The following is a 72089-nucleotide window of genomic DNA, read 5'->3' as shown; positions in this document are numbered from 1 at the left end:
GAAAATTAGTATTTTCAGTGCAAGTATGGAAAAAAAAAAAAAAAAATGTTTTCTGGCTCCAGAGGCCAATGTAGAAAAGGCCTTTGACTCCACAAGGAGTTCTCAGATGCTCGTGAAACTCCTTTACAGCACATCACAGATTCTTTTTACCCACTGGTTAAGCAGGAAAAACAGTATTTTCAGAAGTGCTGCACGCTATAAAAGAGTTGTTTCCAGCTTAAGACAAATGACTACAATTATCATCTAAGAACAGGACAATGCCATAATAAAATTACCTTATTTTATTTGTTCTCTCCCTCTCTTTTGAATGTTGTTTGAAGACTACTGTTATTTATATGTTGAATGATATTTAGTGTATTGCCTGGAACCCTTTCCTTGTCTCCTAACTACATATCCATTTTCCATAATGATCAAACTGATGGGGTTTACATTCTGGACTGTGCTTATAAAAACTTAAGCACAAGCAACCATGTTCTGCTGTCAGTTAAATGCAGGCAGCATTTATACTGCAACAGACGGAACATTTTTTCCTAAGAATGTAAGGTTATAGCTAAATTGTAAGTTACATCAAACAACTTATTGCTTGATATGGATCTACTTTAGAAGATTCTGAGGGTGTTCATTTCAATATGTTAAATTTAGCTTTCAGTTCCAAAGTATTATAAATTCACCTGCTGACTTCAGTGAGAATTTCATATCTAAATACTATAGGAATACTTTACTGAAGCCTATCAGTTAGTTAAAATTTTCAATTGATTCTTAAAGAGAGATCATCTGATGAAGGAGGTGTCTGGAAAAGCTTTTGTACCATTATTTACGCTGTGATGAAAGAAAATGGTAATTGAGGCAGAAAATATCTCACATGATTCACTGAAATAATTTTTAACTATATTGTTATGCCTGAGTTCTGATTAGAGATTAGTACCTTTGAGAAGATGTTATTAGAGCATTAATGACCCAGCAATTGAATTAATCTGCAATCAAAAATCAGAAAGTTGTATAATAATAATAAAGCCTGTATAAATTCTATCTCCACTGGAAGAACAGCCACAGGCCAGAAGAAAGATGTATTAGAAGATATCTGAGCATGTTCAGTAGGGCATTCACTGTAAAACCTACTTTACAGTCACTTCCACAAGTGTAAATGAGAGAAAAGATGATGCAAAACAAGGACTTTTGTTTTCAGACATATTTTACATGCTACTGTACACAGTGTAATGTGAAGTCTACATATGTCATCATTTCCTTAACTATGTGGGAAAAAAATGCAAAGGTTTTTATCTGTCCTTTTTTAGATTTGGGTTTTATCAGAAATTTACCAGCAGCATTTAGAAAATAATGGATTTGACAGGATCAAAGCTTTCTACAGAGATATGCCAATTATGTTGCAACCTTTGAGGAAAATTTACCCAGTTTTGGGCACTGACTTTCACCCATCTCCTGGGTCCTTGGCTGCCAAAGCCCTTTATCTAGCCAGCTCCTGTGTTGCTTAATCTCTTGAGCTCTTTGGTTCATTTTCATTTTAATCAGTCTAGCTGGCAGAGTTCTTAGCCACTGTCCAAGTTCATAAAAGAGCTGGTAAGGTTTACCAGTTCCCTGGGCAGCTGGCAATAAAGACAGTACAACAATGGAGGTAAATTCCCTAGAGCTGTGCCTTGCTCTGCAGCCAGCTGGCTCTGGCATGCCACAGATGACACCAAGCATGCTAACTGAACACAGTCTCCCAAGGTGGCTGAGATATGTGGGTAACCTTAACAATTGAGCTCTCCGGACTTTCCGAATAGTCTTCTGTCTTCATCTTCCTGGCAAAACTGATTCCCAAAAATCCTTACTAGGAGCTGGTAAACCCAGGAGTTTATAAGATGAACAACATTTGGAAAAATGTATTTTAATTTTCCCTTTTTTTTTCCTAAAAATTATTTCTCATGGTAATTTTTGTGCTTCTAAAATTTTGTCCCAGTGCTGAATTTGTTTTGTAAATGCAAAAAATTTCATCACAAGGGCTTTCCATTCTTCTGGTCAACTGAGAATTGTTCTTGAGAATTGTCAGTATTGCTTTGTTTCTCTTATTTTTGCCTCACAATTCTCCAAGGATAGGCCTAGAACACTGCACAACTTACTCAGCTGTTTCCCCTTGTCCAAAGAATAAGAATTCACTGAAATGTTGTCATCATCAAAAACAAAGCTGGATATAAATCAAGAATACAAATAAATTTTAAATAATCTACTAAATAAAAATATCTACTAAATAAAAATAATCTACTAAATAAAAAAAAAAATAATCTACATCTACTGAAGTTTGCTCCCTGCGGTCTTCTTGATGACACATAATCTTCAGAAGAGGGAGGGCCAAGATCCAAGAACACAGATCACAAGAGGTAAGGAAGACGAATACAAAATTCTAAAACTTACTGTACAAATGCCAAGTTCTGTGTAACAATATGAAATCATAGAATGGTGGAATGGTTTGGGTTGGAACGGACCTTAAACATCACCTAGTTCCAAATCCCCATCTAGGAATGCCACCCATTAGATCAAGTTGCCCAAAGCCCCATCCAACCCGGCCTTGAACACCTCCAGGGATGGAGAATCCACAGCTTCTCTAGACAACCTGTTCCAGTGTCTCACCTCCCTTCAAGTGAAGAATTTCCTCCTAACTTCTAATCTCAATCTCCCCCTGTTAAGTGTAAAACTATTCCCCCTTGTCCTCTCACTATCTGACCATGTAAAATGTCACTCTCCACCCTTTTTATAAGCCTTCTTTAAGTACTGAAAGGCTGAAATTCTCTCTTTCTGGAGACTTCTCTTGTCTGGGCTGAGCATCCCCAGCTCTCTAGTCTTTGTAGGAGGAGTGCTCCTATGAAACATAGGACATATGAACTACCTCTTTGTTTATGCACATCATTATTACTTTTTCTTTTCCCCACCTCAGTGGTTTTGTTTGATTTTTAAAACATGCAAAATATCCGGTCTTAGGCAAGCTGAACTTCAGCCTACTGTATGTATCAGAGATTTTAGGAGTGAGAAGCTCACCCATTGCAAAAAATGTCTGTGAAGAAGAAGAAGAAACCAGAAAATTAAGAATTTTTATTTGAAAAAAAAAAAAAAAAAGTATGCTAAAGAAACAAACAAACAAATATATCCCCACTTTGGGTGTCATTTACAGCCAAATACTTCTCTCTTTAATAACTACTTATTTTGTGCCTTGCATTCTTGATCTATGAAAGTGAATTGCTCCTGAAGAGCACCTGAAATGAAAAGCTCCATGAAATCAGTTCACAGAAGGACACGTTAAAGTCTGCCAGTGCACGGGCAAAGCCGTTTGTGAAGTTAGCCTTGCTTTCAGCAGGGACTTGGAGCAAATGCCCTCCAAAGGTCAGTGCAACCTACTCTGTGATTCTGCATCTTACTGCCAAGGACACTCAGCACATAGCTTGTCTGCCATCACAAAAACAACCTGATAGCTTGTGTAATGGGGCCATGACAGGAGAGGGGAGTGAAATGGCCTTTAATCTACCGACTCAAGGGTAGACGGTTAAGAACATTACCAGTCAGGCTCTACCCCTCATTTTTCTGATGGAAACTGCTGTCATTATCTCAGTAGAAAGCAAGCTGGATGCGTGTCCACACTTCAGTCACCCCATTTCAATATATTAACACCATCCACTGTGAAGAGAGAATTGTGTTAATATGCAAGGTGTGACCAGGAGTGGGTGAAGTGCAGCAATCAGTCCCATTTTGCCTCCTCTGCTAAGTGGTGGCAACCTCTGTCACAGAAATAGGGCAGGCAGGAGTAGTAACATTTGAAATTTCTACAGCTAAATCTGTCAGTCTTTACATGGGTTTTTGAATATTGATAGGAAGGGTAATTTGTAGCCTGCAGTCCCAAAGCTGCATGCTTGTTTTCTCTTGGTCATAATTTTCTGTATATGTAATTCCTACTTCTAATACTTTCAGTTATTTTACATGATATTTACTAGCAGTTCAGTTCCAAGATACAAATCTGCCTATAACAGTAGCCACCTGGCCTTTCTTTGGCAGATATCAGCTAGTCTGAATTCTCCCCCTTCCGATTCATAAATGATTCAGTAATGCTCCATAAAAACAATCTTTTAATTACAACAGATTGTAAGGAATATAGTCTGCCTTTCATGCAAGTGGAAAGGGGTTTCATAACACAAAGCATTTCAGAAGGATATTGTTTCCTCTTTTCATTAATAGTATCTCCCAATTACAGTACATAACTCAATTTACTCCAAATGCACTCAAAAACCAGATTGGCCTATAGCAATTTATAGTGAGTCATAGGGAGGAAAGAAGTTTAACTTCCTTTTTATGAGGTCTGCTGTAGAGTGTCAGTGCCCACTCTCAGAAGACAAGAACCTTATTTCCAAGCTTTCAAAAGATGCAATGTATATTTCAATGTCTTATATTAGCAGCATTTCAACCTGTACATCTACTAAAACTCCTGAGAACCACTACTCTTAGCAAAGAAGTTTAATTAGAGCAAAAGACTCTGCTTAGACTTTTACTCTGATCTTTATCACAGGCTTGCAATGATATGGTTCATAAATCTGTTTTCTTTGTGTCTTAATTTCTCACACACATAAAATTAGATTATTACCTAGTGTGCTAAGATGTTGAAAACCTTAGTTTTCAGTCTGCAAAACCCTTTTTGATCTTTACCTAGAAACAGAAGTTTACCTTTCCTCTTGTATCTTTACATACTAAGTCATTCAGATACAGAAAGTCAAACAAATACTGATTTTTTTTTATTCTTTGAGAAAATATTTCCTCATGAGGAGTTCTTCTAGAGGTTGGGAGAAAATGGACTGTCACATGAATGCCAAGAGCCTCTGACATCCATATATCAAATGGGAAACTGGATTTGGATACACCCATATAACTTCTGGAAAAAAAGAAAAGCAAAACACGCACACAAACCTCTTGCGGTGGAAGGATGATTGTGGGGGAAACTGAGGGGAAACTGAATACATTGCAATGGAGGGAGAAAAGGAAGACAAGTGCCTTGAGATGGATATGGGGAAGGTGAAGAAGGAAAACTGGAAGCACCAACAGCTATCGGAATGGGGAAGAGAATGAAAGACCTGCCCTTGAAATATATCATTTTCCCACAGTAAAAAATAATGCTCTGTTTATACACCATTCTGGTCCAAGATTCAGAAAGGGCTAAAATTGTTAATCCCTATGAGCAACAACTGAAGAAACAGGGAAAAGATATAAGTTAAAGTAGATACTATAGTGGTCTGTTGATTTGTGAGGAGCAGGTGCAGTATGGAAAGGACTGATTCTCTGACACCGTCTCTTCCTATACAAGTATCAGCAATTATCAAAAGTTAATTGGAGTCATGGTCCAGTACAAGCAAGTGACCCAAATGTTGCGAAATCCTACTTGAAACATTTTCAAGATTTCTTCAAATTGTAGAAAACAAATGCTTAAATTGGAGCACCTAATTCCAGTGGAAGTACCCTCATATTTCTATGAAATGTAACTTAGGTTCTCAAACGTATTATTTAGAAATATCTTTAAAACCAAAAACAACTACAACAACAACAAAACAGACACCTTATGCCTGTTTTGACTCCAGTATCCTCTGCAAACGCTTTGCTAAGAAATCAAAGTTGGGAAAAGATCATAAAGAACCCAAAGCAAATTTATACCTCTGAGCAGCAAGCAATCACTGGACTTAATATTTATTTTAAAAGCCCAAACCATTAATGGTTTATCTTTCCTTACTTTGGAATGATATTGTATCAGTGTGGGTGTAATTCTTTTTGCAGACATAACACATATGTCTATTTATATCTTAATCTTTCAGCAGTTAGTCTGACATGTTCACAGTGAGATTTCATTTGGGACACATTTTCCTGGCTGCGTTTGGCCTGTTGCACCGTGCCAGGACCACAGTGCAGCAACAGCACTTGCATTACTAGCCACAGGAGGCTCACTGTTATTACATGATTTGCCTTTGGTGCTGAGCCAGTCCAAAGGTGCCTGAGCTACAAACAAGAGCTGCGAGGGATTTGGATAGGAAAATCAATAAATTCCTAGCAGCTACTGGAAATCATGCAGAATAATTATGCATCCTTAATGCTGGGCAAACATAGGTAGGTGGCCAGCTCAGTGTACAGCTGGCCAAGAAGACTCAAAATCCTTTTTGCACAATTTGTACTCACACTCATTATCAAGCACTGAGTATCTATGTCTCTCTGGCAGGAAAGGTAGCCATAGCATCATGGCAGCACCAAAATGTTGGCCTGGAAGGGACCAGAAGAAGCTACCTAGCCCAGTGGCTTTCAAGCAGCAAGGTATGACCATCATGACAGTCTCATATGGTCCTTTTGTGTTCCCTGACACCACTACTGGAAATGGCAATGACAAGGCAGCATGTGGAGGACAGAACAACAGCAAAAATAAATTAAAACATTCAGATCTTTTCTGCTTTTCATATTTATTTGGCCATTTGTTCAGTTTTTCCTATGTACTGTACTTTTATTTTTCTGTTATTGTATTTCATTGGTTGATGTCAAGCATTTTTCCACTGAGTTCTTGAAACCCTCCTTACTCTAATTTAGACACTCTTCCTTTCTCCCCACCCAAAATAATCCATTATCATTCAAAACATCAGTGTAAATACCGAGGCGAATTGTGTCTAGGACAGATGCCACAGTGCTCTGACTTGAAATGCCCTCTTATTTTGACCCAAGATAACCAATAATGTTCCTTTGACATCAGTTTTTCAAGTAGTGCACCAACTTTCTGAGAATTAACCAAAACTATTGCCTATTTGGTATACAAGCATATCACATGGGATTGCACCAAGTGCCACATATGCTAGATCAGTAAAGATGTCAAAACTAGAAATGTGGATTTGACATGGATTGTTCGTGACAAAGCCACAATGATTGTCTACATTACTTTATTATCTATGCCGTGGCTTAACTTAATTGTTTTATTATTTTTTCTAGTATCCCATTTAAGCTGCCCAATGTGTTAGTTGCTTTTTTCTTCTTTTAAATTACAGGTGCTATGTGAAAGCTTCTCTTTGCCTCTGGGACCTCTTGATCCTCCATAAGCATCTGAACACAATCAGTAATAGTCCAGCAATTAATTTCTTCAGTAACTTTCTTAAATATTCTGCACCAAATTTCACCCGACCCTGCTGACTAGAACATTTATAATTCAACTTAACATTCTTTAACCTGCCCTTCCTCTACTCTGGCCTGCAATTCTCTTCCCTTGTTAAAATTAATTGCACCAAAGATCTGATTGCAATTAACCTTGAGACAGTAAATCTTTCAGCCTTTCCTATTTCATCACAACAGACAAAAGCTTTTTCCATCAAATTAAAAAGAAATACATTGTCTATGGAGTACCTGCGCCTCAGTAAAGCATTTTCATGATGCATCACCAGGCATTTGTTCTCAAGGTAGAACAAATGCTGTTGTGCTCTCTGATGATGCTGCTGGATTTGCAGGCTTGACCTCTCTCTGTTGATTAGTGCTGGCTGGTGTGCCAGGACCATGCAGTGCCTCCACATCCCCCCACAATGGCACTTCTTCCTGGCAGACACTCGAAGGGCAGAGATACCACACTTTTGTGGGGGATTCTTTGCAGCATATGTCTTACCTGGCAGCCTAAACCTTTTCAGAAAGGCCACCAAACCCAGATTTTGTTTCACCATAAATAAATATATAAATATATACATATATATCAGTCTGTTTTGCATGAAAAAGTATTTTTGTTTATGCTCTGAACATACCTTTCACTTGCAAGGAGAAGGTGGTAAGGAAGGTCTAGTAATCCAGCTCTCTGTAGGTGGTAAAGGAGGTCCAGTAATCCAGCTCAATGTAAGACTGACTACACTGCGTTTTTAGAAGCTACTCCTCAACACTCTGTCTAAATCTATGAGATAGGAGAGGAAAAGAAAAAGTTTCTTCTTGAATGAACAGTGCAAGATAAAGAACTCAGAAGGCTACTGGGACAATGAGAAAAGCTGAGGGAAAGCTCTCATGACAAAAGAAAGGGAGAAAGCTGCCCCAAAGACCTCTGGAACAATTATGAGGTGCGAATAGCAGCAGATCTTGCAAGCATAATACTGTTTCTATTCTGCTCAGGAAGACCCAAGGAGGACTTTAGAACCAGAGAATAGAATTACTAAGGTTGAAAAAGACCTTCAAGATCATCTGTGTTGAGGACAAGCTTGTAAAAACCCAGTGTATTCCTACATAGAGCTGCATTACTAGTGGACTATATTATACTTGGGTTCACATTTTTAAGCAGGAAGTCTGCATCCTCTTTAATACATTGAACAAGGTATGTTCCCACCTGGGTTACGGAGCACACCCACAGTGCTTCTCTGCCAAGCTTTTGCTCCTGAATCAAGTCAAATGAGACGCTGTGCATAGAAGTCACTGAAGTTACCTCTGCCATGGCTGTGCTTGTGGCTTATTCTTTATGCTGGCCTTTTTATCTCCCAAATCTGCTGCTTATGGCTTTGCAGCACAGGCAGAGAAAGGCACAGCGAAGCCCCACAAAACATTGGTGGCAGGGAAAGAAGAAGCAACACCAGGCAACTGTTCTCTCTCTCAGGCTGAGTGGAAATTCAGCTTGCCTCTGATGCAGTGATCGTAACTGCCAGTTTGGGAAGGGTAGGGAGAAGAGTTATCTTCTGCAGGCAGAGCACTGAGTTTTTCCTTAGTGTGACTCATCAGTCAGTGCCATCCTGGGCTGCGTGATAGAAACAGCATCTGGGTCTGCCATGTGATGAAAAATCACCTATGTCTGGCCATGCTCTTCCAGCAGAGGCCACACATCCTTGGCCACCCCAAATAGCCTCTCTTCATAACCTGACACAGCAAACACAGCTGGTCAGCAAGGGGAATGTGTGAGTGGCAGCTCTATATAATGGGGACTGGGGGCTGCAAGCTCCTGAGATGTGGTGGGTGGCATTCATCTGATCACGCAGAAATGTCTGCATTTTAGCTTGTCCCCTTGGTCTCACCTGAGAGAGTCTGAAAGAAATAAGCAATCAGAATGAGGAACATTCTATCTCAATTTAGACATCTAAAATAGGACAGATGAATCACACCATGAATGTACTTATTTCTCCCCACAGACTATAAGAGTGAATGTAACTAGCTCTAATGCAGATATCTACAGTGCTGATGTTTAAAACTAGAGGAAGAAAATCCTGCCCAAAGAACCTGAGCCAAGGGTTCTGGCAAACCAGGAGCAGCTGGGGGAGCAAGGGGATCTGGACATCTCCATTTAAAAGTCTCCATATAGGTGTGAGCCTGTGTGCATGGAGTGGAAGCTCTCATGGCCCACAGAGATCTCCTGTCAGAGCAGCCAGTGGCAATTAGCAGGAGGCCAAACTGGCAGTCATGAGGGACTTTGAGGGACTCAGATGCTCACACAGAGGCTCCTAGCTCCCTTTCAGACACACTAAGATGTCCAAGATGTTCAGCAATTTATTTGCTGTCCTCTGTTCAAAAAGTTTAAAAAGTATGGCCTTACTAGGCAAAACATCTGCCAGGCCAGGTACTTTGGTACTGCCAGGCCATTGGTACTTTCAGCACAGTATCCCGTACACACTGTCATTTAGAGCAGGTGACGTGTCAGCAGGCCACTTACAGCAACCATCTTCTACTAGGAGACTGGCAAAAAAGTCAGGAATTGTGAACATGCAAAGCAACCTGTAAAAAATAAGCTACAAACAGTAGCAATTTAAAATAAACATATATTTTTTAAATCAGTTCAGAATAATTAAATGCAAAATTGACTCAATAAAAGTCACAAAAGTAAGGAACTACCCAGGTAATTATGCTACATGACTGCTTTCCTTCAGTCCTTTTTACATGAAATAGCACTTTTTTTTTTTTCTTTTCTAGACTAATGTTATACATAATATTTTATTTAATATTGATTTCTACTGTGTTTGTCTTTGATTTCTTTTCATTTTCATTATATACCTAGTATTAAACCTAGTCTGCATAATCATTACTGTACTTCTAAGATCTTCAAAAATTTCATAACAGGTTTAAATATTCCCTCTTACTCCTCTCTCTAATCCTAGGACAGAGTTTTTCCCTGTCTACTCAGTATTAAAAACTGAGTTCTGTGAAGGCACTTATCTGTGGTCTTCAATCACACATGTATTATTTTTAAACAACAGAAAATGCCATTTTTTACCTATACCTCATCTGAGAATAAAGAAGCTAAAGAGTAAGGAAAGCAAAATACAGCCAGTGGGGAAAGGCATAAAATGCTGTATAAATGCAAGCACAAAGCATGTAGCATTCATCCAGCACAATGCGTGGGATGCACAGGACCCTATATTGTCCATCATTGTTGATGCCCTTTATTGTTCCTGAGAAGAGCTCAGTTTTTGAAAAATCTGTCTTCATCCCTGCTTGGTGATCTCAGCAAGGGAGGAACATGGCATGGAATCAATGCAGACTTGAGTTAAAAATTATCAGATATCATTTACAATCAAATCACAGTGAAGCTTATTCAAAGAGACATGTATGAAAAATATGCTCTCTAGGATAAGAGGTGATCTAAGAGTCCCTTTTTGCTGCAGCCAGCATATCATCAACTGAACATCAAAAAACAGATGAGCTGTACTGTGAGCAATGGGACTGGGAAAGGTTGGTATCCTATAGTATGTCCCACTGTTGTCTCAAGTCCTTAATACCTAAAAAGGTCAAGTTCTAATCAAATCTATTCCTGTAGTTAAGAAGTCTGTCTCCAAGATGACTCTTTGGAGTTTAATAACAAATGAGTTTACACTGCAGCTGTTTCCTCAATAGGGACTGGGGGAAATATTTTTTCATCACCCACTTATATCTTTATGCAAAATGTTTAGAAACTTCGTATCTCTGAGAGCTTCTGTTACATCTGATTGAAACTGGCTAAAAGTTTCCAATGTTATTAGAAGGAGAAATAGAAAGTGATCACATTAGCCTTGTTCTTTGAAAACAAGGCCTAAAGTTGATGGCAGTCAATAAATGAGGCAGATATTGCTATGGAGGTCACAGCAGAAAAAAAAAAAAAAAAAAAAAAAAAAAAAAAAAAAAAAAAAAAGGCCCCTATGAAACTGGACAAACATAAGGCCCACAAACACAAGAGCAGATATCTCTGGCATTGTCTAATAGTGGACATGCTACTATACATCCTGGTGCAAGTAAAATCACGCCCTGCTACATTTAAACCATAAGGTCCATGGACGTTTAACTTTTCATCTGTTAGCAACCAGCACATTACAATTTAATTTACAGTTTAATTTAAAGTTATGAAGCATATTTGTCTCCTGGGTTAGTTTTGTTGATCTTCTATTTACTCTAGAGAAAAAAAAATAAAAATAAAAATTAAAAATAAAAAATAAAAAATCTAGACTTAAAGGGGATTCATCTTAGTTAATGGCATAGACCACATTTTCAAAGAATACATTTTAAATTGCTTATGATTGAAAATAACTGCACACACAGGCAAATGAATTTCTAAGATAATACAATATCAAATATATACTAAAAGTATACAATTAACTTTCCTCGTGGGTTTGACAAGACGCAAAACGAAGAGAAGCTTTAAGAAGAATATGGAAAACATTGCAGAGATTAAGACAGTAGTCTCAAAGAGTACTTTTAAAAGTAGATGTTATCATAAGTGTTAAGTATGGCAGCAACCTATTAGCTGGAATGCCTTTATGCTTTTGCAATGCAAAATTATGGGATCCAGAACTCCTCTTCCACTTTCAGAGGTTTCTGAATACTAAGACAAAAGAAAAAAAAATCAGCATAGAAAAAGTATTGCCTATATCAAAGTTCACTATAAACTTTTCTGCCAGTCTAATCGGAGATATTCAGAAGAGGTACTAAATTTTACCTAAGTCACAATTTTCTATACTAGATTTTCTTTTTTTCTAGAGAAAAACAGGTGATGCTGGGGAAGCAGCAGGAACTGGGCTTAAATAAAACCAAACTGATTTACACATGTGGAAGGCACTTTGTAATATGTAAATTAGCATTTTGCATTTTTATATCTTCTTCTTTCTCAGTGTGTATGACAGACACAGTGATTTGAACATATTGTTCAATTTCCCTCTTCCAAAATGTTTGTATTTCTTTATCATTCCAATAACACTAATAATGAAACAACACAATTGGATTGTGGCTCCTTACACATGTAATAAATCTTTTCTTCACTAGATGGCACCAGTCTACGCCTATGAATCAATGTGGAACGTGGGGGAAAGAAAGAAAAAAAAAAAAAAAAAAAAAAAAGTTTAATTTTCATAGAAGAATATAAAGAGGACTTATGCTTTTACTGTTTAATTGTCTTCTGCATCATACCCTTTCTGTACTCTCAAAGGTAAAGTTTCACATTTATAACATACATCTACCTCAATTAAGTTTAAGTTCAATATTTGTATCAAAACTGATTACAGCCCAGAAATTTCCATGAGAGATGAATGCATTATAGCAGATAAGACTTTGAACAAAAGTGATCAGAATAAACTATATACATCAAAATACTTCTCTTTCTTTCTTTCTGAAATAAGCATAAGTATATGTTTGAAGATACTGTGCCAGATCCGCAGCAGGTATAAATCAATTTGGATTCACTGAAGTTGATCGATGGCAGGAGAAGATCTGCACCTGCATTTAGATGCTGGTCTGCAGTGCACAGCTTGACATGTTTCCTTTTTCTTAACTCCAAGGCATGATAACTGAACTCATTTGGACACAATTCTCACTTCTTAGTCAAAATTCCCACCTAGGTATTTGTATTGGACTTTAAATCCACACACATCTCTTTGTTAAAAATCAAAATAATCTTTTCACAAAGAAGAGGAAAAAGCTGACTAAAGGCTTCAGGGATGGGAAATTGTTGTTCAATACCACATGAGTTGTTTCATTTAATAACATGGTAACTCTGATGCAAGCAGAAGCAAACTACTGCTCAGCTCCATCGTTTTGTTTTTAGTTGCCTCTTGGTGCCACTAGATGATAGTATGGTAACACATGTATAGTTCAGCTGCACACCAGATCTTCAGTTGCTGAATTTTTGTCATTATTCACACCTTTACATGAAAAGAATATACAGACAGGCATCAATACTACATAGTTAGCCTTTGAATATCAGTGCTTAATTTTATCCTCAGTGATACATTAATATATCCAGTAGTAGTAGATAATATTTGGCCATAGACCTAAACTGGACTTTATTTAGGCACAGATATTATGCTGAAATGGTCACCTCCCTCCATTTTTGTAGGTATCCAGCCAGAGCCATAGTGATACACTTTGATAGAAAGAGCAGGATAATTATATTTCCCAACCAGGAAGCATGAGAATGGCTAGAGGTAATATTTACATTTCTCCTTATGGGCAACCCACTTGCTGCTGGTTCTGCACATCCCCTTTCTGCTTCTCCCAGCTTTTATATTTCATGCTGTCCCCCTTGAGAAGACTCCCCTCCTCATCCAATTGAGAAGCTCCCAGCTAGGAGGACACATGCAGCCAGAACAGCACCTTGGGCACACAGCTATCATCCACTCCACAAACCATTTTTCTAACAATTCAATTGTTAGTTTTTTTTTTTTTTCTCTCCTAATACAGCAAAATTAAAAACAAATTCTTCATTCTCCCAAGCTCTTCTGTAAAGTAAATAGTCAAAACCCTCCACTACTTTTTTTTTCTTTTTTTTTCTTTTTTTTTTCCCTATGTAAATCTTAAGACTCCCATTTCCTTTTATTCACAATAACAAGGTCAGTTCTCCTCAGTAAGTTAGTCTGCTTCTCCCCAACAAGAAATAGGCACCACAGGGAACAGGTGAGTGGCTGGCTCCAGTCCTGCACAACACCTCTCACATCACAGCCAGTTTCATGGATGCACTTGCACTTCCTCATGCCCCAAGAGACAAAAAAAGTGTCTTGGTATATGGTCTCTGGCAGAGAAGTTGAATGAGGTGGATCTATTGGCACCACAAGGTAAGAAGAAAATTGAAAAGGAATCTCCAGTGAAGAAGAATTGACCCTTGGGATACATTCATACATGCATTTATACAGAGAGCTAAGTGAGCATAATACCTGAAAATAAAGGCTAAGAGAAAGCTGCACAAAAAAAAAAAAAAAAAAAAAAAAAAAAAAAAAAAAAAAAAAGTGTAAGGAATACAGTAGTGTGTAATCATTGTTTGGGCTGTAAGATAATTTGTCCACTCTAAGATTTGGCCACCAGCACCACAAGTTACAGACTTTCTCATCAAAACTGGAGCTGGATACTAGGGGAAAACTGAAATTTCCTTTTTACTGAAAATGTGGTTACTTTGATGTCTTTTGTTTTAATTCAGAATGAAAGTATATTACTAAGATTTTTTAAAAAAATTAAAATACTTGTATTCATTTTAGATTGTGTAATAATTGGACACCTGTAATCATGTATAAGTTGCTAGTTATATGGCATAAAACTTAAAAGAGTCATTTTCATTATCAGTAAGAATATCTCTTACTTAATGTTGATTGACCCATCTATTGTTTTGTATTCAGAGCGTTAACAGTGCCAGAGCAGTCCCAGAAGGAGAAAATTATTTAAGCATCAAACTCTTTCAATATGACAAATAAGAGAACTCTCAAAAAGAAAATAACTTGTTGCAACTGGAAGCTAAGATGTAAAGAATAAAGTAAAATTGTGTTATATTGAATACTTTAACTGACATAGTGCAAAACACATTAACAATGGTATAAAAAATTGAATCCCTTTATAGGTCAATATGAAGCTTCAGAACTCAGAAATGGAATTCCTAAAGGAAATATCTCAAAAAATGTCAACTTAAAAATTCTTTGCCCTTCTCAAACTTGCACCTTATTTTACATTGAAAATATATGTGATTTCATTTTATCTCACTTTTCTTCAAAAACCGTTGAAAAAAAAATCCAACCACAGCTGCTATTTTATAATGTATATTTGAACTGGCATTTAACATGTTTATTTAAAATGATGCACTCCATTTTTCTTCTATCAATAAGAATGGTCTCTATCCCATGTATAAATACTAAATGTTACAGTTCTGCTTTGTGACTTTAGACATTTTAAAACTAAACTCACATCCGGGGAGGTGTTCTGCTGCTAACCTGCCGCCTGTCATGCAACCATATTTTCATGGATTGTCACATCAGCTTTCAGGATGCAGTAAGGACCATCTGGTCCACAAGGGATAGCAAACTGGGAGCCAAGCATGACAAGGCAGGTGGAGATAACCCCTTATACCAACGTGCTAGGCTGTGGAGTGGCAAATCTGGGTTAGGATCAGGGCCAGGCAGTGGTCCCAGTCAGGCACCATCAGGTGATCTCCTGGGAAGTCCACAGCGACGAGGAAGCTTGGTCTCAGCCAGCTAAATGCTTTACCTTCTCCAAGTCAGCTCATAGGAGGGGGATGCACACCTGGCCTGACATCAGTAAAACAACAACACTGCCTTAACATCTAAATATGAGGAGTACAGTTGAATAAAATCTGTATTTTGTGTGAAGAAGCCATTCAAGAGCACAAATAGGTGACTGTAAGCTGTTATTGTTCCTCTCTTAAAATGAATCAACTTGCCCATTAAGAATGAAATAGATAATGGCTATGGGGAAAGTTTTATGAGGAGAAACCATCCATCAAGAGTAAAGACTGCAAAAGCTGTTTGGGAAACCTGTCAGTGCATGCTTGACAGACAGACATGCTCAAAAGGTTTCTGTAGAGCCAAACAAAATGAGTAATGATCTAATGAAATAGGTTTTAATGTACATGGAAAATGCTTCAAACAAACATCGTATGATTTTTTCCTCTCACAGTAGCTCTGAATTCTACTGAAAGCAACAGAAGTCTTACCATGCACTTCAGCAGGCTTTGTGCAGGCTGAGCTACACAAAGCATTTGATTTCTGCCTCCAGCAAGGGCCCGTCTATGGAGGTCAGCAACAGGAGGGTGATAGAGATGATCAAGGGCTCAGTCATTTCCAAACCCTGTCATTTCTTGCCCAGTTCCACACGGAGGTAAATATCAGTCTTTGCTCCTTACAGCATACCTAGAGACCTTATGCATCAGCCCTGTTCCTCCCACCCAAACAGTGAAATAAGGACTGTGGCAGACAAAAGAATACAAAGGGCTCTGACAATACAACTAATTTCCTTTCCATTTCATATATCAAGAACTGCAAAAAAAATATCCTGACAAACATGAAAACGGGGGGAAGAAAATGTTCGTGGTTTTTTTTTTTTTTTTTTTTACATTGCCTTTATTTTTCATCTTGAATTTTAATAGAAACTCAGACTTCTTAAATGCTCTACACATCAAGGCAATCATTATAAATGTGGTGTGGCTTCCAGCTAAAATAGTAGCATTTGGCATCTGAAAAAGCTTCCCACCTCCTCAAAAGGCCTCTTTTCATGTTTCTGAGGAAACTGAACATTACAGCAGAGACTTTGAAAACCTGGGTGAAAAACAAACAGTTAGCAACTTCACCACATACATAATGAGGGAACTCCAGATATCTGTAACTCAAGTTTAGACTGCTTTTAATATAGCTTCAATGATTTGACAGAAGTGTGTTGGAGATTTGAAGGGCTTCTAAGGATTTCTATAGCAGGCAGGAAACAACCATGATATTCATAAGGCACTATTCTAATCAAACAAATTGCTCCACTAGAATTGTTAGCTCCCTGCAAATTCTGTAGAGTCTTTGAATATTAGTGTAGAACCATATTCACATTATTTAATAGATTTCAATATACAGTTTGAAGAAAATATAGAAATCATACCTACCATACAGGAATCATACCTACCTTCAGAAGGAAGGAGGTAAAGCAATGAAAGGTCATTCATTTCTTAGTGTGGTTGCTGTGGAGATGGACTGATATTCAAATACTATAGGAATTTACTACCTATCTTCAAAATGAATAGCAAACATATATATATATATGATAGATTCAAATTCACAGAGTAAATATATCAAACAGAATGGTTTGTTTTCTTACATATATAATAATAGTGTCACATCAAATGTTGTTGGACTGTGGATATGAACTGTGTGATCATTGGTTGCTTAGGTACCATGGCACTGTAGAGTTGATTTGAGTTTGTCTTGTCTTACTGTGGGCCAATCTCTTGAACCAGGTTAGATCCATTCTGCAAGCCTCCCAAAACAATCAGATATGTATATTGATTACTGTGTTATACAACGGATCATTTCTCCTTAAAAGATCATCTTAAACCATTGTACAGGGTATTCTGAAAAAACACAGTCAGAGATTTTGTAGTCATCTTTCTATGCCTAACAGCAAGTTAAGATGGCATGCCTCCTAGGAAGACCCAAAATAATTCATCACTTATTTTATGAAATTATGTTGTTGTTTTTTAATGTACATCAGCTTTTCCATTAAATGCAATTGTAAATTGGGTACATAAATTATTTGTACAAAATGACATTATTGCTATATACATAAACAGGAAAATTTTGGTAACTTTTCCTGATTTTCAGAGGGTCACCCCTGCAATTTGAGTAAACACGTAGGCTGCTTTCCTGCCAAAAGGAACTACAAGCTAAACCACTCCTGTGAAGTTTGTTCTCTACTTATGAAGTCTGTCTTAAATTGTGGAGAGTTGTTTTTATTTGTTTTGTTTTGTTTTCTAACATGATGCACCAAGATCATCTTATAAAATTTGGAACATGTTTACTTTAAGAAATTATTTGGGGCTTTAAATAGCTCATTCACTGAGTCATTCTCAACCAAAGAATGCAGAAAATCAAAATCATACTTTGACCTTTAGCCAACCCCAAAGCACCCATCTGGCATGATCCCTCTTTCAGTACTGAATTACAAGAAGCTAGTCGTCCCCGTCCCCCCCCCCCCCCAAACTAAAACTCAGTTTACTGAAGGGCCTCCTCATGATATATCTGTGAACATTTTAATAAAGAAACTTTATAAAATTGGTAGGACTCCTAATTTGTTCACTTGCTTTAGCTATTTAAAAAAAAAAAAAAAAAAAAAGTTGTAACACCTTCACATCCAAAAAAAAAAAAAAAAAACTTACAGTAATATTTGTATTAATTAACTGGAGTATACAAAATATTTGCCTTCTTGCTGAAATACCCCTGTAAACCTACAAGCAATTAACATTTATAACTACAAAATTTGCTAAGATAAAAGAATATCAAGAATCTACTTCTTCAGAAATGATCAGTCTAAAAACTAGAGGCCAAATTCTGCCTTCCCTTACAGTCATGCCATGACATGTGATAACTGTTGTGAGGTCAGAATTTAGCCCCAAACCACTTTTTCTTTTTTAATCTAAATAGTTACATTTTCCTAAAAAAAAAAAAAAAAAAAAAAAAAAGTCTTACTTATCAGTGCTCTTCCCTTCTGAAGGGTAAATACCGATATTTGAAATACCTAAATTGTATTTACAGCTGTACAACACTGATGTCACATACATGTAAAATCTCACTTGTACTCTATAAACATGGGCTAACTTGTACAACCTGCTTGAAAACATTTCTTAAAATAAAGACCAGACAAGCTTACACATTTTCTTTGTCAAATTCACACACAAAATACATGGTAATGTGACATGCAACATCATTCCACCCTCCAGACGCCACCATCTCCACACAGTCCTCCTCATCATAAGCATTGTTGGGCTCCCCGCTGCGCCACTTGTTGAAGGTCTGCATAGGCGATCGGTCAGAATAGACAAAATTTCCCTCCTTCTCTAGGTCGTTAATCCCAATGAAAACTCTGGTGAGCCCGGCTTGGTTGATGTATGAGGCAATCAGATTGTTGGCATTCTCATCCTTGGGCATGCTCAGCGTCCCTCCTCTTCCGTGGCAGTAGAGCTGGGCTTCCTTGTATCTCTTCTCTTCCTTCACCAGCAGATATATCTTATTATCTGTCTCACGCACACCAGCAACAGCTGCGGGGGAGGGCAGTGCTGAAAAGTGAGCACTCGCATTTCTATAAACCAACTTACTGTACACCCCAAATAGCTTCACAGATCTGATGCAAGACGGTGATACTCTCTATGAGCAATTCCACCAGTAAAATGTAGCAATGAGAGAGGAAAATATTTAAATAAAATTAACCTACCATTTTTTATGAATTTTAATTCCGTTGTCAGCTGGGCCACTTGGATATCCATTTCACCAATAGCCTTCCTTAGCTGGCTACACTCACAAGGGATGCCTATGAAATGATACAGGCACACTGAAGTGAAAAAGCTACCTAAATTCAGTAATTATCGTAGTAAGATCATGAAAAGGCACAGACATCCACTGGGAGAGGGACACCTGCCTCACAAAAAAATGGCCAGAAATCTGTGGCTTTTGCTAGCTTGTGCCCGTCAAATGATTCTCACCATTGTCTCAGCCTAACTGGAACACTTAATTTTCCTTCCTGTGAAGCTTCAGCCCTGCATGGTTAATGCTAAAAATACCGTGAAGAAAAAAAAATAAGAAAAAAAAAAAAAAAAAGATTTTTTTGAACTAAAAATATTTGTCAAAATTTCACACGGGTAAAATTGTTCTCTTCAGTCTTCTCCAAAGAACACTTTTTCCACAGCAAAAATCTACCATGTGCATTGTTCACCTGTTCCTCACAAGGAATCTCACACAGCAGATCAAAAAGGCTAATGTTCCAACCATGTAATGCACGTAATTAGCTGCAAAATGTAGTTCTGTACATTTCAAAGTAGAGGAGTTACTGCACCTCTTTCAATAAAAGAAGATAATAGAAACCCATCTATTACACCAAATTGATATTGGTTTGACAAAGATAATCTGAATGAGAATACTAAAAGGATAATTGTTACTTCTATGAGTTCAAATCTCAAAAGGAGGATCAATTACATTTTCCAGTTCTGTGTGTAATTATTCAAATCTGCATTTAACTACCCAATTACTCAGCTTAGGTATCTAAGTCAGTCTAAGTACTGGGTAGTTATACTACAAAACTGTCCTTCTTGTCAATGTATATGGTACTCTGGCTCAAGAATTAGCGTGACAAATTATGTTCTCGTGAGAAATCTAATAGATGAACCTTTAGTGCACTCTGCTAGGAAAGAACAAATTGGGCAAAACCAGAAGCCACTTTTGTAAGGCTCATAACTCTTATGCTAGACATTCACCTTTTCTTCTGGAGGATCTGTATTCCTCGTAAGCTCCTGTTGCTACAATGATAATTGATGGAGGGGGCAGGATCTCCCAACCTGCTCCTTTGTGTTGGCTGGAAGCCAGAGTAGGATACACAGAGATGTCCCTTTCCACCAGTAACAAATTATATTGATAGTTGCATTTCAATTCCCACTGAAGAGCTCTGAGGTGTTGTTTCAATACACTGTAAGTCCATCAACTACTGCAGCTTCAATTTTTTTTTTTTAAGTGAATTGATAATACAGTGAATAAATGAGGAGTAGCTATCTAAATATTTAATTTACCACCATTTCTCTCAGTATTTTAGAAACGATATATTTTTAGTGATGATGCATGCATCTTCTAAAATCCTTCACATCACAAACAAAGTATGTCATAGGTTACCTGGGTCACCATTAGGACCCGGTGGTCCTATGTCACCATTATCTCCTTTTTCACCTAAAAACATGAAAAAGAATATAAATTTAAAACATATTTTTAGTTAACAAATAATTCAGCTCTTTATTTTTTCCTCTAATAAAATCCAAATGTGCAAAGTAGAAGTATGACCAAACAAAAAATAAAGATTTTTCTGTACTAGTCAGTCCACAACAAAGGCAAGCCAAAGCTATGAAACTTGAACACAAATCATATGTATCAATATTCATTTTTTTTGACATTCATGGGGTTTACAGAACCAATATGTTCAGAAGTTGTAGAGGTAAAAGGACTGTATATGCTACATTGGTATCAAAGCTTGATTCATAATTCAAATGCTTAAATAAACATTGGTCCAAATGACTTAAGGAAAGGCATGTAGGGAGCCCATGGAGTATGCAGGATTGTAATTCAAGTCTTGTTGTTCTTAGAAGTCTACCAAAATATAGCACATCTTCCCATGTACTTCTCTTAAATGTCCACAATTGTCTGTTGGCACACTAAGTTCCTTATTTAGCCTCAAACTAGGATTTCCAGCTCCTAATGCTGCTATAACAGCAAAAGGTAATGGGCTGACAGATCTCAGTTTGGCTGACTACAGTATGAGAAACTCCCTATTGCAATGAAGTCTGAGAGTAGCTAACCAAACATAAACGATTTTTCATCTGAAACAATGGAAAAATGATTGTACTAAGCATACCTTTTGAACCAATAGGACCAATTTTTCCATGCCGTCCCATGCTGCCTTTCTGTCCTTTGTCCCCCATTTCTCCTATACATAGCAGAAAGACAAAATAAATTAACAATGTAGTCTGATTCACTCAGATTCCAACATATTTGCAGTACCAGTTTTCACAGTGAAGAAAAACATGCTATATTCCCAAAATGCATTGAATTTCAGAGGTTCTGTTCACTCCTTGTGAAGGACTTACAATTTAAACTTTACAAAGCAATTGACATTAAAGCAGTACGCAGGTGTAAATGAAAACAGATCTTGGTTGAAAGCCATCGGAAGAACTTTTGCAAACTTCTCTCAGATGATTACGCTAAAATTACATTGACAATAAAGGAGACTTCCATCAAAACATGTGGATCAATGTATTAAAACTTAGGAAGTGTTAAAGACCTAAGGGATCCAAGCGCAACTGACAGTTTCATCTGTCAGTAGTTAGTTTCATCATTAGTCATTAGTTTCATCTAATACAGTAACTTCACTGTAAATGAGGGTTGAAATTGGGCTTCATAGCTTATTTCTACAGTAGCAGTCACATCCTCAGTCTTTGTTCTTTCATTTGAAGACTACATTAATGAAAAACGAAAACTAATGGAAATTGTATATGTACATAGACACACGCACATGTTCATACAAATGTGAAGTGTGACAGAAGCACAACAAATAGAAATGTTGAATGTTACTTATTTTAGACAGTTCTATGGAATACTACAAACTGTAATTGTAGCAAAGGAGCAACTCAAAACTCATTTTCCTCATCTGTGTTTCTACAAATAGAAAGCAACCATCTACCTTGTAAGGTGAATTGAAATTGTAAACAAATCAGAATGAACCTGCCACTGTCACCTATCTATATACATATCCCTGATATATAGCCAGAAATCTAATGTAAGATGTTTGATTCACTTACTTTGCCTGACTTTGACCTCTTTTCCATTAGTTGTACTTTCCTATGCAATGTAAAGTGAATATTAGAATGGCTTCAGGGGAAACAGAATTTGCACTAGAACAGACAGTTTCTTTTATCATCATTGTCTTCACAAACCAAGCTGAAGCATTGTCACTAATAAAATGTGTGCCACAGTCCAAGTATTAATGTAATTGACTCGAGCTCCTCCAGAGCTCAAATAATAAAACAGATAAAACGCGTCTGTTACATCATGCCTGGCTTTTCTGGGTGGTATTTCTCAGACATTATGAAAAACAATTATCATAATGGTGTGAATCTGAGAGAAGAACTTTAGACTCTAATAGCAAAGCCTCATTCTACCCCATATCTACAATGCTCATCTTCAAGTTCAGGAGATTATCAGCTGACAGAAATTCATTTGCAATAGCCACTTAGTAGAGTAAGTGCAACAGGCTTACAAATAACTGAAATTTTGTCTTAAACCAAGACATTTATAATCAATCAACTCTATACATAGTCTACGCTTGTCTCAACTGCAACATTTTATAGACTATTATTTCTAAATGATACTTCATTTCTGTCACTGGTTTAGAGCGGATTACATGATTAAATTTAGGTAGACTTTCTGAGACCTATGAAACGAGACCTGGCATTTTTTTACACTCACTACATGGTGAGTGTGGCAGATTTGGCCTGATTTTACAGCCTCTGTGGCTCTGAGAGCCCTAGGAAATAATTACATATCTCATTGCACATTGTTGATACTTTTTCCTGGCTGCAACAGCCAAGAAAATCAATGCTCTGTCATCAGGCTTAGGCCTCTGTATTACGCTGCCATGGAGCAACATGGTCTGGAGGCTGCACAGCTGTACAACTGTCACAGGAGGTTTTCTACTGTACCACATAATGGAGAGCAGGGATGGAGGAACTACAGGAATAAGAATGCAAATGCCTCCTGAGGCACCCATCCTGCAGAAACCCAAGACTGAGACTGCTTTAGTATTAGAAATATTCTGTACTTGCAGCCCAGAAAGCCAAACATATCCTGGCCTGCATCAAAAGCAGCATGACAAGCAGGTCAAGGAAAGTGATCCTCTCCCTCTACTCTGCTCTTGTGAGACCCCACCTGGAGTACTACATTCAGCTCTGGGGCCCCCAGCACAAGAATGCCATGGATATATAAGAATGAGTCCAAAGGAGGACCATGAAGATGATCAAGGGGATAGAGCACCTCTCCTACAAAGACAGGCTGAGGGAGTTGGGGTTGTTCAGCCTGAAGAAGGTTCTGGGGAGAGCTTAAGAGCAGCCTTCCAGTACCTAAAGGGGACCTACAGGAAAGCTAAGGAGGATTCTTTTTCAGGGAGTGTAGTGGTAGGACAAGGAGTAATGATTTTAAAAATATAGAGGAGATTTAGAGTAAATTTTTGGAAGAAATTCTTTTCTCTGAGGGTGGTGAGGCACTGGAACAAGTTGCCCAGAGAAGCTGTGGATGCTCCATCCCTGGAGGTGTTTAAGGCCTGATTGGATGGGACTTTGAGCAACCTGGTCTAGTGGAAGGTGTCCCTACCCATGCCAGGGGCATTGGAACTAGGTGATCTTTACAGTCCATTCCAACCCAAATCATTCTATGATTCTATAAATTCCTGCTCCCTCTGGATGCATGTAAGTCTATGGGGCCTGATGGGACTCCTCTCAGGGTACTCATAGAGCTGGCTGTTGTCATCGGGAGACCTCTCAATTATTTTTCAACAGTCTTGGGAATCTGGAGAGGTTGCACTTGACTGGAAGCTGGCAAATATGGTTCCAATTTTCAAGAAGGGCAAGAAAGAAGACCTGGTAATTACAGGCCTGACAGTCTCACCTCAGTGCCTGGTAAAATTATGGACAAGTTTATTCTGGGACTTATTGAAAAACACCTGAAAGACAGCACAGTCATTGGTCCCAGCCAACATGGGCTCATGAGGGGAAAGTTCTGTTTAACAAATTTAATTCCCTTTTATGGCAAGGTCACAGATCCAGCTGACCAAGGGAAGGCAGCTGATGTAATTTTTTTTGGATTTCAGCAAATCTTTTCATGCTGTTTCTCACAGTAAACTCCTGAACAAAATGTCCAGCATACAGCTAGACAAATACATAATACACTTGATATGGGTCAGGCTCAAAGGGTTACAGTAAATGGAGTTACATCAGGCTCATGGCCAGTCATTGGTGGGGTTCCCCAGGGCTACATTTTACAGATGGTTAATGTCAATGTTTTCATGAATGAATTGGATGTAGGACCAGAAGGTGTTCTGAATAAGTTTGCAGATGATACTACATTGGTAGGAGCTGCTGACTCCATTGAGGTTGTGAGCGTGGAGAGGCCTTTCAGAAAGATCCTGACAAATAAGAGAGCTGGGCAATCTAATATGAAGTTTAACAGGAGCAAGTGCCAAATTCTGCACATGGGAAGGGGCAACCCTGGGTGTACATACAGAATGGGTAAGGGTAGGCTGGAAACCAGCCCCACGGAAAGGTTTCTATACATCTCAGGCAGACATCAGTTGATGGATTAAGTCAGGACAAAACATTTTCTCTGAACTGAAAGAAGCCAAATGGATATGGCTTGTTGGTCTAATTCATTACTGACAAGTTCTACAATCAATGATTTTCTTCTCTTTCCAAAAAAGATCAGATTGAGCCACTACTGGATATGGACTCAATTTAGGAATTTTACCAGAAACCCAAACATCAGTCTCTTATTCTGTATATTCTTACTGGAAGAATGGAAGTAACTCACTCAATCAGCTGCAAATCTATTTTCTGGAATATACCTTCACTTCCACAATAGATTCATGGTTTGCTTTAAAGACAAAATCCATGGGGCTATGTAGGATATAAAGGTACTGATGTTACTAGCGGATATTTATCCAATATAGATAGCATATTGAGAAGGTATTTCTCAACAATCTCAAAAATATTACTTTGCCATGACCTGATCAAGTTGCTCTGAAAGTGACCTGTCTTGCTCTGGACATTTATGGATTATATATGAATTGCTTACGGATTACAGTAACACTGTCAGATGTTTGAATGTTTTCTGATGTGTAATAACTCTTTTTCAGGCTGCTATACCTGAAATTAAATAAACATACAGATATAATGCATAAATGAAATGTAATATATAAAAAGACTTAACTTTCCTTCTCTCCCAGAAGACTAACAACTACTCAGTAATAGCCAGTAAAAACTACTTGGTCTGATAACACAAAAAGTGTGTTATCTATAACAACGAAGACATACATTAAGTCTCCTGTGCTCATTAAAAGAACTGTTTGGATTTGGTTTTCTCTTACAGTGACTAACCCCTGCTTCTACTCCAGGGGCTTGCTTATTCTGCTTCTTCTGCAGAATAAATCAGAAGGCTTCAAGAGAGACCAATTTGCCTTGAGGGTTTCAGAACTTTTTAAACCTTCTGTAAAGTCCTTTTTAGTGGTCCTGTGATTGCCAAAAATTCAGTCTGAAGAGTCTTAATGAAATCAGGAAGTGAGAGTTGGAAAGAAATGAGGACAATGAAAGTAAGTCTCCATAGACAGAAAGTAGGAAATTTAACTGAGAGTTTGAATGGAGAATGTGAAGCAAGACATCTGTCATTTCTCAGATGAAGGTGATATACACTGAAACCAATTATAGAAGACTTAAAGGATATCAGAGGAACTGAAGAAATTCTGAAATTCTAAATGATCTTCTTGTTGGCCTTTTCAGGCCTACAAACAAGAGAAGAAATAAAACCCAGAGATGAATGGTGGGCCACACAACTGGTGAAAAGATGAGGGTTTTGGCTCAGTACAACAATATAAAAGTGGGTGTTCACACAGTATGGACAATCTTTTCAGACAGGACTAATTGGAGCAGACAAGAAGGTGTAAAACTACTTTAAAAAAAAAAAAAAAAAAAAAAAAAAGAATTGTGCCAAAGACAAATCCAGCAGAAACTCAAATTCACCATTTCACAACAAAATTGAATTGAGCCATGTCAAACAGGAAAAGAGAACGGTAGTTTACTTGCCAAACTTGAGGGTTTGAAGACTAATCAGAAAGAAATTTTCATGATTTGGCACAATGGACATCATGAAGACCTACCTAACATCATAAATAAAAGCGTCCCAATCCAGACCACAGGCCTGTCAACTCCAGTGCCATCTTTGACAGCAGTCAGCAGAGGATACTTAAAAAAAAAAAGAATGTAAGGTATAGAGAAAGCTTACAATGTCTATCCATAGCATACCTCCATAGTCTTGCAGTCAGTATTCCCAATGCAAATATTTAGCCTGACTTGATGAGAATAAACAGTATTTTTAAAGGATATAATGATATTATGACATAGTAGTAATTTACTTTCAGGACACAACTTTTTAGAACCTGACAAGTGGAAACCGGAAAATTCTGAATATACCAGTAGATTATGGTACTGCTTTACACCTCATAAAACTGAATTATCTGTGCCACTGAAGGTTGGTGGTTGGCTAGGGATCAGTGACAACAACCTAGTTACATCTGATATGAACAAACAGTGGATAATCTCAGGTAGCATTTTATGAAGTTGGGGCAAACTCATTTCACCCAGCATTAGCTACCTGAATGCTAGTTTTTTAGTTTAAACTATTTTTCTAAGCTCCCTTGGTAGGCAATGGAGAAATAAACACCTCCCAGCAATGATCCATTCCACACATTGTAGACAGGTATTTTAGTGACAAAGTGTATCTTTAAGCTTGGCATAATAAACTGGGGGGGGGGGGAGGGGGAATGAGGAAACTGTTATCAATCTATGCTGACTAGAAGTCAAAAGGCTAGAAAATTTGTAAAGGAAGCTATAGGTAGTACAACAACAACAAAATCCAATCTAGAAAGGCAGTGGAAAAGTTTAAACCATTTTAAAGTACATTCCAAACTAAAGAAATGGAAATAGCATGGTCTACTCCTGGAAGGGGGTTTCCATTCAAAAGCACAGTTACACAAATTACTACACTTATAAAATATATATCTTGCCAGAATTACGTTAAGAACCTAATACCCAACTTGTTCACATCAGCGGTCCCTCTGACTCAACACTGATTACCGCAGTGACAGCAGGAGGTGTAATACAGAGAGATTATGCAACCCTGGCTACGACCTGCAGTCCACTGCAGATGGAGATGCTGAATCAGTCTCACAGAAGCTTCAGTGAGTGCCTCCTAACTTGGATATGATGGACCTAGTGAACAGCAGGTCACCTTACTCACAGCTTTCATGATTCTGCAGACCTCAATTGTATCCTCCTCAGACTCCTCCTTACATCTGGAAGAGTCTCAACCTGTCCAGCTTCTTACAAGGCATTTCCTCCATTTTCACATTTCTGGTGCTCCTCTCTAACTTCCTGTGTAACAAGCCACACTTGTTACTTGATATAGTTCATGTCAGGTTTTGATACAGAGCAAAATCAGCTGCAAAGAGCTTCCTGTTTTGTTATTGTTATCTTTTCTGATGACGAGAAGAGTTTGTTGGCTTTGGAACTGCTGCTAATGATTTGAAAGAGGTTCTTGAGTTTTAAATGACAGTTCTTTTGTTTGGCATCATGTAATTATGGATTACATTATGTATCCCTAAGGTCTCTATGCAATATTTACACTGAAGCCCATGTGTCACTTTCTTGTCCACTCAGCTTAGCACAGGTTTTTTCAAAATCCCACTATGTTCTGATGGAACTGAAAGATAGTTTTGAATAAGACACCCACTTTGTGAATCCACTACTGTCAATGTCAGGACTTCTATATGGAATTCTGCCTGCAGCACTCCTTAGCGAGCAATAAATTCATGTAAAAGTTGACTCAGAAATGTGAGGAATTGATTGATTACATATTAATGAGCAATCAGTAATACTAAAATATAAATTAAGATATTATTACCACTCTTCCGAATTTGATTATACAAATGACTGAGCACTCTGGCTCCAATCCAGATAACTTAATGAGTCTTCTCTCATACTTAGAGGCTATGTCTGTACTACTAAGCTAAATGCCTGGGACAGTTTCCTAGAACTGAGAAACAGGTGGCCAAGAATGGGACACTCCACAGTTGTAAATTGTCTTTTTCTTCAAACTAGTATAATCAGTTGCAAGCTGTTCACTGTGTTAGCTCCCAAAATGTGCTCAAGAATTGTCTGTGAAAGTGTTAGCTGCCACAAGCCAAAATCACACCATGGACTGTGCTAACACTGCAGAGGTAGAGAGAGTTGTGTTTCATGCCCAACACTATTGTGTGATTGTACTTAACACACCCATATAAACAAAGCATGATATATAAAGGCTGGAATGAAAATATTAAAATAATCTATTTTCAAATGGTTGTGGCTCTAAAAGAAATTAAATATCTAAACACATTTTTAATGTGCTGCTCCTTTGATTATGGTTTCCAACACTAAGTTCACCCTCTCCTTATTTTGATTGACATAAAAAGAATCTATGCTACTCTGAGAATATTCACAGTATTGTATTGTTACTGAAATATCTGTTCAGAATTTGTAAACATCTAAGTTTTGGTCTCACAGATAGGATCAAATCTAAATCAAATATTTGACTTCATTCCCAACTTGGGAGTGTGCAGTCCAGCTATCAGAGCAAGTGGAAAAGTTATGTCCATTAACCTCGCACCCCAAAACTTGCATTGCACTACACATTACTTTTGTCTGAATCAGCCATTTTACTTGATCCAGTGCTCTATGCCTTACATAAGGCTAACACAGTTTTAAATTCTGCTGACATGCTATGCATCATAATTGACCTATACAATTAATTATAAGCAATGAAGAAAGTAAGTGGAATTTAACCTTCATCAGTGTCCAAAGACATCAGGATGTCTGATGTCATCTGAAACATCAGGACACTCAGAAACAGACTTATTTCAAGAAAGCAGCGGAAAGTTTTAATGGTTATCAATGTCTGAATTACTAAAATATGAAAATATTATGAGGAAAGGATATGATAAAAAAATCTGCAGAACTTTCTAATTTTGAGATGTTCACTTCAGGTCAAATATACTGTAAGAAAACATTTCTTAAGTATGTTATTCATTCACCGATTATTATACTCCTAAATTAAATGAAACTAAGCACAAGTCCGTCCTGAACTTGCCTGAACAAAACATAGAAAGGGAAAGAAACAAAGAAAAAAAAAAAAAAAAAAAAAAAAAGTGATTCTGATATTGAAAATAAACAAAAAAGTAAAGTAGAAAACTCTCCATACATTACAGAACAATAATCTTTCCCTCATGTAAACCGTCACTTACTCAAATAGCAATATACAATGAAATGCGGCAGTTTCCATCCATAGAAGGAGCCAAATATTCACCCAATAAGACAGCAATTATCAAATTCCAATGGAAATATGCTTAAAAACTACAGGAGGTCAAATGTGCTAACACAGTGACTGCAGTTTAACAGACTACTGCACAGAAACAGAGCTGCTGTATTCATCCATGTATGCTTCTAGAATGAGTCAAATGCAAAGTGAGGCAACAATTTTATCCCCCTTTCATTACTCACTAAGCTACATGTTAAGTACCTGGATCATGGATCTAAGCTTTCTACCAACTGAGATTTTAAAATACTTGGCCGGGACTATAAAGGACATCAGTGATGTATGCCCATCAAGAGTTCAAAAACAGAGCAAAAAAGCAAAGCCAATAGCAGGTCACAAATAGATATTAGATTATCTGCTCAGGAACAGTTGCTGAACTGGTTATTTTTGAGAACACTGTACTGTAATTTCTTACTACGCTAAGATATAGGTGTTTACTAAATATTACAAGAACACATACACATCAAGTTAAATCTGGATACAAAAAGGAAAGCAGAAAAAATATGTTGCTACAGAGCAGTAAGGAATTTTGCCTGAAAGCACAGCCTGGAAAAATATTATATAGGATGCATTAATATTTAAGTTTCTTTCATCTCTTTTCTGTTTCAAGTACATTTTCTTGCAGTTAATTTTCACTTCAATGTTTCCGCATGCAGTCACATCAGAATTTTGGACTGTTGGAGATATAAAAAAAAAAAGGAAATTTATCCTAATTATTAGAATTCATCATTATTGTCAATTATTTTGACAATAATTTTCCAAGTAAATGCAACATTACAATATAAAATTATATGAATTAGATGTTACTCCCTGCATTGTCTGATCATACAGCAGCACTTCAATTTCTCAGCCAGTTCAAAACATTTTGAATACATTGACATACATAGATCATCAACAAGTCCAACTCCTGGGTCCACACAGGACCACCCCAAAATGAAACCATATTTTCGAGAGCAAATGTTTATTGAACTCCAGCGGGCTTGGTGCTGTGACCTGGGGAGCCTGTCCCAGTGCCCCACCACCCTCTGGGTGAAGAGCCTTTTCCTAACACCCAGCCTGACCCTCCCGTGTTCCAGCTCCATGCCATTCCCTTGGGTCCTGTTGCTGTTCCCAGGGAGCAGAGCTCAGCACCTGCCCCTCCGCTCCCCTCGTGAGGAAGCTGCAGGCCGCCATGAGGCCTCCCCTCAGCTTCCTCTTCCCTGGGCTGAACAAACCAAGTGGTTTTATTTAGCCTGCATAAGACAAGGGTAAGAGGGAGACCTAACTGCAATCTTCCGCAAACAGCAGGTTTGTAGAGAAGATGCAGCCTTCTCTTCTCAGAAATGCACAGCAAAAGGACAAGAAGCAATGACCACAAGATAAAAGCATGAATTTTTCGATTGGCCAAAAAGGTCTTTCATAATGAGACTGGAGACCAGGCCTACCAAAAATGTTGTGGAATCTCCATCCTTGGAGATTTTCAGAAGTCTACTGGACAAGATCCTGAGCAACCTGACCTAAATTTGAAGTCTGCCCTGTTTTAAGCAGGAGATTGGACTAGATGACCTCCATATCACCTTTTAACCAAAATTATTCTCTAGTACTTTTACTTCTCTTCATGCTGCATTACCTTGTAGGAGTTGAAATTTTAGTTTCCAATATTTTTTATGAGAGTCGTCCTTGAAGGCTACATATTCATACGGGAAGTACCCAGACTGAACATACACACCTCATGGGAGTTGTAAGTTTTTTAATGCGTTTTAGGGGATGAGCTCTATCCACAGATCTTGGTCTCAGGGGAAACTGCAAATATAAGGTTTCCGTAACTGCCCAAAAGAGCCACGTAATGGATCATGCATCGTCATAAGGAAGTTACTACTGTGAATGCTTTGAAAAAAGGCTTGTAAGTTAATTTTGGTAAAAAACACCAACACTCTGATGACAATAATGTCAAATGTTTCATTTCAGTATTGAAATAAATGGTTTTGATTACTCCTAATATGATTTGTTTTCAGAATATGCAACTCCTGAAAAAAAATTATATATACGAAGGTCAAATTTCCTCCCTGTTTCAGGAGGAAAACAAATGTAAATAGACAGAATTTCCTGTAAGATGGAAATGGTGTATATCCCCCAGCTCTATAACTGAATACGAATGAGCACTATTCCTCTCAAGAGCTCCAAATATTTTTCAACTACAGTGCAAGCAATGTTAATACCATCTTTCCATAAATACTACTGAACTGTGATCTAAGAAATGTGGAATCACCCCCGCCTATTACGGCTTAATGCCTTCCCACAATGGTTTTAATTAAGATATTGTGAGTGTTCACATTTACAAACAAAAGGAAACTACCTCATGATTTCTTCCCTCTGCTGCAATATGAGGTTTGCATTTGCAGAAGGCATTATGATGTCTTTCTTTACTGAAGACCTTACTAAAAAAATCAAGAAAAAACATTTTTCCATGAACCTTTTGGACCAAAAACAATAGCTAGTTTACAAATGAATGTGTATGGTACACAGAAACACCTAAGGATGGTTTAGTCATCCAGCAAAGGGAGAGAGAATTCTCATCAACAATGCCTCAAAAGAAAAGGTAGCATTTGGTCAGGAATTATTTTCAAAACATCTTTTCTTCTGGAGTTACCTTTTTCTCCTGGAGGCCCAACCCTGCCTGGACGACCTGGAGCACCTTTTTCCCCCTTTTCTCCAGCCTCCCCTGTTGACAAAAAAAGGAATTAAAAAAAAGAATCAAATTAAGCCAGAATTATTTTCAGTTGGTGTCAGTGACGAGTGCTATTATCCTCACTGAAAATACAAGCTTATTATAGCAAGGGAAAAAAAAAAAAAAAAGCAGATGAAACCTGATTCAACAGCTTTGTCTCATGGTCTTTTCTGCAATGGACGTAGAAACTGACAAAATCAAAGTCAGTATGTTATCAAACCCTCATGATTCTAGTTCTGTGGATGTTACTCATATCACCAAGCCCCCTCTGAAAACACCACTACAACACAATTTTGTTAAGCAGAAGCTTCAGGATCCAGCCTCAATATAGCACATGTTCATGTTCATTCTGCTGCCATGTTCACCAAACATTCTTGAGTTTCTACCAAATGTTGTTCCTTTTCAGCAAAGCATGCTGGAGGATACATTTGTCTCCAGTGAAAATGGCTTAACCATAACCTCAAATTCCAAAAATAAAAATAAAAAAATAATAATAAAATAATAATAATAATAATAAAAACGTTTATTTCATGTACTTAGTTACTGAGTAAGGATGAATCTATAGGAAGGCATTGCTACATCTGTCATTAATCTGTCATAACTTCTGAGCATTAAACAACATTTATTTAATCTGTGTTCTCTCATATACCACACCTTTTAATCTTTGTGGTTTGAACCATAGTGCATTGTACTTATAGTCATGGTACATGATATGCATTCAGCATACTTAAAACATGAGTTTCTGTAAATGCGTCCCAAATTTGTGTCTTTCATTGGATATTTGGAAATGCTTACATTGTTTTGCTCCCTACGGTTGTTGTTTGCCAGGGACATAAAATTAAAAATCTCTTAAACAAACGTAAGTTTAAAGAATGATTTTCAAAGCCACCTTTATTAAAAAGATGTATGTGAAGGAGAGTTCTACGACTTCCACAGAAAAAAACATGTAAGAATCTAAAATCCAGAGCTAATGCAACAGGCTTAATGCCCCAACTCTGTATTTCTGTAGAGAGTGAGCATTAGCTACTCTCCAGGAAGCCAAAGTAAGCACCATAGCAGGAAGGTAAATGGTTATCATGTACCCCTCAAGCTCTCTGGCATAGCTGGAAGATGCACTTTAGAGAGGGACTGTGTATAAACAAGCTGAAACATGGCATGTTTCAAATATGCAGCCTCCAGCCCTCTCTCCTTATAGTAGACATAGGTGGCTCTGAGCTGAACTCAGCCCTCCATCTGTTATATTTTTCTTCTTCAGGCTACCAGCAAGCTCCAGCGCATCTTCCCTGCCTTCAGACATGCAAAAATAGGCCATTCTCTGACCTTAATGAGGACAAACTTCACATAATCCCCAGTGGATAATATTGTTAGTATGAAACAGGCTATTATTTGGCACATTTGGGAACGTCACCTTTTTTTATTACCAGGTAACCAATAGTCTTTGTATGATTGTCTTTCCCCCCTCAGGGCTGGTTATGAGTTCTTTGCTTCCCAAAGATAAATCCTGACAATGACTTTTTCCCTGCTCTCTGGAGGCTCAGAGCAGGCTATTACAGCCTATTGCTTTACATGTTCTTCAGAGTGAAAGCTGTGCATTAGGGATCAATAAAATAGATCACTCTTGCTTCAGGCCATTACACTTGCCTGCATTTATTCCTATAATAAGATGACACTGCATTCCTTACTGTGGATGTTTAAGAAACTTTCCCTGGGAAGAGATTACCCCATTACAGGCCCTGCTACAGACCATTTTGCAGGTTTTGTTATCAGTTGTTTTAAGCAGCAAGACCTTGGCTAAAAGGGTCAGTGACCAGTTCAGGTTGCAGTGTGTAAGGCCCTGTTTTTGCTATATGTACCTATATGTGCAGGTGTTGTGGGAAAAAAAATATATATATATATATATATATTATAAATATATATTGTGTATAATTAATATATTTTTAATCTCTTTATTCCTGAATTAGGCATAACAAACAAACAAACCTCAGGAAAGACACCTCTGCTCCCCTGGTCCCTTTCTTGTCTCCAGTCCCTGTGCTGTTCTTTACACCCCATCCTTTCAGTGCAGGAGGAGTCTGTGCGCTGTGGTTCATACTCAATGGCTCCAGTTTAGTTTCCTCCACCAGTTGCAGTCCCTTTGCAGCTGTACCTCCTCAGACTCCTCTCCATCCTGCCCGGGTGGGCTCTTTGTTCCAGCCCTGCTACATGAACACATACCTCCTTCCTTGGTGCTCAGCAGTGGCTGAGGCAGGGTGAGACTGCCCAGCAGGGCTCCACAGTGTTGTGATGCCCCACAGCCCCAAAAGAAATCAAGCTCTGGTACCAAACCAAGTTGCAGCAGGACCTGAATATCAGGCACAATCCTGATACTACCGTAAACTCCTTGTCCCATCATCTCTGAGAGCAATCCCTCATGATTCAGATGACATATCTTACTACTGATGTCAATTTGCCTTCTCATGTGAATTCTTTGGTACAGGATTTGTCTCTGATTCTGTTTGCAGTGTGCCTACCTTGAGCTGTACCATCTACTATAATAAAAATTGCACGCCAAAGATCAACTCCATGAGCTACTAAGCATTCCTTGGCCGGGGATAACTTTCCTCCATTGATCACATTCCCTGTGTAAGTAGAAGCATCAAGTATGGGTGTAAAAAAAAAAAAAAAAAAAAAAAAAAAGAGTATTGTTTTTATTTATGTAGCATCCTTTTTTTTTTATATTTTTTTTAATGTATTGCATGCCATTGACACTAAGATAACTCCTGCTTTAGATTCTGGAAGGGAGACAAAACAAGGTAGCAAAACAAGAAGTTAAGCCTTGAAAGCTTTTTAGGTGTAATGTTTTTTCTTTACAGTAAATTCAATCTCATAGACCTAACAAAAGAAACAGGTATTTAGGAAGATTATGAATGAGCAATATAGTGAGGACTTGCCATCCATATCTTCTTCACGCAAAATGCACTTTTCCCATTATTAATATTGTTGGTTTTCTAAAACGTGGGTCATTCTGCTGTCTGGATTCTCAGAGCCACGGTGTTTTTTCCTCTCACATTTCATCTTTCTCCTTTATAAAGTTAAGGTTTAAAAAAAAAAAAAAAAAGTGAAATGAAGTGCATCCCAGACCTAAGCCGCTGACCTTAAACTCATTTGTGCCTTTTTTCTATTCTGGGTGTCTTCACTGGCTTTCTTCATCTTCCATTTCTACCTTCATTCTCATCTCATCCCCCTTCCGATAACCTTTTATTCTGTGGGGTCCTAATTGGCTTTGTGTTATTTTCTTCTCTCTCTTTTTTTTTTTTTTTTTTTTTCTGGTTTCCAGACTCTGCTCAGTCTCATTCTTTGTGCCCTTCTTTCCTCTTTCCCCTTTTATCTCCTCCTGTTCTTCTAAAATTTCTACATTTCACTCTCCTACCTTTGGGTACTTTTTCCTGGTGTATTTTTCAACCCCCACTCAGGCTTTACTCTCTACACCGTCTCTTGGGCCTAACCTTCCCCTTCTACTTTTACCCTTCACACATCCCATGGTCTCCCTCACTTCTTTCATGTGTTCCCAGTACCCATTTTTCCCAAATCCCAGTAGGCTCATCCCTGACAGTGGGGCAGGGGTCTCTGTACCTCCATCACCAGAGATCTTGCTCAGCAGAGGAAGTTCTGCCCCAGCTCCAAGAGCCACAGCGAGTAAACCTCACATTGTGTGGGAGCTGAAATCTGGGCACACATGCTCAGTTTGAAGGAAGCCCTGGCCACTGAAATGGGTTGGAGTTGTGCCAGTGGGGGACAGCAGTATCTCATTACCAATTCTCTGAGCCAGTCTCCCCAGCAGTGTAGCTGGGGCAATGACAGCTTTTCAGAGACTTCACATTAACAGGAGCTGCGTCAGGCCATTTTGTGCTTCGCTGGATTTGTACATCAATCTCTCTCACATTCACAATGCCTTCAACTCGTGAAGCAGAGTGAAATCATTAGCACATGATGGTTTTCAGGTGTCTTTACTGCTCCCTGGCTCAGGTTTACCTTCTGGCAAAGGACCAAGATTATTATTGCTGTGCTTATATGTTTTTTTTTAAAAAAAAAAAAAAACCTGCTACATACAATAGTAATAAAGGTTCTTTCATAACAATGGTAATTACAGGTGTTAATTTTGACAGATTACACAAATAGGAAAACTAAGGCAAAGAAATTACAAAGCCTGGCAATGACTGACAATTACTTTGAAATGAAAGATTATCGTGATGCTCCAGTTCCCAGTGCTGAGGCCTGATCATTTGATGGATCCGTGTAACTTTACACAACACATATTTACCTTGATTGTGTTGTTCTCCGTGAGTTACATAAACAGCACTACCTTATGCCTATCACACTGCAAGTATATCAGAGTGGAACAACTTTACTCAAGGCTTAGTCAAACTCAGAAGATTTGGATGTAACAGGCTAGTGCTGTTCTTCCCAACTAGAACATTGCCATCCAGAAGAAACACCATAGCCTCCACAATATACATTACAGTTATTGACTACAATAATGTGGCTGGGATTTCACTCTGTAGTAGATGCTGTTGCTTTAAAATGCTAATTCTTCCCAGATGCTGATTTCTTTACTGAAATTTACTGATTTACTTTAGTACATGTTTTACTATGGAAAGATAAATAATTTATTATGCCATATTTTGGGCAATAGTTTGGGGCATATTTTGTGAAAATGGTGCTTTTCTCCATGGAAACTATAGAAATGCCAGAGGACTAACTTTATTTTTTATTTCTGCTAAAAGGTACTTGGGCACTTAAAATCAATAGAAATTTAGCCCAAAGGAAGACAAGTTTAAGAATAGAAAATATAGAATACTTCCCTTAGTACGTTGCAAAATGGCAATGAAAACCTCTCCAGGTATAACATACAGCCTGATTTTACAGTATGTTTTTCTGTGTATGTGCACAAGTTGTGTGCATAAACAGAGAAAACAACTAGGCAGAGTACCAGAGGAACAAACATTAAAGATCAGAAGCAAGTTTGGGAAACTTTGGCATGCATTCTCTAAACCATGTTAATTTTAACAGACTTAAGTTCATCTTAAGGACCTTAAAACTCCATGTATAAGGAGGCTACAAACTGGCCAAATAAGAAGACACCTTCTTTGTCTCTGTAAGAAGCTGTCAGTTGTGCAAATTAGCCTGTTAGAAATAATGGATTAGTATTTGAATGATGGAGTAGACTTCCACATTACCTTTGAGGCCTGGGACAAGGATTTGAACAGAGCAGGACTCCTCTGCAATATGTTGAGGATATCCAGACCTTAGCAGTGACAGGAAGGCAAGGCTAATTAGAGTCACCAAGAAAACCAGATCTCTCTTCATAATGAGCACTTACAGGTCACTGACTCCTAAACAAAAGAATGAATAAACAGTTATAAGAATTCCAAGACTTTCAACAGTTTCTGAACATATGAAGCAACCTACTACAAATACAATATATTTTTGTATGCCATAACCCACACAGCATGAGAAGGATGCATGCAGGTCCTCCAAGCAGGTTGCATGTCCCAAAAACATACGTAAAATATGTAGCAATGAGTTCAGCAGTTTGTTTTGGAGCTAGATTAAGATAAAGCTCAGAAGAAACTTAATTAAGAAGAAGATTAAATAAAGACAATGACAGGCGACTCTGTTCACTATTTGTCATTGTAGGCAGGAATCTGGAAATGTCAGAGGAGAGTACCTAGTATACAGGCTTGCATTGAAAGATGTCAGTACTAAGTTGTCACTTAGAAGGAGTGCATAGTGCTCTAAAGAGGCAATTCAGTAGGAGATGAGACCAACCTAAAGGCCTGAAATTTCTCTTCCCATCTGCCTGAGCACTGAAATTGTGCCCAGCAAATTGTCTGACACAATAGCCCTCTTGTAACTCAGCAAGAGTGGGAGGGAGATAATATTTCACTACATCATGCAATGAAGTTAAATCAGAGCCTTCAATAAATCCTGAAAAGATTCACCCCTGAAACATACCCTCATCTAAGCTTACAAGTAAAATGACTTGCCTGATATTAGGCTGTGAAAAGATCTCTTGAAAACAACAGTACAGAAATGGAATTTTTGTGAAAAGACCATCAAAAGCTGATATTTAGGAGGTCTACAGAAATACCGTTTGACAAAAGTGTTATTTATGTACTTCTGATGTTTTTCCAGTCCTTCTTTCACCAAGGTTTTGTACTGCACAAACAAGCTAGATGTCATATCAGAGTTTCAAGACAAAGTATCCATGGATCAGTATTTATAGCCCTGACAGAGCTGTGGGCATTTTACATCTAGAACAAGAAGATTGGCCTATATTACTCTCCACTTTCTTATTTCCTTCAAAAATAAGCATAGTAGGGTTAGGTATAGGTAAAGGTAGGGGCAGTACACAGGTCTGCGTATCTCAGCATGATGTGGGTCTAGGATGGTGGATCTGCTATTCTGGGGATGGCCTGAAGGAATAAGTGCCCTTCAGCAGCAACAGGAGAATAAGGAGCTTCAGGGTGAGAGGGAGCTGGTAAAGCAAATACCAAAACACAAGCGATGGAGGAAGAGGAAGGCAAGCTGCCCTCCATGTGCAGCAAAATACAGTTTTGCTTATTCTATTCCTTGCTCTGATTTTAAATTCCACCATCAGCTCTGTAATGTTTCATGGATGTCTCAGCAGCAAGGCTAAGTAAATGAATTTGGAGCTGGGGGAATAAGTTAGTCCCCTGAATTGCTCTCCATTTTGTGTTTCCATTATCCTCTAGGAGAGGACACAACAGGACCACTGCAAGGGAGTCAGCTGGGAGCAGATTTCATCTCCCTCCTCATAAGGGGAAGGCACAGCATGAGTTACAGGTTGCTCTCCCTCGCAATGCTCTCACCACACCATCTGATGCTACCTCTGTACTGAAGGGCAGAGGTGCTCCACAACACACTGAAATTCTCCCAGATCACCCAGATCTAGGCACAGCTGAGTATGCTGCAAGCCCCTTGTGACCCAAGTCTCTTCACCACCTTTCCCTCCAAGAGAGAGCTAAGTGTAAGAGAAGGAGGATCAGGCCTGAAAAAGACAGGGTGTATGTTCAGACCTGGGAAGAGTTTGTGGGTCAAGAGACCCAGGAGAATGTGTCCCTCCAAAAATAAAAAATAAAAAATTAAAAAAATAAAAAAATCCACTGAGCTGCAATATAACAATTTCATTTTTTAGGCCTCTACTTCAGTTTTATATTAGCTTCTAGTCTATCAGATTATAAAACATGCAATCTTACAAGAGATGCATTTTGTACCCTCACAACATTCCTGCCAGATTGCTAAATACTAATGCCATTTACGAAAGTCTCTTCTCATAGCTTAAGGTGTAGGCTCTGGACGGACAACACTCACATGTATGCAGATGTTTATGGTATTTTTTCCCCTTCAAGAGTGCTCAGCTCCCAAAATTTTGCTTATGCTACCATAAGTAAGATGACTGCAGCTCATGCATACATGTCTGAATCAGCTTTAAAAAACCTAGCTCAGGTATTGCTAGGAGCACACAAACCCACAGAAGTACAAACCTCAGCATGGGCTGCTCGAATATTTAGGCCACATTAAGTTTTGTCACAACTGCAGCAATATCACTCATGGTTTCCCAAGACCACAGGCAAAATTGAATTTTTCTACCCCAAGGATGAGGAAGCAGATCTGAAGGAGAAGGTATATAATAAAGATGGACCTGAGAAAACAAATAGCAGAAGCGGGCAAAAAGGAAATAAAGGTAATGGAAATATTGACATTGGATACAAAGCTTCTAGTGCCATGGAGAAGCAGCAACTAGCCCAGCTCTCCATGACTCTGACAGACAAAACCAACAAGAAAACATTTGCCGTGCTGCTGTTCTCTGCTGTCATAGAGGTTGCCTTCTTTGCCCATGCACAGTGCCAGCCGTGATGGCCAGAAACCAAGCCAGGCCACCAGCCACCTGATGGCTCTTTGCTAATGTTATGCAAACCACTGTCCATGTCGGATGGCTGTGATAGCACTCTTCTCCCAAATGCCTTGATGTGCATATGTAATTACTTAAAATACATTAGGTTTGAATCCAGCCACGTTTCCCCAAGAGGAGATCCCAGCCCACAGGTAGGGTTCACTATATCTTAGTTCACTATATCTTAGTGAACTTGGCAGCTTCGAGGGGCTCACAGTATCCACAGTGGATGGTCCTGACTCTATTTGACAAGTACATGATTCACAAGACCGTAAGTGAAAGAGAGACAAAAAAATAGCCAAGAGAAAATGTTGAGAAAGGTAGAGTTGGTTAGTAGTCTCCTTCCAACACCTGAACATAGGTGTTTATCAGCAGCAGCCACCTTTGAGGGATGGGGAACAGGACCATTGTGGACAGTAACCAGTAGCTGGAAGGGATCCTCAAAGATCATCAAGTCCCACTGCTTGACCTCTTCACAGCTAATTAACTTTTTATATTTGGAGACTAGAACTCCACACAACAATCAAGTTAAGGCCACACCAATGCTAAATACAGTGGGAGAATCACCTCTTTAGACCAGCTGTCTACATTGTTTTTAATGCACCCCAAAATGCAATTTGTCCTCTTGGCTGCAAGGGAACACTGCTGGCTCCTATTGAGCCTGCTGTCAACCAGCACCCCAAGGTCCCTTTCTGCTGAGCTGGGTGTATCTCGAGATCTTCCCTTCACTGTCTGGTAGGGCTAGACTTAGTGAGGACTTCAGCATTTGAATATCAGTGCTGGAAGACTTGAAAATGAGGGGGGTCATTCAAGAACAGGCTTTGCAATGCTGAGCTAGGGACCACCACTCCTTATAGGAGAAGGCAGGGAGTTATCACTGCCTCAGCCAGCCAGGATTATTGGCAGCAACTCAGGCCTAGATAGTTACTTTCCAATACCTGAACATATGTGTTCATCAGCAGTGGCCACCTTTGAGGGGTAGGGAATGGGACCATCCCGTGCAGTAACCACATTACAGAAACCAAGGACGTGTCTCCTGCCTCAGCTTGCAGCTCAAGAGAATGGCTGGTGGCCAGCCTGCAGGACATCTCACCTTTTCCTTGAAGCTGGAGCACTTTGGGAGTCAGTAGAAGATCAGACAAAGGCTTTAAAACCAAGCAGTTGAGGTACTCAGCTGAAAGCCTGAAAATCTGGGCAGTTTCAGCACGAGCATCCAGTAGCCGGGTGATAAGGATTCTTGACAGATGAGTAAGAGAGGGGAATGAAACAGCCTGAGACAGAAGGAATTGAAATTAGGAGGGTGCTCCAGTCTCTGCATCTGCATCAGTGGATATAAAAGCAGCACCACCTCAGCCAGTTACATTTTATGGGGTTTCAAACATACCCAGACTACAACTGAAAGATCAAAGCCTCGGGATATGTTAAATATTCATCTGCCTTTGCAAACTCCTACACAGCTCAGGCATGAGACAGGCATTGAGCAGCAGAGAACTGGCAGGGCTGCTTGGTGGTTCTGCTCAGCAGCCAAAAATGAAGAATTTTCTCATCACATGAAACATCCCGTTCACCATCCCCTGCTGCTGCAGAGTTTACAAACCCCAGAGATGCCAGGGATGCACTTCACGCTTCCTCACAACAATCCGACTCTCCAACTCGCACAAAAAATGGACTGTCACTGCACAGCCTCAAGGGAACCATTGTAGAAAACAGCTCCTTGGTTTCAGGCAGGCCACAACACCCCGGCTCCATGTGAACACTCAGGAAATTACCTCGGTCTGAAAATAGTCAGTAGCATAGGAAATCTCTGAAGAGGCTGCAGATTAAACACTTTTATAGAGTCGGCAGCTGCAGTAAAGGGACAAATTAGTACTAGAAATCAAGCCAGAAACACTGTGGATAATACTTTTTCCACCTTTTCTTTTTCTCCTTTAAGAAGAAACCTTCTCTTCCACAACTAAAATAGTCTTTCGTGATTGAAATAAGTTTGATCTCTGTGTATGTACTCCAGAAGCGCCTTTCATTTTAAAGTCCTAGAAAATTCCTTGTCTTTCTACCTTATCTTCAAGTCCTTTCAGACCCAGACTCATAAAGACATTTAGAAAATTAAAGCCCACTGAAAATAGTCCTCAGAAAAGGGTGCCAGTGTGTTTTTCAAACACCATCTCAGTCCATGTTTTGGGGATTTCTTCAGCATTGGAATGACCTATATCAGGAAGAAACCCAGCACATGTAGAAGTGTGAACACTTTCACACTCTGTCATTGAATGATTTGGGTTGGAAGGGACCTTAAAGGTCATCCAGTTCCAACACCCCTACCATGGGCAGGGACACCTCCCACCAGACCAGGTTGCTCAAAGCCCCATCCAGCCTGGCCTTGAACACTCCCAGGGATGGGGCACCACAATTTTTCTATGCATGGGTTGAGTCAAATTTACAGAATCTATAATGGTGGTCATTAAATCAGAGCAAGCATAAAGCTTTGGGGAAAAAAAAAAAAAAAAAAAAAAAGGCAGAGAAGGAGGAACAGGAAGCATTTACATGATTTTCCATTTCAAAAAAAAAAAAAAAAAAGTTAGCAACACACCTTTAAGAACAATAATTTTGTAACAACTTTAGAGACGCAGCAGCTTTGGGGAATCTGCCTGGGTTACTGAGAGATGAGATTTATGGAACCAGATGTCAAGTTCTTTCAAATCCTTGAGAGAGCACTGGGGTACACCTGAGACAGAGCACACCAGAGGCTTGCTAGAAACAATTCTGGGGCCATCCAGGACAGCTGGCACTGGGTACTCCTTAACCACCCTGCTGTGGATGGAGAGCTTCAACACCACTGCAGCAAGCAAATGGCTTGAGCGTGAGGACCCTGGAAATGCCAGCAGCTGCTCTACAAGGGCCAGTGACTTATTGAACTTGGTTAGTTTGGACCTAGAAGCAGCAACACAGGTGTTCTGCCTAGCTGAATCTAAGTCACTGAAAAATGCAGAAGGAAAATGATGCTCTCTGGCATTAATGCTCAGCTGGTCAACAACAAAAGAGACTATAGTCCTCTATAATTCCACGCAATTCTTCTTTGAGGTTATGATTTTAATTCTTCTTTGATTTGTTTTTATTTTACTGACTTATTTTCTCTCGAGTTATAGAAAATAAAATTTTTAAAACATAATTATGCTCCGTTCTCAGGGATCTGAGCTGAGTTATCTGCATCCTGAGTTGACTATATTTCCTGCTACAGACAGACATGTAAATCTGCAGAGGCAGCCCGTGGCTAGAAGAAATACAACACTCAAGGGATGATTTTGAGTCAGTGCTACAGTTTAATTGACAGCTTTCAGCAGTTTTCACTCCCCTGACTTCCCAAGTCTGTTTCACCCACATCCCAACACCTCCCAGAGCTCGCTGGCAGCATGTGCATCCTCAAACACCCAAAGAGGTGTGCCCACAAAGCAATGCCATTGAGATGTCAGGCTGTGACACACACCTCACACTGTTTCAAACACTTTGAACAGATAAAAGACTGATTAAAAAAGAGTTACTTCCCATGATTAGAAAGGTAACACCAGGAGTAGGTTTTTGGGAGAAGCAGGAGGCAGCAGAACTGACAAGCCTCCAGCCACGTGCATGAAGGCAGCTTTCCAGCACTTAGCCCGAACGCTACAGATCATCCCCTGGAGAGGATGTCTTTCACACTGGACATGAAACCTGTGCCACTGACCTTTTCTTTCTCTGTTACAGCCTTGCTGATAACCCTAACCTACGGATGTTTTGTGTAGCAATGTACTTACTTTATCTAAGTGTTCTCTCATTTGTCCTCCCAGCTCCCCCATGCAATACCTTAGGTAATCAAGGGTTCACTCTTCAGCCAAAATACAAAAATCAGAATCAGCAGTAATGTTATTTAAATGCTAAAATGATCATCCACCATTTAACTTTAAAGCCCTGCAATGCTGCAAAGTGTTGATTTAAAGGTTAAAGCAATGAGTTCAAAAAAGAAAAAAAAATACCTAAATGTTAATGCTGTAGGATTGTGGAAACAGGGATCATAACTGCCGTGGTTACAAAGTCTCTGTGAAACCTATGGAGCATGGAGTGGCATAAAGCAGTAACAAATTTCAGGTACTGATGATGCTGAAGAACAGCAAGGTTTGGTGCAGAGGACAAAAGCATGAGTCTAAGCTGATGAGAAGCTAACATTACCTAAAAGTCTAACTGATGGGAAGTCATTGGTTACTCCCTAAAGTGCACTTAATTCTGGCTCAATAGAGCTATTTCCGCAGCCAGTGTTTGTGAGGTGTAAGGGACTGTTAGTTCTGACTGCACCATGTAGGTGCCCTTGTCACATGTAGGAATAGTTGCCTCACTTTTCATTGAGAATAATGTTTTTAAAAGTTGTGAGACAAATTTGTTCCTGATGTAGTTCTGCTGATGTCAACTAGTTTATGGCAGAATTGACTTAACATCATCTGTGCTGAAAATATAAAATTAGGGCTTCAGCAAGGGTGAGAGAAAGACTGGTGCCAGAAGGAGGCAAGTACCTTTTCAAAACCTACCAGCAGAGGGAGATGGGACTCACATGATTTCTTGCCCTGAATGTCAAATGTCTCACCACAGTTCTGTGTGGTGTGTTGGATGGTAACAAGTAATATTTGTGTAGAATTTTGTGTGAAGTATTTGTCAGAAATAACTAGAAATGCTAAACAAAAATGTCTCCCACAAGGTTTTAATTAAAATCCCGTTATACAACAATCTCTCTGCTATAGCCTTGTTTGCATATATAATTAGCAGAAATAGTTTGTGATTTTGGGTGTCATGCTTGAAATATGTCAGATTGAATTATCAGTATTCCTAACCACCCCCACACCCAAAATATGCCATTTGAATACAGGTGTCAGTAATTTTAAGAACCCACACCTAAACTGTCTCAGTTCAATCCCACTCCTTTCAAGCATCCACAGGAAAACCTGATGTTATCTCCACACACATTACTGTAGGAACTAAAACACCAAGGAGTCACTGAGAATCACTGAATAGTCTAGAAAATGCTGCAGGAAATATTCCCTTACATAAATGAATACATATTGTTTACATATGCATTTTTCATCTTATTTCTGAAGGTTTAGGGCACCTCTTTTCAACACTCCACATCCACAGAAGCATAGGACTGGCTGCACATATTGGTGTGCAATATTTAAGTATCTAATGCCTGTTCAACCAACTTACTCCTTCCAACATGCTCTAGCCCTCCAGGTGCCTAGAAGTTTTCCAGGTGGGCCTGCCCATTGACTTTGTGAGGGTGCTGAACAGGCTCTCAGTGCAAATATAATCCAGGCAGGGTGGTCCAGATCCCCAGCTAAATCCTCTGAGGTGCAGGGACCAGGCAGAAAGACCCCTCAACTTCCCCAACACATCAGCAGCAGCGTGTGCCTTTTCCACAGCAGAAAAGCCACTCAAGTACTGATCCAAAAGGTGAGAAATGCCAGCTCTGGAACAGCCTTAACCAAAAAGGATGAGAGTCCACAACTCCAGCTCCTCGGGAGAGTAATGCTCACACTGGATGGATGCTACATGTGAAATCAGGGTACACTCAGGCACACCAGATTAAAAGATGGAAGACAGGTAGGGAAGAAGCCTGCCTGAAGGCAACTCAAGCCTAGCAGTAGGACACTGGGCTTAAAAACAAAGGAAAATGAGTCTATTGTGAGACATAAAGCAGTCAAGTAACAACACTCATGTATTGATAGTATTGATACAGGATTAGGAATGTCTACATAGAGGACAAACTCTAATTAAAGTACATAATAATGAGACTTTGTGAAAAGTAAAGAAGAGATATAGGATGTTCCTCCTACTAGCAGGAGGAATACAAGGCACAAGTGAAGAATGTGGGAGATCTAACCTGAGGAGAATGGCAGAGAAAGGACAGAGATGGCACTATCCCAGAGTACTCATGGAGTGGAGAAAGGTTTGCTTTCTGTTCCTCCAAAAGAGCAGAAGCAGCTTTATCCCATCTTCTCATGCATTAGATATCATATCAGCTGAACTTAAAGGAGGTTCTAGGATCAAGGCTTTGACACTTGACTGCTGCTCAGTCCTTCTGAATGCCGCAAGTGCAGCATCTCAGAAAAGTGAGCTACGAGACAGAACACTGCTGGCATTAAGGCATGCCTATTTATCAGGGCAGCTTTGCTTAGATCTAGATCTCAACCTTGGAGAGATTACAGGCAGACACTTGGGTGGGATTCAGTCATTCTGGCTTAGATTGCAAATGTGAGAAAAATCATCCTGAGTTCCCTATATCAAGTCAGAGAAAGGCACCTATCTATGACAATTCATTTCTTCCTAAAATAGGTCAGATAATTGGCTCTCTAGAGGCATGCATTCATTTCCCAGCCTTGTAAGTATGTAAAGTTAGGTGAGGGGAGTCCCACTGCCACCATTAGCTAAGCCCAGCTACCTGAGGAGTAACAGCAGTCTGGCTCCCCTGCTGCAGTCACACATTACCCTCCCCTTCTTCATACGGTCACCAACAGCCATCTGATCCCACATTGAGCTAGCACAGCGCTCTAAGGCAGCAGAAAACTATTCCTCTTTCTGTAATGTTATTTTTCAGTTGATTTAGTTGCTTGGCTCCCCGTGAGGGTAAAATGGCCATCCACTCCTGTGAAGAATGTTGCCAGCCAGGGAAAGAAACACACTTGGCAGGAGTTGAGGTAGCCTTCAGTGTGTTATAAAACTGTGCCCTCGCATACCAGAGGCATACAGAAAACAGAAAGATATGTAACTGAAAGTAGTAATGGGACTAAATTCACCAGAACAGGGAGAAGAAAAAAAAAAAAAAAAGTGGGAACATAATTAAGGAGTGGGAATATTTTAAAAATGATGAAAGATATGGCAAAATACCAGGCTGCAGTGGAAACTAATATCTAGCAAAAGATACAGAGCTAAGGAATTACAAGATGAGACATTTTGCAGTAGCGTGCAAGCCACCAAGAGTCATGGAAGTGATCCAGAAGTATTATCCTCAAATGACAGGGACATGCTTCTCAGAATATCTCCAGCATAACAAAACACCATGGCACATAAGCATGCATGATCAAAATCTTGCATTTGAACTGGGGCATTGTCAATGAAATATCAGCAATATATCCATATAGCAATAGCAATAGAAGCAAAACAGTGGAGGGAAAACAAAGAAGTTCATATTGACCTGATGTAATTTTGTAAAAGCATATGCAAAGACACGTGATTACTGAAGATGACTACATATTAACAAAGCTCTCAGAAGATAAAACATATTCTTATGTGAGGATGCTACAGCAGATTTGACCACTCATTTCATATCATTGGCAACACTCAAGATCCTACTTAGAAGGCATGTCTAATGGTAGCCAGCTGAAAGATGATGTTCAGTGGAAAAATATTTTCCAGAGCAGCTTTTATACCACAGCACGTACGTTTGGAGTCCTTTGCTATGTACAGTGCACTGACCTAAAAGACTTAAAGAATTAAGAAAAAATACAAGTGGTTGCATGCAATTTGAAGTGCTTTTAACAACCTGGTTTCATTTTGAGAAATAAATTTTAGTTCAGAAAGAAGCAGACAAATTGTTCTACAATTTGCAAACAAGGCCATTTAAACTGGAGGTGTTACTTCCCTTATCCATATGCCAAGATGTTTCTGCTGCCAAAAGATTCTTGAGGATGACAACTCCCTTTGGGATTTTTTCATTAATTTCCTTTATCTAACCAACTGCCCCGAGTGATTCCTTTATTTTAATAATATATGTTTCTAAGGAAGAATATAACAAGCCATGTTAAGTAAGTGATAACTACTGGCATCTCCACCTGCTTTGGTGCTCAGCAAATTTACAATCATTAAGGTTGGAAAAGACCTCCAAGATCATTCAAAATCTCGAACAATAGCCGCAGATGCATCTTCACACAGCCAGAACATGACCAGAGGCAATTTGCACACATTAAGAAGCTGCACATCAGCTATGATCACTTGAACTTTCAGATGCCTCAGCGTGCATATGCTTAGCATTTATAGGACACTTACAAGAGCAGAAAGTAATGCTACAGCTCTGATTCTGCAGCCAACAGCTAAGGAAAAGGTTTCAGAGGTGTTAAAAAATGAATTAACCTTGTTCTGGCTGAAATCCCAGCACCTGCCAGTTGACATAAGCAAAGGAAGGATAAACAACAACAACAAAATTAGACCTGCCACAAAGTTATTTAGTGCTGCCAAAAAGGCATGCAGGAATCAACTCTGAACATATCAGAAACTCCACGGGCACAACACTAATTTGACATTTAACATCATTACTCCTGAAGTCAAGGAAAAATATGAATGCAATCACATGTAAACTCAGTCTAAATGGGCAAATACATGCTTAAAAAGAGAGTTGCTTAGAAGACTATAAAGAAAGTTATTACCAGAGTCATTAAAGTACCTGAGAGACTCTGGCATTAAATACCACCAGATTCATTTTACAGGCCACGAGGTACACTCTGTTGGAGCTAAGATAGCATCTTCTCTGGTCATTGCAAGTTAGTGTGGCTTATACAATTTTAACATGTGCCATCCAGAAACTAAACTAGGGATTTGCAAGGCATGGAATGCCCAACTGTCCTCTTTTCAGGTGGAAGGGATTCAAGTTAAAAATGAAACCTCCCTAGGATTTATAGAGCGCACTCCTTCAGCAGCGTATTTAGATCCCATTATACCTGAAGCAACACAGAAGAAGAGGTAGCAGTGTATATAGTCTGTGAAAAAAAATAAATAAAAATCAATGGTCATTTAAGGCACTCCTGGAATATAGCTCATTTACCCATCTCCACAGATCTCGTGAAGATGATATGGTTGCCTACGCATCTGATTTTCAGAGTTTAAATTTAAATAATCCAACCAGAATAATTCTGGAGACATGGTACTCAGGACAATAAGATAATTGGAAACAGATGGAAATTCACACATTCTACCTAAGAAGAATATCATAAAGACTTCTTCAAATAAATCAGGTTCCTCTCTGCTATTTTTTAACAAAACAAGCAAAGACCATATGTGATTACTACATGAAGAAATTTGCCTTGAATTTTCAAGGGCAGTCTTCAAAAGGCCAAAGAAAGAAACAGATACTGAAAAACCCTAAAGATTTAAGCTTTAGATTATTCAGAATTACTCATGGAGCAGACATGGTGAAATTATTGTGTGTTGTCTAATGATTTTAAACTAATTTTGAGCAGTTTAATGTTAATATATTCATGACTTATATATAACATTTATTAAAAAAGAAAAAAAAAGGAAAGCAGAGAGTGAATAGAGTTTTTGGCACACCAAAAAAAAAAAAAAAAAAAAGAAAAGAAAATCAATTCTGATGGGAAGATATTCAACAGCAAAAGAATAAAACTACTTAAATATTTCTTTTCAACTACAGCTTGTAACACAGCTCTTACTATGGTCATCCATCTCTCAATTGGTTTTGAATTGCAAGTGCACTGCACAACCTGAGAAACATTGCAAATGTGTCTGTGTATGCTGCTGAGAGCACACACATGAGCAGTGCTTCTCTTGCTCTACCAAGAATTCTCAGTATCTGTTTCCTAACATTTCTTGTCCCTGCTTTCTCATCGACACCCCTCTAATGAGACATTTTCTTTTCCTATGAAATAAGGTATCTTTTTGTTACTTCCTGTGATAGGCCTTCAATAATTTCTAGTCTGGTCTGGTGTTTGTATTTTGACTAGTCATAATTACTATGCCATCCAACATTGCAGTTCATTCACATCATGTATAGTTGGGTATGGATTTTTTTTTTTTTTGAAAGACTTTTGTTTCCAATGCCAAAAAATGGGTGATCTATTATAGATGTCTCTGATGACAATCATAAAGTCTTATATTAAATAATGTCCTTGCTACAGCTTCCACACTTTGTCTCTGCTTAATTCTTGTACACCAAAGGCTATAGATTATATTGGAGTTATTTAAAGAAAGATATGCTTGCGAACCCTTTTAAAATGGTTGTGAGTTATTTTGGTGCCTTCTTTAGTGAAGGTGAGTGATTTATGAACACTTCGGTCTTTCTTCATGATGCTTTTTTTATCAAGAGAAGTACTACTTCACACAAGCTTTGCTGTTCAGCCCTTACAGCATGGACAACACTGGCAGACTGTTCATTCAGACCAGATGGAGACCAATTCAACTCATGATCCATGTTCTCTTGAAGGCCCATGGACTATATCTAAGGGGTCCACTAGAGACAACTAAATGCATGACTTTTATTAGCAAGTTCCAATACATGCTAAAATCACCACCCTCACCATCATTGAGAGGGACATGCATAATTTAGAGGGACCTGCAACTAAACATGAAAATAACTGAACAAATTGAACAGAACATCTTAGAGAGCTATCAATAGGATTTCTTATTATCTGTGCTTATTATAACACAATTAGTGAATCATACTAACAGTATCCAAAGTTACAGTGAAGGAAAAGACCTTCAAGATCATCAAGTCCAACCATCAACCTGACCTACTGAGTCCTAACAATAAGCCATGTCACTTAGTGCTATACCCAGATGTTTCTTAAATACCTCCAGGGATATGGACTCAATCACTTCCCTGGGCAGCCTGTTCCAGTGTTTGATCACACTCTCCATGAATAAGCTCTTTCTAATGTCCAATCTAAAGCTCCTCTGGAGCAACTTGAGACAATTTCATTGCATCCACGCTTAAAATCAGAAAAATAAAGATGAATAACTGGAACCTAAGCACAACCATGGACATCTTCATTTTTCAACGCCCCCCCACAAAGAGCAGCCAAGAACTAAAGTAGTTATCTTTCCATTCTCCACCCTTTACCTTCATTCTTCATGCCAAAAATAAAAAAGATACCTACTTAACACTGGTGATACTACCACTGAATCTGCATCTGTGGCCTCTTCCCAACTTCAACCAAATCACCCCAAGCCTCATTCTCCAAACAACTCTGTCATAAGAGGATGCACCTGTGGTTTTGTCAGGTTAGTGACAAGGGCACCGTTCTAGCAGATAGGAGATGGGCACTGAAGCAGTGGAAGGAACTGGATGCAGATCCCCACTCCCCAGAGAAGTGCTCCTTGACAGTAGATTACAAAGAAGCTCGGTGGCAGCACTCAGCTTTCCGAGAACTATTTACAGAGCCAGTTTCTGAAGTCTCTCTGCCAGAAGGACAACATGCAACACACTTCCAAAATGTTTCAGCCATAGAGCACTTCAGCACGTAAACACTTTGGGTTCTTGGGCTGCAGCCAGGTGCCTCACTTGCAGCTTTGGAAATTGTTTGTCCATATCCACATTTTACTCAGGTGCTTTATTCAGTGTAGGAAGAAACCAATGTAATAATACCTCAAACTTCTCACCATCTGCCTTTCTACTCTGTTCTGGCCTCTAGAATGCCTTCATAGAATGGCCTGGGTTGGAAGGGACCTCAGGGATCATTAAGTTCCAACCGTCGTCCCCTCCCACCCCCCGCCATGGGTAGGGACGCCACCCGCTAGATCAGATTGCTCAGGGCCTCATCCAACCTGGCCTTGAATACCTCCAGGGATGGCGCATCCGCAGCTTCTCTGGGCAGCCTGTTCCAGTGCCTCACTATCCTGAGTGAAAAAGTTCCTTCTAACCTCTAATTTTAAGACCATTCACCCTTGTCCTATTATTATCTACCCAAGTAAAGAGTCCTTCTTCATCCTTTTTTATAAGATGCCTTGAAGTATTGAAAGGCTTTGATGAGGTCTCCCCGGAGCCTTCTATCCTTTAGGCTGAACAGCCCCAGCTCTTTCAGACTGTCTTTGTAGAAGTGATGCTCCAGCCCCTTGATCATCTTTGTGGTCTTCATCTGGACACACTCTAACAGCTCCACATCCTTCTTGTGCTAGGGACTCCAGACATGGATGCAGCACTCCAAGGGGGACCTCACCAGGGCAGAGCAGAGGACAATCGCCTCCCTCAGGATGATGCCTTACGGACATCCTAACTGGTTTCCTGATGCAGTTTGGAGGAAGCATCATCCAAACAGTCACAACAGATAAGGATCCTTGGATCCTAATAAACAAGTAAGAGACTGGCCCAGCAATGAAGAACTTGAGCAGCTTCAGTTCTCTTCTTGCCTACAGACATCTTAAGCACCTAAGGGCATATCATCCAGGCCAAGATTTGTTTGAACAGGCATTTAGACGGGTGAGACAAGACCTTGTTGGATTTTAAGAACCACCACTTCCAAAAGCCTCGGGCTCCTGGGAGGTTGTTTTCCTCTCGACTCCTTCACAGCTTACCTCCCTCCCCAAATTCCATCATACTGTGTATTTGCAGCTTGCAGTTCCAAGTATATAAAATGGAACACTTCTGGCACAAAAGTTGGCAGAAACACCAAAAAGTCTCAGAAGCATTTTTAAACATTTTCTCCCTTGTATGGGCTTTTGTGTTGATGGAAACAGAAGGTTTTTGAGCCTTCTGCTGACACTCCTAACCCTCCCGACAGGTCATGCTTTCAAGGCCCACAGCAAACTGGGTGGTATGGGGCTCACATGCAAAGCATTCAAGCTTTAAACTAGCTGACAATTATCTACGAGCAGTTAGAGAGCCTTATCCTACATCTCATTCCTTACCAGCCTCTTTCACTGGAGTGCACTTCCCAAAATACAGCACAGTGCTGCTTGCATCAAGGGAAATCGCACTGAGTCCCTGGGCACAGGGCCTTACGGGAAGCATGGTTCAGCCGGGAAGTCCAGCCAGTAGTGAAATGCAGTGCAAAGCACAAACTACAGTTCCCAGGAGACACTGTGAGTATATTTTTGGCTAAACTCTTCTGGTTTTCAGCCAAAATACTTTGAAAAAAGAACTAAACTACCCTGGAAAGCTGACACTTCTCCTAAAAAAAAAAAAAAGCTGTTTTGTCAAGAGCCTTCCCACTTCAGAATGATTCTCAATTGAGATTTTTTGGGCAGCCTTAAAGCTGACTAAATGGAGCTTTTGAAATAGAGTAAAATCATTCAGAAGTAATCAGAAAAATAGCACTCATCATTATGATGCACAATTTGTAAGTTACTGTGCAATTCTTCGCTGACTGTAAGATTACAGCATGTTTAAAATGCCATTTTGACAATGCATTTAAGTCACATATTCTTTCCTGTATTAATTTTATTTTAACAAATGCATGCAAGAATTTTGTGAAAGACAGTCCTAACAATTTTAAGAAGAACAGTCAGGTTGGAAGTGTTACTTATATACAATATCTACATACCTTATTTATGTTGCAACAATCAGTAGAAACAGTAAAAACTATTAAGGATATGTCTAACTAGTTGTCACAGACAAAGACATCCTAACATCATTCTCATGAGTGAGAACTTTAAATCAGTGTTTGTTTCATATTTTTCAGTCACTATAATGCCTTAAAATATCATGATCCTTCCTTAAATGATTATATAAACATGAAATGTACAAAAATGGAGATCTCATTTTCAAAAACAGAAGCATAGGACAGTAGTTTCCTAATGTATCTCTAAAATCTTTCACTACCCAAATATAAAAAGCTGTAGTATTTCCAGCCAAGAGTCTCTCTGTTTCACTGTATGGCAAATGAAGCTGTGTATTTCAGTTTTACAAAGTCACTTGATTTTGTCAGAAAAGAATCCCCTTCCTGAATTCCTCTATTTGAGCACATGTATTTATGCACAGAGGTCAGAATGGAAACTCTTAATTCCTTTTATGAATCCTAATTTTTCATATCCCATGACTCAAAGGCAGGCATGTGGCCTTCTGGTTACTGAACTTGGCTTACTCTCATCGTCCAGCTCATTTAGATAGCTTTCTGCCTTTACACATCCTTAATTTTCATTAGACAGTCCTGTATACTACTGCTACCAACTTGATTTGGTTTTAACTGAGTTAATTAATTACCCACTGGTGTAATTCTATCCCTTACTGGATCCACTGTCATCTGCTTCACTTCTGCAATGTCAGTCTTTATTCTCTGCCTTTCAGCTGTATTAAAAGCTCACTTTGTAAAGTAGGAAATAGCCAGCCACTTAGGAATAAAAGTAGAAGGATGGAGAAAAGCACTGAGCACTTCCAAAATTAAACTATCAGTCAGGTATTACCAGGAATCAGAACCCCTTAATAAGCTGCATTAACTTTCCATTGCATGAAAAATTAAAACACCACTTCATCCTTTGTTGCTCAAATAAAAGAATGAGCTCCTTCAATGGCACTTGAACATTTTATATACAAATCCCACACTGACCAATAATTTTATGATCTAACCTATGAGGCACAGGGGTGCCTCAGACAGAAAGGTCCCACATTATCTGCTAGAACAGAGCAAGCTGTTATTCCTCTTACCTTCCCCTGCTATGCAGCCATTGCCAATCATATTTTGCTGCTTACAAGACATCCCCCTAACAAACATCCAAGCTTTTTTCCTCCGTGTTTCTAGAGAGCAAAAGCATAAAAGCCTCTTACCTTATGGTTGCTGAGAAAATGGGAACTGCAGAACACTCTGTGCCTGCAGGGACACTGCACAGATGAACCTCATTGCTGCTGTTTACAGAAGTCTGACAGTTTTTAATTTGAAAAGAGGTTGTCTTTTGCTTTTCGACAGTTCAACAAATCAGACAACACAGTTGCAAGTGTTATCTGTAAACAGCTTCCTGTTTGAAATAGATCAGCTGTCCTGTAGGACAATAATTAGGAAAGAAGTGTGGGAAAGCTGAAGAGGTCCATGATGTAAGCTTTTTATTTTGGGAATGTACTTTTTTGGGAATGCACTCTTACTCTCCCCTCCTCCTCTCTAGCAGAGAACCCCTTTTTAACCATTTAGATCTATTCAGCTCCAAGTAATGCACGCAACTGCCCTAGGACAGCACTTTCCTTGCTTTACTTCATTTCTAACAACTGATATGACAACACAGGGAGTGCAGCAGTGAATATGACCGAGTTATGTGAATAATTAACACACTTTCCCTAGTGAAACTCTCCCCACTCCTGCTGTTAGCTGTAGCATTCTTGACTTACTGAGTGGAAACATGCATGTATTTCAGAGCTGAGTCTCAATTCTCCACAACAATGCTGTTATCCACATGACAGGCTTCAAGATATTTTTTTTAAAATACACCTTTGACATCACTTTTTGTAAGTGAGAAAGAAAGATACAGAAATTCTTCAGTATTCTTACACAGTCCTAAAATGCAAAAAGAATCTTTCTGTACAAGAATCTGATTTGCTCTCGTAGAGGTGTATGTCCTCTCCATCGAGGATTTCATACTGTGGTGGGGGTTGCAATGTGCTTTGATAGACTTTTCCCACTCTGCTCATGACTGGCAGTGTCCTCTCTCCCTGAGAAGCCCCCTCCATGCACTCCTCTCCCGGCCCTGGGGAGTGCAGCCTCCTTCCCCACCACAGCCCCCACTTGAGGCTTCACCACTCCACACCTGAGAGGTTTTACACGTGAGGGAAGGGTGCTGTTGGCAGAGCTATCCCCCTCTCTTCTGGAGGATGGAATTTGTTCAGGCAGCGCATCCCCACCTCTGGGGAGGTTGCAGCAAAACAGGCAGTAAGGGGGAAAAAAAGACAAAAACCTGGTATCACAGATACCACAGCAGTACAGAGGTAGCGGTGCCTCACATTCAGAAACCACCTTTACAAGGGTTGAACCTCTCCTACATCACCGTGTTTTCAAGCTGGGTGGGAACCTGGCTGCCTCTCCTCCATCAGCTTCCACGTTTCAACGCCCACCAGATGGTCACAAGAAATTAAGAACTGATGCTCACTTTCAGATTATATCAGTAAGGACAAAAATGTAAAATGTAACAGTGTAAGCACCCCACAACTCTAACCTGAAAGCTGTTTTATGCATACAAGCTGTATTAGTTCAAAGGGAGCAGAAGGCAATTAGCAGGATCAGGCCCTCACAGCACTCTGTTGGCAGCAACTTGCTACGAGAAACATTTGATGTAAAGAATGCAGCCAAGTGACTGCAGTCCAAGCCTTTGAAGATCATATTACAATGGCAAAGGCAATGTCCATTTACATACATATCTGCTCTCCCTATATAAACAGGCAAATAACTTTGAGGCCAGAGATGGAATTCAAGGGAGAAAAAGAGTCATTTCAGGGAAATTAAGTAGAAAAGGTAGTGTTAAACACCAGGCAAACAGAAGTGAAGAATAAATAAAGTTTCCAGAGTTCAAAAAGGAAGGCCAAACACAATAGACGTGATAGAACTGTTTTCCCTAGAAAAGGAGAAAATAAGTCCATGGCTTTGTTTCACATCTGAGGGAAAAAAAAAAAAAAAAAAAAAAAAAAAAGCACAGTCCCCTTACAGCTGGACACAAGCATCCTTCACCCACCCAGACAGCTGACTTGAGGCTGCACAGTCATGCTAGCATATCGCTGGAACTAGACTACGGGCAACCTGTGGCACTAAGATACAGACTACAATGGAGCAGCTCAAGTATTCACCTCCCCAGCTTCACCACCTAGCCCTGTCCCCGTCCGTGGCTCAGGCAACCAAATTACTGTAGGGCAGCTGTTCAACCCCAGCAGGTCACAATCACTGTGGGCTTTGGAGCTAACTTTTTTCATGTTAATATGCCAGTCTGAAAGCTATAGCTGTTCAAGAAATGGTTCACAAGTTGTTCAGCCACCCTTGCTAATGCAGAGGGACAACCTTCAGAGGCTACGGTATACAAGACGACAGTGATTTAGATTAGCTATCATGGTTGATCCACAACCAGACATCCACCCAGCCTTTAAGCTCAGGTTAAAAACCACCTATGTAGAAGAGTTGGACTGAAATAGTTAAAAAAAAAAAAAAAAAAGAAGCACAAATCAAAATCAAATTTATCATGGAAAGGTGATTTCTTTTAATATTTTCAGAACCTTCAGGCAAATTATTGTACTCTTTCCAGAGTCAACTGGCATTATCTCAGTCTGTAAGAGGATTAAATATAATGTTCATTTTAAAATACTACCTTTTTAAAGAGGTTGTCTTGAAAAGATGACAAAGACCTATAATTCTCCCCTCAGTTTGGCAAGGCAACCAATGGTGTCAAAGGATCATGGGATGGTTGGAAGGGTCCTTTGGAGGTCATCTGGGCCAACCACTGCTCAAGCAGGGCAAACAACGGTATGGATCAGATTTTCTTAAGGGATGAAAACCAACAAATACCCAAGCTTTTTAAGTCAAAATTTGAGCTCATTTGCCAGAGCTCAGCTTACTACAGGCTGTGTCACAAATACTGCTCCACTTCTTCAAAGCCAAGGCTGCCTTGCTAACCAGCCCTTGGTAAGCCTCCTAGGACAAACTCCTGAAAAAGGTAAGGAGATGCAGCAGGTACACGACTTCCCGATGGCAAGACGAGAGCACTCCCTCCTTCACTCCTGTGACAACCAAAAATCACATCCCCTTCCCTCTGGCTTCACCTAACAGTAACTGCTTAGGCAAGAAAATAGGAAACAGTTTTATTAAGTATCAAAATACATCTGGGGGAAAAAAAGGGGGCTTGTAGAGCTGCCCCTGTGAAGATCCCCATACGTACCTCATCCCATTAATGCAACCACAGAGGGTGAACACCAACACTTCACTCTGGTGGACAGGGCAACAGAAGAAATTATCCTTACCACCTTTTCTGTGCAACACATTAGCTGTATGGTGGGGAAGTTCAGCATGGAAACAGCAATACAAGTTTTAACTTCTTTTACTGCAGTGTAAAAACTAGCCTTCAACCTTAGTGTTGCTGCACCACCATTTTTTGCATAAAGGTTCTGAGCAGCACTCAGTGCAGCAGTAGTAAGAAATGAGAAACTGTGTTTCCTGCAATTTCTCATCTCTAAATTTGGTAAAATCTCTTCAATGCCTGGCTCTGCTTCTATCTTTGCTGATCCAATGGCAGATCAAAACTGAATCAGACACTTCAGCACAAAATTCAAAGCTGAAAAACATGGTGTTGGCCATTAGCTATTAACTATTTAACATCTAACAGCAGAAACTCATTGATAAGGTTAAGAATTACTGTCCTGAGAAATGGCAAGAAGGAATCGGAGTAACCTGTGGGTAGAGGAGGAGATACCCAAACTTGCAAGCTGTAACAAATCCAACAAGCTTTCTCCTCTTGATCACAGTAAGATCAATTACATGTAATTCCTGCAGGGAACAGCGCTAGTACAAAGAGATGCTGCAGTGTCACATCTTTTTCCTGCTCTCAGTGAACGTAAGTTTTTCACACGCATGCTCTTAAGGCAGGCAATGAGCACACCAAAGCCACCTACTTACAAAGGGGTCAGCCGTTTGCACTGATCAATGCTGCAGTCAAGCCTGTATGGAGGAAGGGGACTCACGCTCCCCTAGCCTAGCCTTAAGGCTTCTTTTTCTGGGACGACATGACTTCCCATAATCGATATTTTGTCTGCCATTCTGATACAGCTGTAGAGACCTATAAAGCCCATACCACAGAAGATGAAAACAGTCTAAGTTTCAAAGGTGGTGTTTTTTTTTTTTGTTGTTGTTGTTGGTTTTTTTTTTGGCATCACCCTGGCTTTTAGACTAGAGATCAAACTCCGGCTTCCTTCTTACAAAACTTAGGAAAAGTGAAGGCACAGGAAATAGATTAATTCAGTCCATAACAGAGGAGCCATGGTGTGTCCTTTAACACTGCTTGATGCAAGGATCACTACATTAAAACTTGCCACATGCTTCTACTGATACTCAAGGGGGGCTTATCGGACATGATCTAATCATGCCTCCAATTAATCACATTAATCCAAGACAGGTCAAGCATTTCAAGCAACTTCTGTCACACCAGACCTGTAACACATCCATAAACCAGTCCCATTGGAAATCAGCAGGGAGCAGCTTTCCTCACAGACAAAAGTATTTGGAGACATTTGTGAGAGGACTTACACGGAAGCCATATGGCAAGTTCTCGTATCAGGTGCAAGCTTTGAGAGCACCTAAAAGCATAAAACCCTTGCTCCTCACTTTGACTGGGCTACAACAGGCAAGAATCCATTTTTCTATGCTCTTCAGGATGTGATCTGTCTCTCCACACAGACACTACCTATGTACTATTGTTGCACAGGTCTTGCTACAGAATAATGCCCCATCGCTTTTTCACAAAAACCAGACCATAAGCTCCTGAGGAATCACACTTTCAGAGCTCCTCTGTGACAGCACATGAAAGGCATGGGGGAAGTCTAGCATCATCTCATATGGGCACTCCTTTAGGTTAAAGTAACATTTGACACGAGTATTCCAGCAGCCTCATTAGTACTTGACCAGATGGCATCAAGTGGCTTTCCAGATTGCAGGCATTCATTTGATATGCTTGTCAAGGGAGAGAGGGAGTTGTCTGACTGTATCACTGACACTAACACACACGGGAGCCCGTGCATAAAGGTAAACTCTGACAAAATCTTTCGCGGAGCACATGGCCAGGTATTTCTATGCTACAAAAATTCACCTCTGCTTACAGCTTCGTTTATGTAAGAACCATAAATAGTTTTAAGTGTTACCTTTTCAAATAATTTGCTTATAGAGCCATCATGGGCCTTTGCATTTCATTTAGTTCAAAGGGCTTACAAGAGCCAAGAAAAAAATTGTATAGCCAGCTGGCAATGCCTGGCAACATTTGCCATCTTCGTATTCAGTTTACTTGATTCCCTCCAAATCCCCAGCGCGTCAAAACTGGAACTGCTACTGACATTTTTGTTACTAAGAGATCAAACCTGAGTTATATTTTACCATGAAAGAAGAAATACTGTCTACTGAAGCCTGCTGCCAGAGCATCACCTCTACTTGCAGATGTTACATGGCCCCAGTAGACTCACCAACCTCTAATTAAATGTAGTTAACATCTGGTAAGTCTCCAAACAGTCCCCTAACTGCTTCTTCCAACCCACAACAGCAAATATCTATTTGCACAGGGTACCATCTGTGACTGTTATAGCAGAAAGATTAGTAACATGTCTGACTTGAGACTAGATTTTTTTACCCCTGCCATCCTCAACCTGCATAATGCCCATTATAGCAGCGAGAGACTGAATTCTCAAGTTCTATCACTCCTTCTGTCGTAAGATCTTCTGGAATTACTCTGCCCACACACAGCCAGGATTCAGGGCTATACGCCAGAGACAGAAGTCTGAAAATGCAAAAGGAAAAGGTCCTAGGCAAATTTCTCCAAAGACACAGCCTGTTTTTTCTGTGTGAAGTCAAGCCTTGTCAGCAAGTAGCAGGAAATTAACTATTACTTACAACAGGGTATGTGTATTTTCTTTGTTCTCTTTGCATTGTCTGCACCAAAAGTAACAGCCCACTACTACTAAACAGAAGCTACGGCACAACTTAAAAAGCTCCCCTGTTCCAATGCGAAAGCAATGGAGAACTTGTTTTAACCTTTTAGTTTTTCCACAGTTGAAGAAGAGATGCAAGTGGGAAGCAAGCAAACCTGCAATAAATGAGAAAAAGGAAGCAAAGGTACAAAGACCCTCAATAAGTGCACTTGTCTTCCATTTACTCTCAGGTAAAGAGACACAAGCTCTTAAGAGCTCCTGTTATATGGGTTGTTACCTACTTAGCTCTCCACCTATTAGGCTGTCTCCATAATTAGGCACCTTTTATTGCATTAACCACGTCCTCCTAAGTAATAGGATAGTCTGTTCAGCAAGGTTAAGTACTAAATTCATATAAATTGCTCAGAAGATTATAAATTTCTAAGTCCAAAGAGTCAAACTCCCAAGCTGGAAAAAAGTTACAACTCGCTGAAAGTATTTCTAGATATACATACAGATTTTCAACGTATACGGCTTTCAAAGCCTTTGACTGCTATGATACACCTAGGCCTGCCCCATATGGCCAAGGATGTATGGGAACTACAATAAAACACCATCTATAGATCGTAGATACTATTCCAGCAGTTCTTCTTTCACCCTGGCATCCCTGTCGTGGGTTATTAGTCATAGCCTGGCTACCCCAGATTATGCCAATATTAATTTACATATATAAACTGCTAATAGGTGGAAATAAAATCAATGACTTCCAAAGGCAAAACCAATGACTGTAAAACTGTAGTTTTATGTTCAGCAAGATAATCAGTCTTGCAGAAATGAGAAGTGTCTTCCCATTTCATTCTGTTGAAAGTGGGAAGTCATAATACGTGCTTTTAGGTAAGAGCCCATCACGTTCTACCACTCAAAGAGCAAGGACGGTTACCTCAGATTCAACCTATGCCTTCCCAAACCTACTTCCCCCCAGAATTAAAACCCTTCTTCGGGTATGTCATTGCTCCATGTTTCAGAGGTCTCACCACCTGCTATGTGGAATTCTTCCAGTGTCAGGAACGCGTGGGTCTCTAACTGACAGTCTTACCACAAAAAACTCACGAGTCCCACTGCTGTATGTCCCACTTTCTCTCTAGGAGTCCCAACATGTTTCGTTTTATTTTTCTAGGCCAATTCTTTTTGCAGACTCCAGACTCTTCTGTCCAGAGTCACGTTTTAACTGGAAAATACGGGTAGCTTAGTACTTTGATACACATATGCCACTCATCCAGAAAGTAGAAGTCTCATCAACCAGTTGATTCCCACCTAGCTTTATGGAATTGGAAATTTAAATGAAATTACTCTGTTATATGAACAATTGTTTTATTCAGCCATCTTTTGCGCTTTACAGCTGGAATTCTGGAAACTCAAACACCACATCTTTGCCTGTGAGCTTCTTGTAGACACCAGAAAATGTTTCCACCTGTGAAGACAGACAATCTTGTTTATATATACTGTACAGAAAAATAAAATCAATGTTAACACATTTAGGTATTACACTGTTTCCCACTGTATCTTCATATGAAACCAACTCTGAGGCTGATTCTTTTCTTCCAGAATAAGGTAACTGAGCATTTACATAGAAAACAAGTGTTCTACGGAAATACTCACAACCTCCTTCATTCACAAACAGAGAAGACCTTTGCATCTAAGTTTTCCTAAATGTGTCCCCACAAAAAAAAAAAAAAAAAGTAATCAAGGACTTAAGCAGATGTGCTTGGTAGCTTGGTACAGCCTGAACTAAGTGCTCCATGCTAAAAATAAGTAACTCCTTCCCCCCTTCCCACGAAGAAGCCAATATAACTACTTTACAGTCTTACAGTCAGGAAGGAGGCTTTAACAAGTTGAACTAGAGCTTTAGTTCAAAATTCCTTTGCCTCATCTTTAGCATCTCATTCCAAAAACACCAGGAGATTCTCCATTGCCACAAGTCAAAAAAGCTTTAGCCAAAGGGCTTTAGCTGAGAAATTTCGTAAGTAATGCAGCCATGTCAGAATTTCACCCCCATTCTGAATAATGTAGATTTGTTTACCTTGTGTTCAACATTATTCTGTTGTGCTTTGTCCAAATGGACTTTTATAAGTCTGCTGCCGTCCAGTTTTACGCGGATTCTCTTGCCCACAATTTCACTCGGGAAGACCAGATCTTCAAGAATGGCATCATGCACTGCAGTAAGCGTACGGCTGAAATGCCACATTCGAATCATTAAAACATGTCCTCAGTCTGCCAAATTCCCTAGTCTGCCAAATTCCCTAGTGGTATATTTTTTTTTCCTGTTTTGCTCTTTTTGTGCCTGGTGACAATTTTACTCTCTTGTACAGGTCATGGAGAAATAAAAGCTAAGTTCTACACTACATGCACAAGTTTAGAGTGCATGACAAAAAAAATAAAAAAAATCAGTAGCCAGGTTTTCACCTGTTCATATGTTGCTTTGCCCCATATGAAAAAAAAATGATCAAGTGTTACTTTGCCCCAGCAACCCCGAAACACTATTTCTACACATTTAAGGAAGTTTTACACCGGAACTAAGTTGTCCCGTCTGCAATTTTGCCACACATTCACTGGAAAATAAAGCATACAAGAATATGAACTACATACAACTGAATACGTTCATAAGATAGCCTGTTTTGAAAATACTGGTTTCTTCATCTGCCTAAACCCAAAGGGTCTGTGGTGTATTATACAAGAAGTCTAGCTGGGAAGTTTAGCCTGTGCTTAAAAAACATGGACTACACCTGTGTTCTTGAACTTGAACTGTCTGAAAGTAAGACTATAATCAGAAAAAAACAGGTAATTTTGTGTACCAGTCTAGATGACTAATAAGATTCCCAGCTTCCCCATCTGCAGTTTCAAGGCAGAATCACTAATAACAAAGAAACGTTTCTATAGCTGCATTTCAAACTTCCAAAATTTGAGATAGTTAAGACAGACGAACATCCATCATGTTTCTACACTCTGCGATACACATGTCAGTTTTACAACCCTACTACTCTGACCTAGTATCTGGCTGTAGAAGGGACAGTCTGCCACACTCTCCTTCCCTGCTGCTGAATAAAGCAGCACACTGACCAGGTTCACAGACCCAACTCCTCCAGCCAACCTGCAACACTAACTATAACGTAAAAGAGGCAAAGTCCTCCACAGGCAGGACTGCAAGTAGGTAAGTACTATGAAACTGCAACTTTAAAATCCATGCCTGAAAAATCTCAAAAGACAATTTAGGTGGGACACTATTGTAGTACTAGGACTGCAAGAAATTACAGAACCACGCTATGTATCATGAAGAGGACAAACTTTCAAGAAAGGAGCTACATTATGACACACTACGATAGAGAACAGGATAAAAGAGGCACTAACACAGTAGCATCCTGTATATAGCAGTATCTTAAAGACACTCAATAAGCAGGAATGCCATTTAACACAAAGGACTACAGTACTGCTGTTAAAATCACACTCTGCAGAACTACTTGCACTTACACCCTACCTCAACCACTCTCTCCATCCCTTCAGCCCTGTCTTTTGCACATCTATCATGTAATGAGACTCTCCCTACAGTTTCAAAAAAAAAAGCTTGTCAGCACACTGTGGAAACATAGACAGCTGCAAAGGTCACTTGAGCCACTATTCCAGTCACTGTTCCTAAGTCACTATTGCTGGCTACAGACTGGCTACAGTTTTAATGGGAAATACAGATCAAAGTTCCCCCAAAAATGCAATACACTGCTCCAAGACTGGCTACTTACTGCACCTTTTGGCAGTCAAATGGCAAAAAGTACTTCAACACTGTTAAGCAGTAACAGAAAGAACAAGACCACCCAATCATTTAAGTGAGTTCCCCCCTCCCCCAAAAAATGTTACTTCAATAAACCTCCAAGTTACAAAAGTCTGTTATTCTGCATTAATGTAACTTGCTTACCTCCTGGGACGCTTCTGCTTGTTTTTTGTGCGGCTTTTTCTTGTTGGCTTGGGCAGAATCCTCCTCTGTTAATAGAGAGAAATACAAGGGAATGTCATTTCATAGTATGTAGAACCAACTTTAACTACATGCTCTGTAATTTACTTTTTTTTTAGGAATGAGACGTGAAACAAAAAAAAAATGGAAACTTAAGTATGCCCAAAGGTACTTGCTGAAATACTAGCATTGCTTTATTTCTCATCTATCAATGAGAAATTATTTCAGTGCATTGGAAATATTCATAATTCATTACTCTCACCCTCCACACATAAAGCCAGGGTATATTTTTATTTCATCAGGTATACGATTATTTCACCATATTAATAATCTGAACTGATTTTGGGGAAGAGAAATCTCAGTTTCTTGTGAACTGAGTTTACTCCCCTGCATCAAACTTAAGGTTATTTTAATCCCACAGACAGCTAGGTGACACCTGAGACAGAGACACTGGTCTGAATTACACGACCTACTACTCAACCCTGATCAACTCCTGGTTTAAAGTATTCTGTTCCAAGAACAGCATCTATAGATATTTATGACAGTTTAGATGATTAAGACTTATTTTCTACTTCCTTATCTGCAAATGTAGATGTTTTAACACCCTGAGTTTTAGATGCAGTTGTAGCCATCTGCAGTACTTTCAACCAACACATCAGAGCTTCTCCACGACTATACACATGGGTTGGTACTATAACCCATACCGGCTCATGTCACATTCAAAAACATTTCACCTTCAGCAGAACTGCACATATTCTCTTTCAAGATACCGACTGCTATACTGACAGGGAATTCTCTAGCACCAAGAATAAGTGAGCCAGAAGCACTTCATTAAAAGTTTTCTCATCCACAAAGATTCAGGGTAAGGTACTCTGGCTCTCTTAAAAGTATGTCACAATGAATTTTTGCTGAAGAGGTGCAGTCTAACAACTAGTCATCTGCCCTGTAGACATATCTCCAGAGTTTGTTTTCCCCCTTAGTACTGCCCACGGAGCCATCCATCACCATTTTGTTGTTCAGCTCCTTCTATAAACTCAGAACTGCGGTTAAGTCATTTTAGGCCATCCTTTCCTCTGCCATTAACTTGAACGTTAAATGCTCAGATTATGTAAATGTGCTATGGCTACTATTAATATTTGCTGTCTTTCACTTTCAAGCTTTGCTTCTCAAACTTATGAAGAAGGAGACTAGAACAGGGAAGTTACATCCTCCTCCAAAAAAACCTTCCCATCTCACCAACAAGTTTACACAGCCTTGGCTCCTAGCTGAAATCATTTTAGTTTACATCCACAGAAGGACATTCACTGCATTTCCTACTAGTACAAAAACACACATTGTATCACTGTTACCTTGAATGGACAAGACAAGCAGGGCAGCAGAACATTGGAACGGGTTATCCAGAGAGGTTGTGGAATCTTGATCCTTGACTGTTTCCAAGACTCAGCTAGACAAAACCATGGCTGACCTGATCTAATGTTGGTAGTAGTCCTGCTTCACGCACAAGGATGGACTAAATGACCTCCAGGTATGGCTTCAAATCAACATTTTTGTTATTCTAAAAGTGTTTTACCTGAGCAATGAACACCACATGCTTTCCACTGAATTTCTTCTCCAGCTCACGTACTAGCCGCACCTGAATTTTCTGGAAAGATTTCAGCTGAGGAACAGGTACGAAGATAATGATGGCTTTTCTGCCACCACCCACTTCTATTTCCTGAAACAGAAGTAAAACGTTACCTAGGGGTTGAGAAGCAATGGTCAGTTTGATCATGAACCCTCTGAACACAGACATTTGGTAGCCTTGCTTACAACTTCATAAAACAAGAGCATCGAGGAAAAGCACCTGCTTTCATGCATTTAAGCACAAGGATTAAACAGAAAAACCTGTCAGAGCACTTGCTATGCTGTAAAGGAGTGCTGCAAAGCCCATTGCTTCAGCAAGGATTCTAGCTCCCTGAAGCTCACCATCACACCTGAGATGTTACTTACAACTTGACACAAGGTTCCAAGAATTATTTGACTCTAACAGATTCTAAACAAAGATTACTGTAATAACTCTTGGTTTTGAGTAGCTACTTCATGGCAGTGATATTCTGTATGCTATCTTCCAAAGCCTGCATCACTACTCAAAATTCTTTCACCTCCAAAAGTCAGTTTTACATCACACCAGCACAGAATGTTTTCTCCCACAGTTGTTCAAAACCTAGGTAAGTTGCAGCAGCTTACAAGGCACTTCTCCCCTGAATGTAAACACAGACATGCTCATTCTCCAACAGAAACGTTTGCCACCAGCTGTGTTCCCCCATGAGCTAACTCAGATGCCCACAATGTTTCTCCATAAGACTAAGTAGTTAAACTCAGTAAATAACAGACTTTTTTTTTAAAAAAAAAAAAAAATTCCTCATTGCAGACAGTACATACTGATGTACTTCAGCAGCAAACCAGCTCTTCTGTAGGGCCCTGAACTCCAGTGAAGTTAACACATATACCAAGCTGACTTCTGCATTCCCACATTCTTTAATTCAGCTCTAATCAGTTGTGCCTTTGTGCATGTCAGTGGGCTTGGGAAAGAACCAAAAAGCAGTCTGTCTAGGTCTCTGGCTACAGCAATCAGCTTCAGAAGTTCCACCCAGTCCCCTGGTCTGACAAATTCTAACAGTGACTTTCTTCTTGCTGTAAGAATGCAGTTGCCTCTTTAAACTTAGACTTAAAGAAAAAAAAGCTAAATCTACACAATCAAGCCAGCCTATTATATTGATCCACCTCATCTATCACTTGTTGCCTAGAACAGGATTTATAATAAAGTAACTTTACAAAGTATATTACAGTTTATGTTCCTGACAAAGACTTTATAACATATGCATTACTGATAACCACAGAAACATTCAGATCTCAAGCCCCATTTGGTGAGACGGAACACAGAATTTACTATTAACACACTTACTTATAGCACCAAACTGCCACGCGAGTTTTTACAATGACTTTTCAGACCAATGCCTAAAAAAGAAGCTACTACAAAATCATACACCTTAACAGCCAATACCAGAAGGTAAACCACATCAGCATACAGGAAGCCATCACAGGCTACATACAACTAAAGACATCATTCAACTGGTACATTAACATTTGTAAATATTAACACCACACAGAGCAAGCTACCAAGCAATTCTTCATGGAGAACATCTCTTCATGGAAAACATCTGGCCTACCTTAGCTGCTGTGATGTTCAACTCTCGCAGCTGAGCCTTTAAGTCAGAATTCATTTCCAACTCCAGGAGAGCCTAGAGAAAAAGAAGTTTCAGAAAAATCCATTATATGGGGTTCAACTCATAAAAAAACAAAAGCAAACAAACAAACAAAAACTTGAAAACCTTGAGCACAGAGTCTGTCCACAGTGGTAGAAATGAGCTACAAGTATTTTTTTAAGCAAAGACTTTGCTTCCTGTAAGTCACACTGACAGGTGCAACAAATTCAACTGGTGGGAACACAGGCTATCACAGTTCTTAAACAAAACCAGGAAAGAGGAACACATTTAGACAGCATCAGCCTCAAAGTTTACGCTCTAGACATCTGTCACAACATTGTCTCCACAACTTGTACTTGGTGAGCAAACGGCAGAAGGAAAACACACGTACCTGGGATATACCCGACTCAAATTCATCTGGCTTCTCGCCATTAGGCTTCACAATCTTTGCGCTAGAGCTGAACATGGCCTTTCTGCAATGCAAAACAACATCTCAGTCGCCAGCGGCAGCATGCCTTCTGCAACAAGCACCGCGTTAGAGCAGACTCCGGCCGTTCGGCCACACGCTTCAAAACGAAAGAGAGGAGCACCTCACATCCACGCGACCCCCGCCGCAAGGGAAGGCGACCGCAGCAAGGCGAGGAGCAGCTGAGGGGCTGAGGAGCGAGGCCGCCGCTTACACCCTGGCGGCTGCCGTGGCCCAGGAGCGGCGGGAACCCCACGTGCGGCCGAGCAGGGAGCCCCTCACGGCCCTCAGGGCTCCGTGCTCGGCCCCGGCCGCCTCCTCACGGCCCGGCGGCCTCCCCTCAGCGCACACTCACGGAACGAGGAGGAGGAGGACGACAACCCCCGGCGACTCCCTCCCCACAACTCCGGGCTCCCCGCGCCCATCGGGCTCCGGGCGGGCGCTAATCGGGGGTATCCCGGCCCCGACAGGCCGGCGGAGCAGCCGGCCCGGTCCCCGGCGCCATATCGCGGCGGCAGGAGGTGAAATGGCGGCGGCGGCCAGGCCCGAGCGGGGCCCGGGCACCCACCTCGCTCAGCGCCGGCCTAGGAAAAGGGAGAGATCTCGCGAGAGCGGCGCAGATCGCAGCCCGCTCCGAGCGCTCCGCCCCGCCCACCCCGCCCTAGGGTGAAGCCGAAGCCGGAAGAAGGGCAGAGGGGAGCCGCCGCGCGCGCAGGAGAGCACGGGGGGCTTCTGCCCGGATGACGCCGCAAAGGGTTCGCCGAGTACTGGCACGGCGCAGGCGGATGACGGCAGAGGCAGCGGCAGGGATGCGGGGAGCGGGCCGGGGCAAAGGCAAAGCACGGAGGGAGGGGGGAGCGGAGGCGCCGCCCGTGTGCAATGCGGGCGGCGGGCGCAGCCATCGCCTCTGCTTGTGAGGAATGCGCTGTCCTTCCACTCCGTCACTGACTTTTGTTTTCTTATTTTCGTGTTGGTTTTTGTTGTTGTTGTTGTTGTGTTGTTTTATTATTTTTTTTTCTCTTTGTTTTTTCTTTTTTAGGGAAAGCCCACCCTTTCCACCCTGCCTTTCCCCGTCGTGCACACCTCACTTCAGCCCACTTCCCCTTGGGCCTGGGGGGCATGAGGCAGCCTCGCTGCCCTGCTCCCCTCAGGGGTGCAGCCTCTGGTGCCAAAACACATTTTCTGTAAATAAAATGGGGTCTGTGCTGGGGCAGCCCAGCACAGCGGCCAGTGAATGCTAAAACCCTTTGCAAAACGTGCTGCTACCTCTTCTGGCACTCCTTCACCTGCATAAAATGCCATATAAAAACCAGGAGCAGGTCCTTCACACACATAAAATACCATATAAAAACCAGAAGCCATCAACTTTAAAACATGATAGCAGATGATCTTTCTTTAATACTCTCCATTTCATTCCACATCCAGTTTAATGCATTGAGTTCACCCCTGATGTTCAGCCCCTTCCTCAGCCCGGGGAGGATGTTCTTGCAGAACCCAGAGGCCCTGTGGCAGGGAGTTTACTAAGTAGTCATTAGAATGGAAATAATGCATGTTCAGGTGCTGACTCCAAATACGAGTCTGGAGCTCCACATATTCTCTCATCACTGGAAGCACTTTTTGTTACATATGGTGTTATAACAAAGACAGCACTATTAACAATAAAGTTGCAAGCTGCTAAAATATAATAATAGAATATCCCAAGTCAGAAGGTATCCACAAGGAACATCAAGTCCAACTCCTGGCTACACACAAGACCACTCAAAAATCAGACGCTATGTCTGAGGGCATTGTGCAAATGCTTCCTAACTCCAGTAGTCTCAGTGCTGTGACCACTGCCCTGGGGAGCCTGTCCCAGTGCCCCACCACCCTCTGGGTGAAGAGCCTTTCCCTAACCCCCAGCCTGACCCTCCCCTGTCCCAGCTCCATGCCTTTCCCTTGGGTCCTGTCACTGTCCTCAGAGAGCAGAGTTCAGCACCTGCCCCTCTGCTTCCCTCATGAGGGAGCTGCAGGCTGCCATAAGGCCTCTCCTCAGCCTGCTCTGTTCTAGGCTGAACAATCCAAGTGACTTCAGACGCTCCTCAAATGTCTTACCCTTTAGGCCCTTCACCATCTTCATAGCCCTCCTTTGTATGTTCTCTAACAGTTTTACGTTCTTCTGATATTGTGGTGCCTCCAAAACTGCACACATTACTCCAGATGAGACCTCACTGGCACAGAGCAGAGCAGGACAATCCCTTCCCTCGACCAGCTAGCAATGCTGTGCTTGATGCACCCCAGGACATGTTGACCCTCCTGGCTGCCAGGGCACACTGGTGATTCATACTCAACTTTCTGTCAACCAAAACCCTCAGATTCATTTCCACAGTGCTGATCACCAGCCTTTTGTCCCCCAGTTTGTCTGTACACATAGCCAGGGTTGCCCCATGCCGGTTTCAGAATCTGGCAATAGCTCCTGTTAAACTTCAAGCAGTTTAGACAAGGCCTTCCTACCCTCAACGTAGTCAACAGCTCCTCTTAATTTAGTGTTATCTGCAAACTTACTTAGCATACACTTGAGACCTGTGTCTAAGTCATTTAGGAAAACACTGAAGAGAAATGGCACAAAAATTGGGCCCTGGGGAACCCCACCAGTGACTGGCCATCAGCCTGATGTAGCTGCATTTACTATAACCCTTTAAGCCCAAACTGTCAGTTGTCAATATTATGTATTTGTCCAGGTGTATGCTGGACATTTTATCCAGAAGTATAGAAAGCTTTTCTGAAATCCAAAAAGATTACGTCACCTGCCTTCCCTTGGACAACTAGATGGGTGACCTTGTCATAAAAGGGAATTAAATTTGTTAAGCAGAACTTTCCCCTCATGAACCCGTGTTGGCTGGGACCAATGACTGTACTGTTTTTCAGGTGTTTTTCAATAACTCACAGAATAATCTTCTCCATAAATTTAGCAGGCACTGAGGTGAGACTTCTTGAAAATTGGAACCACATTTGCCAGCTTCCAGTCAAGTGCAACCTCTCCAGATTCCCAAGACTGTTGAAAAATAATTGAGAGGTCTCCCGATGACAACAGCCAGCTCTATGAGTACCCTGAGAGGAGTCCCATCAGGCCCCATAGACGTACATGCATCCAGCTTCAGAGGCAAATCCCACACAAGTTCGGGGTTGGCTGGGAGTTTATCATTACCGTGGTCATGGTCCTCCAACTCAGGGCACCTGGGGTCCCAGAGCTCATCATCAGTGTTGAAGACAGAGGCAAAGAAGGTGTTAAATATCTCTTATTTGTCTATATCTCTATTTGTGAGGTCACTATCCTCATCAAGTAATGAACCAATGTTTTCTCTAGTCCTCCTTTTGCTGTTGACATATTTTTAAAAGCCCATTTTATTGTCCCCCACAGTAGTGTCCAACTTCAACTCTAATTGACCTCTGGCTGCACAAATTTTCTCCCTAAAATGGCAAACAGCATCTCTGTAGTACTCCCATGTCACCCAACCTAGCTTCCACTGGCCATACACTTCCCTTTTCTGCCTAAGCTCTTTCTGGAGCTGCTCAGATCCCTGCTCAGCCAAGTGGTCCTTCTGCCCTGTCTGCTTGAATTCTGATATTTTGGAATTGCCTCTTCCTATGCTTTTAGGAGGTGGTACTTAAAAGGTGACCATCACTGGTGGACCCCAAGACCTTCAAAGGCAGTTTCCCACTTACTAACTAGTTCTCTGAGCAGCCTGAAGAGCTGTTTGTATCAGCTGTGTGGTATCCCAGTTAACATC

The 72089-nt window shown here is 40.1% G+C and overlaps 2 protein-coding genes across 3 annotated transcripts; both read right to left on the bottom strand.

Annotated features, from left to right (window-relative positions):
• Window positions 1-16275: 16275 nt before the first annotated feature.
• COLEC11 (collectin subfamily member 11) lies at window positions 16276-55462 on the bottom strand. 2 transcript variants are annotated; one of them, XM_035320990.1, is made up of 7 exons: window positions 54807-55462; window positions 37569-37724; window positions 32275-32346; window positions 21331-21402; window positions 20598-20651; window positions 19153-19248; window positions 16276-18997 (listed from the first exon to the last, which is right to left on the bottom strand). In XM_035320990.1, exons 2-7 carry the CDS (start codon window positions 37696-37698, stop codon window positions 18588-18590), a joined length of 834 nt encoding a protein of 277 aa, XP_035176881.1. In that variant the 5' UTR covers window positions 37699-37724; window positions 54807-55462; the 3' UTR covers window positions 16276-18587. The 2 variants fall into 2 exon arrangements, with proteins under 2 accessions (XP_035176881.1, XP_035176882.1); XM_035320991.1 differs by having other exon boundaries at window positions 16276-18979; window positions 54807-55452.
• Window positions 55463-61965: 6503 nt separating this feature from the next.
• Window positions 61966-68962, bottom strand: RPS7 (ribosomal protein S7). Its single transcript, XM_035320994.1, has 7 exons — window positions 68891-68962; window positions 68248-68329; window positions 67821-67892; window positions 66182-66325; window positions 64576-64640; window positions 62692-62842; window positions 61966-62082 (listed from the first exon to the last, which is right to left on the bottom strand). Exons 2-7 carry the CDS (start codon window positions 68320-68322, stop codon window positions 62005-62007), a joined length of 585 nt encoding a protein of 194 aa, XP_035176885.1. The 5' UTR covers window positions 68323-68329; window positions 68891-68962; the 3' UTR covers window positions 61966-62004.
• Between the last annotated feature and the right edge of the window lie 3127 nt (window positions 68963-72089).

Source organism: Oxyura jamaicensis, chromosome 3 (genome assembly GCF_011077185.1).
Source record: "Oxyura jamaicensis isolate SHBP4307 breed ruddy duck chromosome 3, BPBGC_Ojam_1.0, whole genome shotgun sequence".
Classification (NCBI taxonomy): Eukaryota; Metazoa; Chordata; class Aves; order Anseriformes; family Anatidae; genus Oxyura; species Oxyura jamaicensis.
This window is presented reverse-complemented; position numbering and strand designations above follow the sequence as displayed.

Coding starts and splice junctions, on each gene's coding strand:
- RPS7 (XM_035320994.1), bottom strand. CDS start 68,322: ATGTTCAGCTCTAGCGCAAAGATTGTGAAGCCTAATGGCGAGAAGCCA. Junction 67,893..68,247: donor TTGAGTCGGGTATATCCCAG/GTACGTGTGTTT, acceptor CTTTTTCTCTAG/GCTCTCCTGGAGTTGGAAAT. Junction 62,083..62,691: donor AGAATAATGTTGAACACAAG/GTAAACAAATCT, acceptor CTGTCTTCACAG/GTGGAAACATTTTCTGGTGT.
- COLEC11 (XM_035320990.1), bottom strand. CDS start 37,698: ATGAAGAGAGATCTGGTTTTCTTGGTGACTCTAATTAGCCTTGCCTTC. Junction 20,652..21,330: donor TGGTCCTATTGGTTCAAAAG/GTATGCTTAGTA, acceptor TCATGTTTTTAG/GTGAAAAAGGAGATAATGGT. Junction 18,998..19,152: donor ATTAAAATTCATAAAAAATG/GTAGGTTAATTT, acceptor CTCACTTTTCAG/CACTGCCCTCCCCCGCAGCT.